We start from the raw sequence: 72,089 nt of genomic DNA on the forward strand, positions 1-72,089 counted from the left end.
TTTTTTCGATTTGCCTAAATATAAAATTTCTGTATTTTACATGAGAGAGCATATGGAGTTTGTGTATATACTCCAAAACAGAGTAGAATAGGGAATTTAATATTTTTTCTGACATTATATTCAGAGCAATTTTTTTTAACATTGGGGTGCCTAGGTAATATTTAGATTTTTTCAATTCACGTAAAATTAGAATTTCGGTATTTTACATGAGAGAGCATACTGAGTTGGTGTTTATACTCCAAAACAAAGTAGAATAAAGCCTTGTATATTTTTTATAACAGACTATATTCAGAGCCATATTCTTTTAACTTTAAGGCTCCTAGATAATATTTAGATTTTTTCGATACGGGTAAAATTAGAATTTCTGCATTTTACATGAGAGGGCATTCTGAGTTGGTGTATATACTACAAAACAGAGTAGAAAAGGGCATTGTATATTTTTTCTGGCAGATTATATTCAGAGCAATGTTGATTTCAACATTCGGTTGCCTAGATAATATTTCGATTATTTTTGATTCACGTGAAATTAGAATTTCAGTATTTTACATGAGAGAGCATACTGAGTTGATGTATATACTCCAAAAGAGAGTAGAATAAGGCATTGTATATTTTTTCTAACAAACTATATTCAGAGCCATTTTCTTTTAACTTTGAGGCGCCTAGATATTATTAAGATTTTTTTCGATACACGTAAATTTAGAATTTCGGTATTTTACATGAGAGAGCATATAGAGTTGTTGTATATCCTCCAAAAAAGAGTAGAAAAGGGCATTGTATATTGTTTCTGGCTGACTATATTTAGAGCAATTTTGCTTTTAACATTGGAATGCCTAGATACTATTTAGAGTTTTTTCAATTAAGGTAAAATTAGAATTTCGGTATTATACATGAGAGAGCATACTGTCTGGTCTATATACTTTAAAATAGAGTAGAATAAGGCATTGTATATTTTCTCTTACAGACTATATTCAGAGCCATTTTCTTTTTACTTTGAGGTGCCTAGATATTATATAGAATTTTTTACATTCACGTAAAATTTGAATTTCCGTATTTTACATTAGAGAGTATATTTAGTTGGTGTATATACTCCAAAACAGAGTAGAAAAAAGCATTGTATATTTTCTCTGACAGATTATGTTCAGAGAAATTTTGCTTTTAACATTGGGGTGCCTAGAAAATATTTAGATTGATTTCGATTCGCTTAAATATAGAATTACTGTATTTTACATGAGAGAGCATATGGAGTTGGTGTATATACTGGAAAACAGAGTAGAATAGGGCATTGTATATTTTTTCTGACAGATTATTCAGAGCAATATTTTTTTACATTGGGGTGCCTAGATAATATTTAGATTTTTTCGATTCAGGTAAAATTAGAATTTCTGTATTTTACATGAGAGAGTATACTGAGTTGGTGTATATACTCCAAAACAGAGTAGAATAAGGCATTGTATATTTTTTCTAACAGACTATATTCAGAGATGGTTTCTTTAACTTTGGGGTGCCTACATATTATTTATATTTTTTTCGATTCACGTAAAAATATAATTTCTGTATTTTATATGAGAGAGCATATTTAGTTGGTGTATCTACTGCAAAACAGAGTAGAAAAGCGCATTGTATATTTTTTTGACAGATGACATTCAGAGAAATTTTCTTTTAACTTAGGGGTGCCTAGATAATATTTAGATTTTTTTGATTTGCTTAAATATAGAATTTCTGTATTTTACATGAGAGAGCATATTGAGTTGGTGTATATACTCCAAAACAAAGTAGAATAGGTCATTGTATATTTTTTCTGACAGATTAAATTCAGAGCAATTTTGTTTTTAACATTGGGTTGTCTAGATAATATTTAGATTTTTTTCGATTCACGTAAATATGGAATTTCTGTATTTTACATGAGAGAGAATATGAAGTTGGTGTATATCCTCCAAAACAGAGTAGAAAAGGGCATTGTATATTTTTTCTGACAGATTATATTTAGCGCAGTTGTGCTTTTAACCTTGGAGTGCCTTGATAATATTTAGATTTTTTTGATTCACCTAAAATTAGAATTTCCGTATTTTACATGAGAGAGCATATTGAGTTGGCGTATATAATCCAGAACAGAGTAGAATAGGGCATTGTATATTTTTTCTGACAGATTATATGCAGAGCAATTTTGCTTTTAACATTGGGGTGCCTAGATAATATTGAGATTTTTTTCGATTCCCGTAAATTTAGAATTTTGGTAGTTTACATAAGAGAGCATTCTGTGTTGGTGTATATACTCCAAAACAGAGTAGAATAAGGCATTGTATACTTTTTTCAACAGACTATATTCAAAACCGTTTTCTTTTAACTTTGTGGCGCCTAGATATTATTTTGATTTTTTTCTATTCATGTAAAATTAGAATTTCTGTATTTTACATGAGAGAGCGTATTGAGTGGGTGTATATACTCCAAAACAGAGTAGAAAAGGGCATTGTATAATTTTTCTGACAGATTATAATCAGAGCAATTTTGGTTTTAACATTCGGTTCCTAGATAATATTTAGATTATTTTCGATTCACGTAAAATTAGAATTTCGGTATTTTGCGTGAGAGAGCATACTGAGTTAGTGTATATTCTCAGAAACAGAGTACAATAGGGCATTGTATATTTTTTCTGACAGATTATATTCAGAGCAATTTTGTTTTTAACCTTAGGATGCCTAGAAATTATTTAGATTTTTTCGATTTGGGTAAAAGTAGAATTTCTGTATTTTACCTGATAGATCATATTGAGATGGTGTATATACTAAAAAACAGAGTAGAAAAGGGCATTGTATATTTTTGGACAGAATATATTCAGAGCAATTTTGCTTTTTACATTGGAGTGCCTAGATAATATTTAGACTTTTTCCGAATCACTTAAATATAGAATTTTTGTATTTTACATGAGAGAGCAAACTCAGTTGGTGAATACACTCCAAAACAAAGTAGAATAGGGCATTGTATATTTTTTTCTGACAGATTATACTCAGCGAAATTTTGTTTTTGACATTGGGGTCCCTAGATAATATTCAGATTTTTTTCGATTCATTTAAAATTAGAATTTCGGTATTTTACATGCGAGAGCATACTGAGTTGGTGTATATACTCCTAAACAGAGTAGAATATGGCATTGTATATTTATTCTAACAGACTATATTCAGAGCCACTTACTTTTAACTTCGGAGCGCTTAGATATTACTTAGATTTTTATCGATTCGCGTAAAATTAGAATTTTGGTATTTTACATGAGAGAGCATATTGAGTTGGAGTATATACTACAAAACAGAGAAGAAAAAGGCATTGTATATTTTTTCTGACAGATTATATTCAGAGCAATTTTGTTTTTAACAATGGGGGCCTAGATAATATTTAGGTTTTCTAGATTTGGGTAATATTAGAATTTCTGTATTTTACAAGAGAGCATACTGAGTTGTTGTATATACTCCAAAACAGAATAGAATAAGGCATTGTATATTTTCTCTAACATACTATATTCAGAGCCATTTTCTTTTAATTTTGGGGCGCCTAGATATTATTTAGATTTTTTTCAATTTGCGTAAAATTAGACTTTCGGTATTTTACATTAGAGAGCATATTGAGTTGGTGTATATACTCCAAACCACAGTAGAAAAAGCCATTGTATATTTTTTCTGAAAGATTATATTCAGAGCAATTTTGCTTTTTACATTCGGATGCATAGATACAATTTAGATTTTTTTCGATTCATGTAAAATTAGAATTTCTTTATTTTACATGAGAGAGCATATTGAGTTGGTGTATATACTCCAAAACAGAGTAGAAAAGGGCATTGTATATTTTCTCTGAGAGATTATATTCAGAGCAATTTTGCTATTAACATTGGGGTGCCTAGATAATATTTAGATTTTATTCGATTCACGTAAATTAGAATTTCAGTATTTTACATGAGAGAGCATAATGAGTTGGTGTATATACTCCAAAACAGAGTAGAATAAGGCATTGTATATTTTCTCTAACAGACTCTATTCAGAGTCATTTTCTTTTAACTTGGGACGCCTAGATATTATTTAGATTTTTATCGATTCACGCAAAATTAGAATTTCGGTATGTTACATGAGAGAGCATATTGAGTGGGTGTATATACTCCAAAACAGAGTAGAAAAGAACATTGTAAAATTTTTCTGACAGATTATAATCAGAGAAATTTTGCTTTTAACATTCGAGTTTCTAGATAATATTTAGATTTTTTTCGATTCACGTAAAATTAGAATTTCGGTATTTTATATGAGAGAGCATACTGAGTTAGTGTATATACTCCAAAACAGAGTAGAATAGGGCATTGTATATTTTTTCTGACAGATTATTTTCAGAGGAATTTTGTTTTTAAATTTAGGGTGCCTAAAAATTATTTAGCTTTTTTCGATTTGGGTTAAACTAGAATTTCTGTATTTTACAGGGGAGAGCATATTGAGTTGGTGTATATACTACAAAACAGAGTAGAAAAGGCCATTGTATATTTTTTCGGACAGATTATATTCAGAGCAATTTTTCTTGTAACATCGGAGTGCCTAGATAATATTTAGATTTTTTTCGATTCGCTTAAATATAGAATTTTTGTATTTTACATGAGAGACCAAACTGAGTTGGTGAATATACTGCAAAACAAAGTAGAATAAAACATTGTATATTTTTTTCTGACAGATTATACTCAGAGCACTTTTGTTTTTAACATTGGGTTCCTAGATAATATTTAGATTTTTGTCGATTCATGTAAAATTAGAATTTCGGTATTTTATATGAGAGAGCATACTGAGTTGCTGTATATACTCCAAAACAGAGTAGAAGAAGGCATTGTATATTTTTTCTAACAGACTATATTCAGAGACATTTTCTTTTACCTTTGGGTGCCTAGATATTATTTAGATTTTCTTCGATTTGCATAAAATTTGAATTTCGGTATTTTACATGAGAGAGCATATTGAGTTGCTGTATATACTACAAAAAAAGTAGAATAGGGCATTGTATATTTTTTCTGACATAATATATTCAGAGCAATTTTGTTTTTAACATTGGGGTTAATAGATAATATTTAGATTATTTTCGATTAGTGTAAAATTAGAATTTCTGTATTTTACATGAGAGAGCATACTGAGTTAATATATATACTCCAAAACAGAGTAGAATAGGGCCTCGTATATATTATCTGACAGATTATATTCAGAGCAAATTTGCTATTAACATTCGGGTGCCTAGATACTATTTACATTTTTTTCGATTCACGTAAAATTAGAATTACTGTATTTTACATGAGAGAGCATACTGAGTTGGTGTATATACCCAAAACAAATTAGAAAAGGGCATTTTATATTTTTTCTGACAGATTATATTCAGAGCAATTTTGCTTTTAACATCCGGGTGCATAGATACTATTTACATTTTTTTCGATTAATGTAAATTTAGAATTTCGGAATTTTACATGAGAGAGCATACTGACTGGTGTATATACTCCAACACAGAGTAGAATAAAACATTGTATATTTTTTCTAACAGACTATATTCAGAGCCATTTTCTCTTAACTTCGTGGCGCCAAGATATTATTTAGATTTGTTTCGATTTTCGTAAAATTAGAATTTTGGTATTTTACATGAGAGACCATATTGAGTTGGTGTATATACTCCAAAACAGAGTAGAATAAAACATTGTATATTTTTTCTAAGAGACTGTTTTCAGAGCCATTTTCTTTTAACTTTGGGGCGCCTAAATATTATTTAGATTTGTTTCGATTTTCGTAAAATTAGAATTTCAGTATTTTACATGAGAGAGCATACTGAGTTGGTGTATATACTCCAAAACAGAGTAGAATAGGGCATTGTATATTTTTTCTGACAGATTATATTCAGAGCAATTTTGTTTTTAACATTGGGGTGCCTAGATAATATTTAGATTCTTTCAATTCAGGTAAAATTACAGTTTCTGTATTTTACATAAGAGAGCATACTGTGTTGGTGTATATACTACAAAACAGAGTAGAAAAAGCATTGTATATTTTTTATGACAGATTATATTCAGAGCAATTTTTCTTTTAACATTGGGGTGCCTAGACAATATTTAGATTTTTTTCGATTCATGTAAAATTAGAATTTCTGTATTTTACATGAGAGAGCATACTGAGTTGGTGTATGTACTTTAAAACAGAGCAGAATAAGGCATTGTATATTTTTTCTTACAGACTATATTCAGAGCCATTTTCTTTAAGTTTGGGGCGCCTAGATATTATTCAGATTTTTTTCGATTTGCGTATAATTAAAATTTCGTTATTTTAAATGAGAGAGCATATAGAGTTGGTGTATAGACTCCAAAGCAGAGTAGAAAAAAGCATTTTATATTCTTTTTGACAGACTATATTCAGAGCAATTTTTCTTTGAACTATCGGGCGCCTGGATATTATTTACATATTTTTGATTCTCGTAAAATTAATCTTTCTGTATTTTACATGAGAGAGCATATTGAGTTGCTGTATTTACTCCAAAACAGAATAGAAAAATGAATTGGATATTTTCTGTGACAGATTATATTCAGAGCCATTTTGCTTTGAACATTGAAGTGCCTAGATAATATTTAGATTTTTTTCGAATCACGTAAAATTAGAATTTCGGTATTTTACATGAGAGAGCATACTGAGTTGGTGTATACACTCCAAAACAAAGTCTAATAAGGCATTGTATATTTTTTATAACAGAATATATTCAGATCCAATTTCTTTTAACTATAGAGCGCCTAGATATTATTTAGATTTTTTTCAATTCGTGTAAAATTAGAATTTCGGTATTTTACATGAGAGAGCATATTGAGTTGGTGTATATACTCTAAAACAAAGTAGAATAAGGCATTGTATATTTTTTCTGACAGATTATATTCAGAGCAATTTTGCTTTAAACATTGGGTTCCATAGATAATATTTAGATTTTATCGATTCAGGTAAAATTAGAATTTCTGTATATTTCATGAGAGAGCATATTGAGTTTGTGTATTCACTACAAAACAGAGTAGAAAATAACATTGTATATTTGTTCGAACAGATTATATTCAGAGCAATTTTGCTTTTAACATTGGGGTGCCTAGATAATATATAGATTTTTTTCGATTCGCTTAAATATAAAATTTCTGTATTTTACATGAGAGAGAATATGGAGTTGGTGCAAATACTCCAAAACAGAGTAGAATAGGGTATTGTATATTTTTTATGACCGATTATATTCAGAGCAATATTGCTTTTAACATTGGGGTGCCTAGATAATATTTATATTTTTTTCAATTAGCTTAAATATACAATTTCTGTATTTTACATGAGAGAGCATATTGAGTTGCTGTATATATTTCCAAAACAAAGTAAAAAATGGCATTGTATATTTTTTCTGACAGATTATATTCAGAGCAATTTTTAGTTTAACATTGGGGTGCCTAGATAATATATAGATTTTTTTCGTTTTGCCTAAATATAGAACTTCTATATTTTACATAAGAGAGCATGTAGAGTTGGTGTATATACTCCAAAACAGAGTAGAATAGGGCATTGTATATTTTTCTGCCAGATTATATTAAGAGCAATTTTGTTTTTAACATTGGAGTGCCTAGATAGTATTTAGATTTTTTCAATTCGGGTAAAATTAGAATTTCGGTATTTTACATGAGAGAGCATACTGAGTTGGTGTATATACTTGAAAACAGAGTAGAATAAGACATTGTATATTTTTTATAACAAACTATATTCAGAGCCAATTTCTTTTAACTTTGGGGCACCTATATATTATTAAGATTTTTTTCGATTCGCGTAAAATTCGAATGTCGCTATTTTACATGAGAGAGCATATTGAGTTGGTGTATATACTACAAAACAGTGTAGAAAAGAACATTGTATATTTTTTCTGACAGATTATATTCAGAGAAATTTTGCTTTTAACATTGGGGTGAGTAGATAATCTTTAGATTTTTTTCGATTCGCGTAAAATTAGAATATATGTATTTTACATAAGAGAGTATATTGAGTTGGTGTATATAATCCAAAACAGAGTAGAAAAGGGCATTGTATATTTTTAATGACAGATTATATTCAGAGCAATTTTGCTTTTAACATTGGGGTGCCTAGATTATATTTCGTTTTTGTTTTTGATTCGCTTAAATATGCAATTTCTGTATTTTACATAAGATTGCATATGAAGTTGGTGTATATACTCCAAAACAGAGTAGAATACGGCATTGTATATTTTTTCAGACAGATTATATTCAGAGCAATTTTGCTTTTAAAATTGGGGTGCCTAGATAGTATTTAGATTATATTCGATTTGCTTAAATATATAATTTCTGTATTTTACATGAGAGAGCATAGGGAGTTGGTGTCTATACTCCGAAACGAAGGAGAATAGGGCATTGTATATTTTTTCTGACAGATTATATTCAGAGCAATTTTGTTTTTAACATTGGGGTGTCTAGATACTATTTAGATTTTTTCAATTCACGTAAAATTAGAATTTCGGTATTTTATATGAGAGAGCATACTGAGTTGCTGTATATACTTTAAAACAGAGAAGAATAGGGCATTGTATATTTTTTCTGAAAAACTATATTCAGAGCAATTTTTTTTTTAACATTGGGGTGCCTAGATTATATTTAGATTTTTTCGATTTGGGTAAAATTAGAATTTTTGTATTTTACATGACAGAGCACACTGAGCTGGTGTATATACTCCAAAACAGAGTAGAGTAAGACATTGTATAGTTTTTATAACAGACTATATTCAGCGCAATTTTATTTTAACTTTGGGGCGCCTAGATATTATTTACAATTTTTTCGATTCACGTAATATTGGAATTTCAGTATTTTACATGAGAGAGCATATTGAGTTGGTGTATATACTACAAAACAGAGTAGAAAAAGGCATTGTATATTTTTTCTTACAGATTAAATTCAGAGCAATTTTGCTTTTAACATTGGGGTGCCTAAATAATATTTAGATTTTTTTGATTCACGTAATATTAGAATTTCGGTATTTTACATGAGAGAGCATACTGAGTTCGTGTATATACTCCAAAACAGAGTAGAATAGGGAATTGTTTATTTTTTCTTACAGATTATATTCAGAGCAATTTTGCTTTTAACATTGGGGTGCCTAGATAATATTTAGATTTTTTCGATTTGGGTAAAATTATAATTTCTGTATTTTACATGAGAGAGCATACTGAGTTAGTGTATATACTCCAAAACAGAGTAGAATAAGGCATTCCATATTTTTTCTAACAGACTATATTCAGAGAAATTTTCTTTTAACTTTGGAACGCCTAGATATTATTTAGATTTGTTTTCGATTCGTGTAAAATTAGAATATCGATATTTTACATGAGAGAGCCTATTGAGTTGGTGTATATCCTCCAAAAAAAAGTAGAAAAGGGCATTGTATATTTTTTCTGACAAATTATATTCAGAACAATTTTGCTTTTAACATTGGGGTGCCTAGATAATATTTAGATTTTATTCGATTTGCTTAAATATAAAATTTCTGTATTTTACATGAGAGAGCATATTCAGTTGGTGTATATATTCCAAAACAGAGGAGAATAGGGCATTGTATATTTTTTCTGACAGAATATATTCAGAGCAGTTTTGTTTTTAACATTAAGGTGCCTAGATAATATTTAGATTTTTTTGATTCGGGTAAAATTAGAATTTCTGTATTTTACATGAGAGAGCATACTGATTTGGTGTATATACTCCAAAACAGAGTAGAATAAGGCATTGTATATTTTTTCTAACAGACTATATTTAGAGTCATTTTCCTTTAACGTTGACGCGCCTAGATATTATTTAGATTTTTTTCGATTCGTGTAAATTGAGAATTTCGGTATTTTACATAAGAGAGCATATTGAGTTGGTGTATATACTACAAAACAAAGTAGAAAAGGGTATTGTATATTTTTTCTGACAGATTATATTCAGAGCAATTTTGCTTTTAACGTTTGAGTGCCTAGATAATATTTCAATTTCTTTCGATTCACGTAAAATTAGAATTTCTGTATTTTACATGAGAGAGCATACTGAGTTGGTGTATATACTCCAAAACCGAGTAGAATAGGGCATTGTATATTTTTTCTGACAGATTATATTCGGAGAAATTTTCTTTTTATTATTGGTGTGCCTAGATAATATTTAGATTTTTTTCGATTCACTTAAATATAGAATTTCTGTATTTTACATGAGAGAGCATATGGAGTTGGTGTATACACTTTGAAACAGAGTAGAATAGGGCATTGTATCTTTTTTATTAACAGAATATATTCAGAGCAATTTTGTTTTTAATATTCGGGTGCCTAGATAATATTTAGATTTTTTCGATTCACTTAAAATTAGAATTTCGGTATTTTACATGAGAGAGCATACTGAGTTAGTGTATATAATCTAAAACAGTGTAGAATAGGGCATTGTATATTATTTCTGACAGATTATATTCAGAGCAGTTTTGTTTTTAACATTGGGGTGCCTAGATAATATTTAGATTTTTTTCGAGGAGCTTAAATATAGAATTTCTGTATTTAACATGAGAGAGCGTATGGAGTTGGTCTATATACTCCAAAACAGAGTAGAATAGGGCATTGTATATCTTTTCTGACAGATTATATTCAGAGCAATTTTGTTTTTAAGATTAGGGTGCCTAGATAATATTTAGATTGTTTCGATTTGTGTAAAATTAGAATTTCTGTATTTTACATGAGAGAGCATACTAAGTTGGTGTATATACTCCAAAACAAAGTAGAATAAGGCATTGTATTTTTTTTCTAACAGACTATATTCAGAGCCATTGTCTTTTAACTTTGTGGCACCTAGATATTATTTAGATTTTTTCGTTTCGGGTAAAATTAGAATATCGATATTTTACATGAGAGAGCCTATTGAGTTGGGGTATATACTCCAAAACAGAGTAGAAAACGGCAGTGTATATTTCTTCTGACAGATTATATTTAGAACAATTTTGCTTTTAACATTGCGGTGCCTAGATAATATTTAGATTTTTTCAATTCACTTAAAATTAGAATTTCGGTATTTTACATGAGAGAGCATATTGAGTTGGTGTATATACTCCAAAACAGAGTAGAAAAGGGCATTGTATATTTTTTCTGACAGAATATATTCAGAGAAATTTTGCTTTTAACATTGGGGTGCCAAGATAATATTTAGATTTCATTTGATTCTCTTAAATATAGAATTTTATTATTTTACATGAGAGAACATATGGAGTTTGTGTATATACTTTAAAACAGAGTAGAATAGGGCATTGTATATTTTTTCTGACAGATTATATTCAGAGCAATTTTTCTTTTAACATTGGGGTGCGTAGATAATATTTAGATTTTTTTCGATTCGCTTAAATATAGAATTTCTCTGTTTTATATGAGAGAGCATATGGAGTTGGTGTATATACTTTAAAAAAGAGTAGAATAGTGCATTGTATATTTTTTCTGACAGACCATATTCAGAGAAATTTTTTTTTAACATTGGAATGCCTAGATAATATTTAGATTTTTTTGATTCGGGTAAAATTAGAATTTCTGTATTTTACATGAGAGAGCATACTGATTTGGTGTATATACTCCAAAACAGAGTAGAATAAGGCATTGTATATTTTTTCTAACAGACTATATTCAGAGCCAATTTCTTTTAACTTTGGGGCTCCTAGATATTATTTAGATTTTTTTTTTTCCCGTATATTTAGAATATCTTTATTTTAAATGAGAGAGCATATTGACTTGGTGTATATACTCCAAAAAAGAGTAGAATAGGGCATTGTATATTTCATCTGACAGACTATATTCAGAGCAATTTTGCTTTTAACATTGGGGTGCCTAGATAATATTTAGATTTTATTTGATTCGCTTAAATATAGAATTTTATTGTTTTACATGAGAGAGCATATGGAGTTGGTGTATATACTTCGAAACCGAGTAGAATAGGGCATTGTATATCTTTTTTTCACAGAATATATTTAGAGCAATTTTGTTTTTAACATTGGGGTGCCTAGATAGTATTTAGATTTTTTCGTTTCACTTAAAATTAGAATTTCGGTATTTTAAATGAGAGAGCATACTGAGTTGGTGTATATACTCCAAAACAGAGTAGAATAGGGCATTGTATATATTTTCTGACAGATTATATTAAGAGAAATTTTGTTTTTAACATTGGGGTGCCTAGATAGTATTTAGATTTTTTTCGATTCGCTTAAATATAGAATTTCTGTATTTTACATGGAAGACCATATGAAGTTTTTGTATATACTCCAAAACAGAGTAGAATAAAGCATTGTATATTTTTTCAAACAGATTATATTCAGAGAAGTTTTTTTTGTCATTTGGGTGCCTAGATAATATTTATATTTTTTCCGATTTGCTTAAATATATAATTTTTGTATTTTACATGAGAGAGCATATGGAGTTGGGCTATATACTCCAAAACAGAGTAGAATAGAGCATTGTATATTTTTTATGACATTTTATATTCCGAGCAATTTTGTTTTTAACATTGGGGTGCCTAGATAATATTTAGATTTTTTCGATTCCTGTAAAATTAGAATTTTTGTATTTTACATAAGAGAGCATACTGAATTGTTGTATATACTCCCAAACAGAGTAGAATAAGGCATTGTATTTTTTTCAAACAGACTATATTCAGAGCCATTTTGTTTTAACCTTCTGGCGCCTATATATTATTTAGATTATTTTCGATTCGTGTAAAATAAGAATATCAATATTTTACATGAGAGAGCCTATTGAGTTGGTGTATATACTACAAAAGAGAGTAGAAAAGGGCATTGTATATTTTTTCTGACAGATATTCTTCAGAGCAATTTTGCTTTTAACATTGTGGTGCCTAGATAATACTTAGATTTTTTTCTATTTGCTTAAATATAGAATTTCTGTATTTTTTAAGAGAGAGCATATGGAGTTGGTGTATATACTCCAAAACAGAGTAGAATAGGGCATTGTATATTTTTTCTAACAGATTATATTCAGAGAAATTTTGTTTTTAACATTGGGGTGCCTGGGTAATATTTAGATTTTTTTGATTCGGTTAAAATTTGAATTTCTGCATTTTACATGAGAGAGCATACTGAGTTGGTGTATATACTCCAAAAAAGAGTAGAATAAGGCATTTTATTTTTTTTCAACAGACTATATTCAGAGCCATTTTCTTTTATCTTTGGGGTGTCTAGATATTATTTATATTTCTTTCGATTTGGGTAAAATTAGAATTTCGGTAGTTTACATGAGAGAGCATATAGAGTTGGTGTATATACTCCAAAACAGAGTAGCAAAGGGCATTGTATATTTTTTCTACCAGTTTATATTCAGAGCAATTTTGCTTTTAACATTCGGGTGCCTAGATAATATTTAGATTTTTTGGATTCGCTTAAATATACAATTTCTGTATTTTACATGAGAGAGCATATGGAGTTGGTGTATATACTCCGAAACAGAGTAGAATAGGGCATTGTATATTTTTTATGACACATTATATTCAGAGCAATTTTGTTTTTAACATTAAGGTGCCTAGATAATATTTAGATGTTTTCGTTTCGGGTAAAATTAGAATTTCTGTATGTTACATGAGAGAGCATACTGATTTGGTGTATAAACTCCAAAACAGAGTAGAATTAGGCATTGTATGTTTTTTCTAACAGACTATATTTAGAGTCATTTTCCTTTAACGTTGACGCGCCTAGATATTATTTAGATTTTTTTCGATTCGTGTAAATTTAGAATTTCGGTATTTTACATGAGAGAGCATATTGAGTTGCTTTATATACTCCAAAACAGAGTAGAATAGGGCATTGTATATTTTTTCTGACAGATTATATTCAGAGCAATTTTGCTTTTAACATTGGGTTTCCTAGATAATATTTAGATTTCATTTGATTCTCTTAAATATAGAATTTTATTATTTTACATGAGAGAACATATGGAGTTGGTGTATATACTTTAAAACAGAGTAGAATAGGGCATTGTATATTTTTTCTGACAGAATATATTCAGAGCAATTTTGTTTTTAACATTAGGGTGCCTAGATAATATTTAGATTTTTTCGATTCACTTAAAATTAGAATTTCGGTATTTTCCATGAGAGAGCATACTGATTTGGTGTATATAATCCAAAACAGAGTAGAATAGGGCGTTGTATATTATTTCTGACAGATTATATTCAGAGCAGTTTTGTTTTTAACATTGGGGTGCCTAGATAATATTTAGATTTTTTTCGATACGCTTAAATATAGAATTTTTGTATTTTAGATGAGAGAGCGTATGGAGTTGGTCTACATACTCCAAAACAGAGTAGAATAGGGCATTGTATATTTTTTCTGACAGATTATATTCAGAGCAATTTTGTTTTTAACATTGGGGTGCCTAGATAATATTTAGATTTTTTCGATTCCTGTAAAATTAGAATTTCTCTATTATTTTACATGAGAGAGCATACTGAGTTGGAGTATATACTCCATAACAAAGTAGAATAAGGCATTGTATATTTTTTCTAACAGACTATATTCAGAGCCATTTTCTTTTAACTTTGGGGCGCCTAGATATTATTTATATTTTTTTCAATTCATGTAAAATAAGAATATCGATATTTTACATGAGAGAGCATATTGAGTTGGTGTATATACTCCAAAACAGAGTAGAAATATGCATTGTATATTTTTTCTGACAGAAAATATTCAGAGCTATTTTGCTTTTAACATTGCGGTGCCTAGATAATATTTAGATTTATATCGATTCGCTTAAATATATAATTTCTGTATTTTACAAGAGAGAAAATATGTAGTTGTTACATATACTCTAAAACAGAGTGGAATATTGCATTGTATATCTACTCTGACAGATTATATTCAGAGCAATTTTGTTTTTAACATTGGGGTGCCTAGATAATATTTAGATATTTTCGATTCGGGTAAAATTAGAATTTCTGTATTTTACATGAGAGAGCATACTGAGTTGGTGTATATACTCCAAAACAGAGTAGAAAAGGGCATTGTATATTTTTTCTGACAGATTATATTCAGAGCAATTTTGCTTTCTACATTGGGGTGCATAGATAATATATAGATTTTTTTCGATTCGCTTAAATATAAAATTTCTGTATTTTACATGAGAGACAATATTGAGTTGGTGTATATACTCCAAAACAGAGTAGAATAGGGCATTGTATATTTTTTCTGACAGATTATATTCAGAGCAATTTTGATTTTAAGATTGGGGTGCCTAGAAGATATTTACATTTTTTTCGATTCACGTAAAATTAGAATTTCGGTGTTTTAGATGAGAGAGCATACTGAGTTGGTGTATATACTTCAAAACAGAGTAGAATAAGGCATTGTATATTTTTTCTAACAGACTATATTCAGAGCCATTTTCTTTTAACTTTGGGGCGCCTAGATATTATTTAGATTTTTTTGATTTGCGTAAAATTAGAATTTCAGTATTTTACTTGAGAGAGCATATTGAGTTGGTGTATGTACTCCAAAACAGAGTAGAATAGGGCATTTTATATTTTTTCTAACAGATTATATTCAGAGAAATTTTGCTTTTAATATTGGGGTGTCTAGATAATATTTAGATTTTTTTCAATTCACGTAAAATTAGAATTTCTGTATTTTAAATGAGAGAGCATACTGAGTTGGTGTATATACTCCAAAAAAAAGTAGAATAAGACATTGTATTTTTTTTTAACAGACTATATTCAGAGCCATTTTCTTTTAACTTTGGGGCTCCTAGATATTATTTAGATTATTTTCGACTCGCGTAAAATTAGAATTTCGGTATTTTACATGAGAGAGCAAATTGAGGTGGTGTATATACTCCAAAACAGAGTAGAAAAGGGCATTGTATGTTTTGTCTGACAGATTATAATCAGAGCAATTTTTCTTTTAACATTCGGGTGTCTAGATAATATTTAGATTTTTTTCGATTCGCTTAAATATAGAATTTCTCTGTTTTATATGAGAGAGCATATGGAGTTGGTGTATATACTTTAAAAAAGAGTAGAATAGTGCATTGTATATTTTTTCTGACAGACCATATTCAGAGAAATTTTTTTTTAACATTGGAATGCCTAGATAATATTTAGATTTTTTTGATTCGGGTAAAATTAGAATTTCTGTATTTTACATGAGAGAGCATACTGATTTGGTGTATATACTCCAAAACAGAGTAGAATAAGGCATTGTATATTTTTTCTAACAGACTATATTCAGAGCCAATTTCTTTTAACTTTGGGGCTCCTAGATATTATTTAGATTTTTTTTTTTCCCGTATATTTAGAATATCTTTATTTTAAATGAGAGAGCATATTGACTTGGTGTATATACTCCAAAAAAGAGTAGAATAGGGCATTGTATATTTCATCTGACAGACTATATTCAGAGCAATTTTGCTTTTAACATTGGGGTGCCTAGATAATATTTAGATTTTATTTGATTCGCTTAAATATAGAATTTTATTGTTTTACATGAGAGAGCATATGGAGTTGGTGTATATACTTCGAAACCGAGTAGAATAGGGCATTGTATATCTTTTTTTCACAGAATATATTTAGAGCAATTTTGTTTTTAACATTGGGGTGCCTAGATAGTATTTAGATTTTTTCGTTTCACTTAAAATTAGAATTTCGGTATTTTAAATGAGAGAGCATACTGAGTTGGTGTATATACTCCAAAACAGAGTAGAATAGGGCATTGTATATATTTTCTGACAGATTATATTAAGAGAAATTTTGTTTTTAACATTGGGGTGCCTAGATAGTATTTAGATTTTTTTCGATTCGCTTAAATATAGAATTTCTGTATTTTACATGGAAGACCATATGAAGTTTTTGTATATACTCCAAAACAGAGTAGAATAAAGCATTGTATATTTTTTCAAACAGATTATATTCAGAGAAGTTTTTTTTGTCATTTGGGTGCCTAGATAATATTTATATTTTTTCCGATTTGCTTAAATATATAATTTTTGTATTTTACATGAGAGAGCATATGGAGTTGGGCTATATACTCCAAAACAGAGTAGAATAGAGCATTGTATATTTTTTATGACATTTTATATTCCGAGCAATTTTGTTTTTAACATTGGGGTGCCTAGATAATATTTAGATTTTTTCGATTCCTGTAAAATTAGAATTTTTGTATTTTACATAAGAGAGCATACTGAATTGTTGTATATACTCCCAAACAGAGTAGAATAAGGCATTGTATTTTTTTCAAACAGACTATATTCAGAGCCATTTTGTTTTAACCTTCTGGCGCCTATATATTATTTAGATTATTTTCGATTCGTGTAAAATAAGAATATCAATATTTTACATGAGAGAGCCTATTGAGTTGGTGTATATACTACAAAAGAGAGTAGAAAAGGGCATTGTATATTTTTTCTGACAGATATTCTTCAGAGCAATTTTGCTTTTAACATTGTGGTGCCTAGATAATACTTAGATTTTTTTCTATTTGCTTAAATATAGAATTTCTGTATTTTTTAAGAGAGAGCATATGGAGTTGGTGTATATACTCCAAAACAGAGTAGAATAGGGCATTGTATATTTTTTCTAACAGATTATATTCAGAGAAATTTTGTTTTTAACATTGGGGTGCCTGGGTAATATTTAGATTTTTTTGATTCGGTTAAAATTTGAATTTCTGCATTTTACATGAGAGAGCATACTGAGTTGGTGTATATACTCCAAAAAAGAGTAGAATAAGGCATTTTATTTTTTTTCAACAGACTATATTCAGAGCCATTTTCTTTTATCTTTGGGGTGTCTAGATATTATTTATATTTCTTTCGATTTGGGTAAAATTAGAATTTCGGTAGTTTACATGAGAGAGCATATAGAGTTGGTGTATATACTCCAAAACAGAGTAGCAAAGGGCATTGTATATTTTTTCTACCAGTTTATATTCAGAGCAATTTTGCTTTTAACATTCGGGTGCCTAGATAATATTTAGATTTTTTGGATTCGCTTAAATATACAATTTCTGTATTTTACATGAGAGAGCATATGGAGTTGGTGTATATACTCCGAAACAGAGTAGAATAGGGCATTGTATATTTTTTATGACACATTATATTCAGAGCAATTTTGTTTTTAACATTAAGGTGCCTAGATAATATTTAGATGTTTTCGTTTCGGGTAAAATTAGAATTTCTGTATGTTACATGAGAGAGCATACTGATTTGGTGTATAAACTCCAAAACAGAGTAGAATTAGGCATTGTATGTTTTTTCTAACAGACTATATTTAGAGTCATTTTCCTTTAACGTTGACGCGCCTAGATATTATTTAGATTTTTTTCGATTCGTGTAAATTTAGAATTTCGGTATTTTACATGAGAGAGCATATTGAGTTGCTTTATATACTCCAAAACAGAGTAGAATAGGGCATTGTATATTTTTTCTGACAGATTATATTCAGAGCAATTTTGCTTTTAACATTGGGTTTCCTAGATAATATTTAGATTTCATTTGATTCTCTTAAATATAGAATTTTATTATTTTACATGAGAGAACATATGGAGTTGGTGTATATACTTTAAAACAGAGTAGAATAGGGCATTGTATATTTTTTCTGACAGAATATATTCAGAGCAATTTTGTTTTTAACATTAGGGTGCCTAGATAATATTTAGATTTTTTCGATTCACTTAAAATTAGAATTTCGGTATTTTCCATGAGAGAGCATACTGATTTGGTGTATATAATCCAAAACAGAGTAGAATAGGGCGTTGTATATTATTTCTGACAGATTATATTCAGAGCAGTTTTGTTTTTAACATTGGGGTGCCTAGATAATATTTAGATTTTTTTCGATACGCTTAAATATAGAATTTTTGTATTTTAGATGAGAGAGCGTATGGAGTTGGTCTACATACTCCAAAACAGAGTAGAATAGGGCATTGTATATTTTTTCTGACAGATTATATTCAGAGCAATTTTGTTTTTAACATTGGGGTGCCTAGATAATATTTAGATTTTTTCGATTCCTGTAAAATTAGAATTTCTCTATTATTTTACATGAGAGAGCATACTGAGTTGGAGTATATACTCCATAACAAAGTAGAATAAGGCATTGTATATTTTTTCTAACAGACTATATTCAGAGCCATTTTCTTTTAACTTTGGGGCGCCTAGATATTATTTATATTTTTTTCAATTCATGTAAAATAAGAATATCGATATTTTACATGAGAGAGCATATTGAGTTGGTGTATATACTCCAAAACAGAGTAGAAATATGCATTGTATATTTTTTCTGACAGAAAATATTCAGAGCTATTTTGCTTTTAACATTGCGGTGCCTAGATAATATTTAGATTTATATCGATTCGCTTAAATATATAATTTCTGTATTTTACAAGAGAGAAAATATGTAGTTGTTACATATACTCTAAAACAGAGTGGAATATTGCATTGTATATCTACTCTGACAGATTATATTCAGAGCAATTTTGTTTTTAACATTGGGGTGCCTAGATAATATTTAGATATTTTCGATTCGGGTAAAATTAGAATTTCTGTATTTTACATGAGAGAGCATACTGAGTTGGTGTATATACTCCAAAACAGAGTAGAAAAGGGCATTGTATATTTTTTCTGACAGATTATATTCAGAGCAATTTTGCTTTCTACATTGGGGTGCATAGATAATATATAGATTTTTTTCGATTCGCTTAAATATAAAATTTCTGTATTTTACATGAGAGACAATATTGAGTTGGTGTATATACTCCAAAACAGAGTAGAATAGGGCATTGTATATTTTTTCTGACAGATTATATTCAGAGCAATTTTGATTTTAAGATTGGGGTGCCTAGAAGATATTTACATTTTTTTCGATTCACGTAAAATTAGAATTTCGGTGTTTTAGATGAGAGAGCATACTGAGTTGGTGTATATACTTCAAAACAGAGTAGAATAAGGCATTGTATATTTTTTCTAACAGACTATATTCAGAGCCATTTTCTTTTAACTTTGGGGCGCCTAGATATTATTTAGATTTTTTTGATTTGCGTAAAATTAGAATTTCAGTATTTTACTTGAGAGAGCATATTGAGTTGGTGTATGTACTCCAAAACAGAGTAGAATAGGGCATTTTATATTTTTTCTAACAGATTATATTCAGAGAAATTTTGCTTTTAATATTGGGGTGTCTAGATAATATTTAGATTTTTTTCAATTCACGTAAAATTAGAATTTCTGTATTTTAAATGAGAGAGCATACTGAGTTGGTGTATATACTCCAAAAAAAAGTAGAATAAGACATTGTATTTTTTTTTAACAGACTATATTCAGAGCCATTTTCTTTTAACTTTGGGGCTCCTAGATATTATTTAGATTATTTTCGACTCGCGTAAAATTAGAATTTCGGTATTTTACATGAGAGAGCAAATTGAGGTGGTGTATATACTCCAAAACAGAGTAGAAAAGGGCATTGTATGTTTTGTCTGACAGATTATAATCAGAGCAATTTTTCTTTTAACATTCGGGTGTCTAGATAATATTTAGATTTTTTTCGATTCACGTAAATTTAAATTTCATTATTTTAGATGAGAGAGCATACTGAGTTGGTGTATATACTCCAAAACAGAGTAGAATAGGGCATTGTATATTTTCTCTGATAGTTTATATTGAGAGCAATTTTTTTTTTAACATTGGGGTGCCTATATAATATTTAAATTGTTTCAATTCAGGTAAAATTAGAATTTCTGTATTTTACATGAGAGAGCATACTGAGTTGGTTTATATACTACAAAACAAAGTAGAAAAGGTCATTGTATATTTTTTCTGACAGATTACATTCAGAGCAATTTTGCTTTTAATATTGGGGTGCCTAGATTATATTTATAATTTTTTCGATTCGCTTAAATATAGAATTTCTGTATTTTACATGAGAGAGCATATGCAGTTGGTGTATATATTCCAAAACAGAGTAGAATTGGGCATTGTATATTTTTTCTGACAGATCATACTTAAAGCAATTTTTTTTTTACATTGGGGTTCCTAGATAATATTTAGATTATTTCGATTCGGGTAAAATTAGAGTTTCGGTATTTTACATGAGAGAGCATAATGAGTTGGTGTATATACTTCAAAACAATAGAATAAGGCATTGTATATTTTTTCTAACAGACTATATTCAGAGCCATTTTCTTTTAACTTTGGGGTGCCTAGATTATATTTACTTGTTTTTCGATTCACGTAAAATTAGAATATCTCTATTTTACATGAGAGACCATATGTAGTTATAGTTGGTGTATATACTCCATAAAAGAGTAAAATAAGGCATTGTATATTTTTTCTAACAGACTATAATCAGAGACATTTTCTTTTAACTTTTGGGCGCCAAGATATTATTTAGATTTTTTTCGATTTGCATAAAATTTTAATTTCGGTATTTTATATGAAAGAGCATATTGAGTTGGTTTATATACTCCAAAACAGAGTATAAAAGGGCATCGTATATTTTTTCTAACATATTTTATTCAGAGGTATTTTGCTTTTTACATTGGGTTGCCTAGATAATATTTATATATTTTTCGATTCATGTAAATTTAGAATTTCGGTATTTTTCATGAGAGAGCATACTGAGTTCGTGTATTTAATTTAAAACAAAGAAGAATAGGGCATTGTATATTTCTTCTGACAGTTTATATTTAGAGCAATTTTGTTTTTAACATTGGGGTGCCTATAAAATACTTAGATTTTTTCGATTTAAGTAAAATTAGAATTTCTGTATTTTACATGAGAGAGCATACTGAGTTGGTTTATATACTACAAAACAGAATAGAAAAGGGCATTGTATATTTATTCTGAGAGACTACATTCACAGCAATTTTGCTTTTAATATTGTGCCTAGATTACATTTAGATTTTTATCAATTTGCTTAAATATAGAATTTCTGTATTTTACATGAGAGAGCATATGGAGTTGGTGTACATACTCCAAAACAGAGTAGAATAGGGCATTGTATATTTTTTCTGACAGATTATACTCAGAGCAATTTTTTTTTAACACTGGGGTGCCTAGATAATATTTAGATTTTTTTCGATTTGCTGAAATATAGAATTTCTATATTTTACATGAGAGAGCATATGGGGTTGGTGTATATACTCCACAAAAGAGTAGAATAGGGCATTGTATATTTTTTCTGCCAGATTATTTTAAGAGCAATTTTGTTTTTAAAATTGGAGTGCCTAGATAATATTTAGATATTTTCTATTCGGGTCAAATTAGAATATCGGTATTTTATATAAGAGAGCATACTGAGTTGGTGTATATACTCCAAAACACAGTAGAATAAGGCATTGTATATTTTTTCTAACAGACTATATTCAGAGCCATTTTCTTTTAACTTTGGGGCACCTAGATATTATTTAGATTTTTTTTCGATTCGTGTAAAATTAGAATATCGGTATTTTACATGAGAGAGCCTATTGAGTTGGTGTATATACTCCAAAACAGACTAGAAAACGTCATTGTATAGTTTTTCGGACAGATTATATTCAGAGCAATTTTGCTTTTAACATTGGGGTGCATAGATAATATTTAGATTATATTAGATTTGCTTAAATATAGAATTTCTGTATTTTACATGAGAGAGCAAAGGGAGTTGGTGTATATACTTTGAAACAGAGGAGATTAGGGAAATGTATATTTTTTCTGATAGATTATATTCAGAGCAATTTTGTTTTTAATATTGGGGTGTCTAGATAATATTTAGATTTTTTCGATTCACGTAAAATTAGAATTTCGGTATTTTATATGAGAGAGCATACTGAGTTGGTGTATATACTCCAAAACAGAGTAGAATAGGGCATTGGATATTTTTTCTGACAAATTATATTCAGAGCAATTTTTTTTTTAACATTGGGGTGTTTAGATTAGATTTTTTCGATTCAGGTAAAATTAGAATTTTTGTATTTTACATGACAGAGCACACTGAGTTGGTGTATATACTCCAAAACAAAGTAGAGTAAGACATTGTATATTTTTTCTAACAGACTATATTCAGCGCCATTATTTTTTAACTTTGGGGCGCCTAGATATTATTTAGATTTTTTTTGATTCACGTAATATTGGAATTTCAGTATTTTACATGAGAGAGCATATTGAGTTGGTGTATATACTACAAAACAGAGTAGAAAAGGGCATTGTATAGTTTTTCGTACAGACTACATTCAGAGCAATTTTGCTTTTAACATTGGCATGCCTAGATAATATTTAGACTTTTTTTCGATTCGCTTAAATGTAGAATTTCTGTATTTTACATGAGGCAGCATATTGAGTTAGTGTATATATTCCAAAACAGAGTGGAATAGGGCATTGGATATGTTTACTGACAGATTATATTCAGAGCAGTTTTGTTTTTAATATTCGGGTTCCTAGATAATATTTAGATTTTTTTCGATTCGCTTAAATATAGAATTTCGGTATTTTACGTGAGAGAGCATATTGAGTTGCTGTATATACTCCAAAAGAGAGTAGAAAAGAAGACTGTATATTTTTTATGACAGATTATATTCAGAGCAATTTTGATTTTAACATTGGGGTGCCTAGATAACGTTTAGATTTTTTTCGATTCGCTTAAATATAGAATTTCTCTATTTTACATGAGAGAGCATATGGAGTTGGTGTATATACTTTAAAACAAAGCAGAATAGGGAATTGTATATTTTCTCTAACAGACTATATTCAGAGCCATTTCCTTTTTACTTTGGGGCGCCTAGATATTATTTAGATTTTTTTCGATTCACGTAAAATTAGAATTTCGGTATTTTACATGAGAGAGCATATTGAATTGGTGTATATAATCCAAAATAGAGTAGAAAAAGGCATTGTGTATTTTTTATGACAGATTATATTCAGAGCAATTTTGCTTTTAACATTGGGGTGCCTAGATAATATTTAGATTTTAGTCGATTCACGTAAATTTAGAATTTCCGTATTTTACATGAGACAGTAGACTGAGTTGGTGTATATACTTTAAAACAGAGTGAAATAGGGCACTGCATATTTTTTCTAACAGATTATACTTCAGAGCAAATTTTTTTTAACATTGAGGTGCCTAGATAATATTTACATTTTTGTCGATTCACGTAAAATTAGAATTTTGGTATTTTACATGAGAGAGCATACTGAGTTGGTGTATATACTCCAAAACAAAGTAGAATAGGGCATTGTATATTTTTTCTGACAGACTATATTAAGAACAATTTTGTTTTTAACATTGGGTTGCCCAGATAATATTTAGATTTTTTCGATTCGGGTAAAATTAGAATTTCTGTATTTTTCATGAGAGAGCATACTGAGTTGGTGTATATGCTGCAAAACGGGGTAGAAGAGGGAATTGTATATTTTTTCTGACAGATTATATTCAGTGTAATCTTGCTTTTAACATTGGGGTGCCTAGATAATATTTAGATTTTTTTTGATTCACGTAAATTTATAATTTCAGTATTTTACATGAGAGAGCATACTGAGTTGGTGTATATACTCTAAAACAGAGTAGAATAGGTTATTGTATATTTTTTCTGACAGTGTATATTGAGACCAATTTTGTTTTTAACATTGGGGTGCTATATAATATTTAGATTTTTTCTATTCGGTTAAAATAAGAATTTCTCTATTTTACATGAGAGAGCATACTGAGTTGGTTTATATAATACAAAACAGAGTAGAAAAGGGCATTGTATATTTTTTCTGACAGATTACATTCAGAGCAATTTTGCTTTTAATATTGGGGTGCATAGATAATATTTAGACTTTTTTCGATTCGCTTAAATATAGAATTTCTGTATTTTACATGAGAGAGCATATGGAGTTGGTGTATATACTCCAAAACAGAGTAGAATAGGGTATTGTATATTTTTTCTGACAGATTATACTCAGAGCAATTTTGTTTTTAACACAGGGGTGCCTAGATAACATTTAGATTTTTTTCGATTCGCTTAAATATAGAATTTCTATATTTTACATGAGAGAGCATATGGAGTTGGTGTATATACTCCAAAACAGAGTAGAATACGGCATTGTATATTTTTTCTGACAGATTATACTCAGAGCAATTTTGTTTTTAACACTGGGGTGCCTAGATAATATTTAGATTTTTTCATTTCGGATAGAATTAGAATTTCTGTATTTTATATGAGAGAGCACATGGAGTTGGTGTATATCCTCCAAAAAAGAGTAGAATAGGGCCTTGTATATTTTTTCTGCCAGATTATATTCAGAGCAATTTTGTTCTTAACATTGGGCTGCCTAGAAAATATTTAAATTTTTTCGATTCGGGTAAATTTAGAATTTCGGTATTTTACATGAGAGAGTATACTGAGTTGGTGTATATACTTCAAAACAGAGTAGAATAAGGCATTGTATATTTTCTATAACAGACTATATTCAGAGCCATTTTCTTTTAACTTTGGGGCGCCTAGATATTAAGATTTTTTTCGATTCGCGTAAAATTAGCATTTCAGTATTTTACATGAGAGAGCATATTGATTTGGTGTATATACTTCAAAATAGTGTAGAAAAGAGCATTGTATATTTTTTCTGACAGATTATATTCAGAGCAATTTTGCTTTTAACGTTGGGGTGCCTAGATTATATTTAGATTTTTTGATTCGGGTAAAATTAGAATTTCTGTATTTTACATGAGAGAGCATTTTGAGTTGGTGTATATACTCCAAAACAGAGTAGAATAGGGCATTGTATATTTTTTCTGACAGATTATACTCAGAGCAATTATGCTATTAACATTGGGATGCCTAGATAATATTTAGATTATTATCGATTTACATAAAATTAGAATTTCTGTATTTTACATGAGAGAGCATATTGGTTTGGTGTATATACTCCAAAACAGAGTAGAAAAGGGCATTGTATATTTTTTTTGACCGATTATATTCAGCGCAATTTTGCTTTAACATTGGGGTGCCTAGATAATATTTATATTTTTTCGAATCGGTAAAATTAAAATTTCGGTATTTTACATTAGAGCATACTTAGTTGGTGTATATACTCCAAAACAAAGTAGAATAAGGCATTGTATATTTTATCTAACAGATTTTATTCAGAGCCATTTTCTTCTAACTTTGGAGCGCATAGATATTATTAAGATTACTTTCGATTCGTGTAAAATTAGAATTTTGGTATTTTACATCAGAGAGCATATTGAGTTGGTGTATATACTCCAAAAAAGAGTAGAAAAGGGCATTGTATCTTCTTTCTGACAGATTATATTCAGAGCAATATTGCTTTTATCATTGGGGTACCTAGATAATATAGAGATTTTGTTCGATTTGCTTAAATATAGAATTTCTTTATTTTACATGAGAAAGAATATGGAGTTGGTGTATATACTCCAAAGCAGAGTAGAATAGGGCATTGTATATTTTTTCTGTCAGATTATACTCAGAGAAATTCTGTTATTCACATTTTGGTGCCTAGATAATATTTAGATTTTTCTTCGATTCGCTTAAATATTGAATTTCTGTATTTCACATGAGAGACCATATGGAGTTGGTGTATATACTCCAAAACAGTGTAGAAAAAGGCATTGTATATTTCTTTCAACAAACTATATTCACAGCCATTTTGTTTTACCTTTGGGGTGCCTAGATATAATTTAGATATTTTTCAATTCGCGTAATATTAGAATTTCCATGTTTTACATGAGAGAGCATATTGAGTTGGTGTATATACTACAAAACAGTAGAAAAGGGCATTGTATATTTTTTCTGACAGGTTATATTCAGAGCAGTTTTTCTTTTAACATTGGGGAGCCTAGATAATATTTAGATTTTTTTCAATCCGCTTAAATATGAAATTTCTGTATTTTACATGAGAGAGGATATGGAGTTGGTGTATATACTCCAAAACAGAGTAGAATAGAACATTGTATATTTTTTCTGACAGATTATATCAGAGCCATTTTGTTTTTAACATTTTGGTGACTAGATAATATATAGATTTTTGGATTTGGCTAAAATTAGAATTTCGCTATTTTACATGAGAAAGCATATTTAGTTGGTGTATATACTCCAAAACTGAGTAGAATTAGGCATTGTATATTTTTTCTAACAGACTATATTCAGACCCATTTTCTTTTAACTTTGGGGCGCCTAGATATTATTTAGATTTTTTTCAATTCGGGTAACATTATAATTTCTGTATTTTAAAAAAGAGAGCATATTGAGTTGGTGTATATACTCCAAAAGAGAGTAGAAAAAGGCATTGTATATTTTTTCTGACAGATTATTTTAAGAGCAATTTTGCTTTTAACTTTGGGGTGGCTAGATAATATATAGATATTTTTTGATTCGCTTAAATATAGATTTTCTGTATTTTACATGAGAAAGAATATGGAGTTGGTGTATATAATACAAAAATGTAGAGTAGGGCATTGTAATTTTTTTCTGATAAATTATACTCAAAGAAATTTTGCTTTTAACGTTGGGATGCCTACATAATATTTAGATTTTTTTCGATTCGCTTAAATATAGAATTTCTGTATTTTACATGAGAGAGCATATGGTCTTTGTGTATATACTCAAAAACAGAGAAGAATAGGGCATTGTATATTTTTTCTGACACATTATATTCAGAGCAATTTTGTTTTTAACATTGGGGTGCCTAGATATTATTTAGAATTTTTCGATTCGGGTAAAATTAGAATTTCGTTATTTTACATAAGAGAGCATACTTAGTTGGTGTATATCTTCCAAAACATAATAGAAATTGGCATTGTGTATTATTTCTGACAGACTATATTCAGAGCAATTTTGCTTTTAACATTGGGGTGCCTAGATACTATTCAGATTATTTTTGATTCACGTAAAACTAGAATTTCGGTATTTTACATGAGAGAGCATATTGAGTTGGTGTATATACTCCAAAATAGAGTAGAAAAGGGCATTGTAAATTTTTTCTGACAGATTATATTTAGAGCAATTTTGCTTTTATCATTGGTGTTCCTAGATAATATTTAGATTTTTTATCCCAGCACTTTGGGAGGCCGAGGCGGGTGGATCATGAGGTCAAGAGATCGAGACCATCTTGGTCAACATGGTGAGACCCCGTCTCTACTAAAGATACAAAAAATTAGCTGGGCATGGTGGCGCGTGCCTGTAATCCCAGCTACTCAGGAGGCTGAGGCAGGAGAATTGCCTGAACCCAGGAGGCGGAGGTTGCGGTGAGCCGAGATCGGGCCATTGCACTCCAGCCTGGGTCACAAGAGCGAAACTCCGTCTCAAAAAAAAAAAAAAAAAAAAAATTTAGTTTTTTTCGATTCGCTTAAGTATAGAATTATTGTATTATACCTGAGAGAGAATATGGAGTTGGTGTATATACTTCAAAACAGCGTAGAATAGGGCATTGTATATTTGTTCTCACAGATTATATTCAGAGCAATTTTGTTTATAAAATTTGGGTGCCTAGATAATATTTAGATTTTTTCGATTCGGGTAAAATTAGAATTTCTGTATTTTACATGAGAGAGCATATTGAGTGGGTGTATATATTCCAAAACAGAGTAGAAAGGGGCATTGTATATTTTTTATGACCGATTATATTCAGAGCAATTTTGCTTTTAACATTGGGGTGTCTAGATAATATATAGATTTTTTCGATTTGCTTAAATATAGAATTTCTGTATTTTACATGAGAGAGAATATGGAGTTGGTGTATATACTCCAAAACAGAGTAGAATAGGGCATTGTTTATTTTTTCTGACAGATTATTTTCAGAGAAATTTTGTTTTTAACATTGAGGTGCCTAAATAATATTTAGATATTCTTTGATTTACGTAAAATTAGAATTTCGGTATATTTCATGAGAGAGCATACTGAGTTGGTGTATATACTCTAAAACAGAGTAGAATAAGGCATTTTATATTTTTTCTGACAGACTATATTTAGAACAATTTTGCTTTTAACATTGGGGTGTCTAGATATTATTTAGATTTTTTCGATTCACGTAAAATTAGAATTTCGGTAGTTTATATGAGAGAGCATACTGAGTTGGTGTATATGCTTCAAAACAGAGAAGAATAGAGCATTTATATTTTTTCTGACAAATGATATTCAGAGCAATTTTTTTTTTTAACATTGGGGTTCCTAGATTATATTTAGATTTTTCGATTCGGGTAAAATTAGAACTTCTGTATTTTACATGACAGATCAAACTGAGCTGGTGTATATACTCCAAAACAGAGTAGAGTAAGACATTGTATACTTTTCCTAACAGACTACATTCAGCGAAATTTTCTTTTAACTGTGGGGCGCCTAGGTATTATTTAGAAATTTTTCGATTCACGTAATATTGGAATTTCAGTATTTTACATGAGAGAGCATATTGAGTTGGTTTATATACTACAAAACAGAGTAGAAAAAGGCATTGTATATTTTTTCTTACAGATTATATTGAGAGCAATTTTGCTTTTAACATTGGGGTGCCTAAATAATATTTAGATATTTTCGATTCACGTAAAATTAGAATCTCGGTATTTTACATGAGAGAGCATACTGAGTTGGTGTATATACTCCAAAACAGAGTGGAATAGGGCATTGAATATTTATTCTGACAGATTATATTCAGAGCTGTTTTGTTTTTAACAATGGGGTGCATAGATAATATTTAGATTTTTTTTGATTCGCTTAAATATTGAATTTCTGTATTTTACATGAGAGAGCACATGGAGTTGGTGTATATAGTCCGAAACAGAGTAGAAAAGGGCATTGTATATTTTTTCTGACAGATTATATTTAGAGCAATTTTGCTTTTAACATTGGCGTGCCTAGATAATGTTGAGATTTTTGTTCGATTTGCTTAAATATAGTATTTCCGTATTTTACATGAGAGAGCATATTGAGTTGGTGTATATACTTTAAAACAGTGTAGAATAAGGCATTTTATATTTTTTCTAACAGACTATATTTAGAGTCATTTTCCTCTAACGTTGACGCACCTAGATATTATTTAGATTTTTTTCGATTCGTGTAAATTTAGAATTTCGGTATTTTACATGACAGAGCATATTGAGTTGCTGTTTATACTACTAAACAGAGTAGAATAGGGCATTGAATATTTCTTCTGACAGATTATATTTAGAGCAGTTTTGTTTTTAACATTGGGGTGCCTAGATAATATTTAGATTTTTTTCGATTCGCTTAAATATAGAATTGCTGTATTTTACACGAGAGAGGATATTGAGTTGGTGTATATACTCCAAAACAGAGTAGAATAGGGCATTGTATATTTTTTCTGACAGATTATATTCAGAGCAGTTTTGTTTTTAACATTAAGGTGCCTAGATAATATTTACATTTTTTCGATTCGGGTAAAATTAGAATTTCTGTATGTTACATGAGAGAGCATACTGATTTGGTGTATATACTCCAAAACAGAGTAGAATAAGGCATTTTATATTTTTTCTAACAGACTATATTTAGAGTCATTTTCCTTTAATGTTGACGCGCCTAGATATTATTTAGATTTTTTTCGATTCGTGTAAATTTAGAATTTCGGTATTTTACATGAGAGAGCATATTGAGTTGGTGTATATACTACAAAACAGAGTAGAAAAGGTTATTGTATATTTTTTCTGACAGATTATATTCAGAGCAATTTTCCTTTTAACGTTGGGGTGCCTAGATAATACTTAGATTTTTTTCGATTCGCTTAAACATAGAATTTCTGTATTTTACACGAGAGAGGATATTGAGTTGGTGTATATACTCCAAAACAGAGTAGAATAGGGCATTGTATATTTTTTCTGACAGATTATATTCAGAGCTGTTTTGTTTTTAACAATGGGGTGCATAGATAATATTTAGATTTTTTTGATTCGCTGAAATATTGAATTTCTGTATTTTACATAATAAAGCAGATGGAGTTGGTGTATATAGTCCAAAACAGAGTAGAAAAGGGCATTGTATATTTTTACTGACAGATTATATTCGGAGCAATTTTGCTTTTAACATTGGCGTGCCTAGATAATATTGAGATTTTTTTTCGATTCGCTTAAATATAGTATTTCCGAATTATACATGAGAGAGCATATTGAGTTGGTGTATATACTTTAAAACAGAGTAGAATAAGGCATTTAATATTTTTTTCTAACAGACTATATTCAGAGCCATTTTCTTTTAACTTTGGTGCGTCAAGATATTATTTAGATTTTTTTCGATTTGCGTAAAATTAGAATTTCGGTATTTTACATGAGAGAGCATACTGAGTTGGTGTATATACTCCCAAACAGAGTAGAAAGGGCATTGTGTATTTTTCCTGACAGATTATATTAAGAGCAATTTTGTTTTTAACATTGAGGTGCCTAGATAATATTGAGATTTTTTCGATTCGGGTAAATTTAGAATTTCTGTATTTTACATTAGAGAGCATACTGAGTTGCTGTATATATTCCCAAACAGAGTAGAATAAGGCATTGTATATTTTTTCTAACAGAGTATATTCAGCACCATATTCTTTTAACTTTAAGGCGGCTAGATATTATTTAGATTTTTTTCGATTCGCGTAATATTAGAATTTCAGTATTTCACATGAGAGAACATATTGAGTTGGTGTATATACTACAAAAGAAAGTAGAAAAGGGCATTGTATATTTTTCCTGACAGACTATATTCAGAGCAGTTTTGCTTTTAACATTGGGGTGCCTAGATAATATTTAGATGTTTTTCAATTCGCTTAAATATAGAATTTCTGTATTTTACATGAGAGAGCATATTCAGTTGGTGTATATACTCCAAAACAGAGTAGAATAGGGCATTGTATATTTTTTCTGACAGATTATATTCAGAGCAGTTATGTTTTTAACATTGGTGTGCATAGATAATATTTAGATTTTTTTCGATTCGCTTAAATATAGAATTTCTGTATTTTACAGGAGAGAGTATATGGTGTTGGTGTATATACTACAAAACAGAGTAGAATAGGGCATTGTATATTTCTTCTGACAGATTATATTCCGGCCAATTTTGTTTTTAACATTGGGGTGCCTAGATTATATTTATATTTTTCCCATTCGGTTAAAATTAGAATTTCTGTATTTCACATGAGAGAGCATACTGATTTGGTGTATATACTCCAAAAAAGAGTAGAATAAGGCATTTTATATTTTTTTCTAACAGACTATATTCGGAGCCATTTTCTTTTACCTTTGAAGCGTCTAGATATTATTTCGATTTCTTTCGATTTGCGTACAATTAGAATTTCTGTATTTTACATGAGAGAGCATATTGAGTTGGTGTATATACTCCAAAACAGAGTAGAAAAGGGCATTGTATATTTTTTATGACAGATTATATTCAGAGCAATTTTTCTTTTAACATTGGGGTGCCTAGATAATATTTAGATTTTTTTCGATTTGCTTAAATATACAATTTCTGTATTTTACAAAAGAGAGCATATGGAGTTGGTGTATATACTACGAAACAAAGTAGAATACGGCATTGTATATTTCTTCTGACAGATTATATTCAGAGCAATTTTGTTTTTAACATTGGGGTGTCTAGATAATATTTAGATTTTTTTGATTTACGTAAAATTTGAATTTCGGTATTTTACATGAGAGAGCACACTGAGTTGGTGTATATACTTCAAAACAGAGTAGAACAACGGATTGTATATTTTCTCTAACAGTCTATATTCAGAGTCATTTTTTTTAACTTTGAAACGCCTAGATATTATTTAGATTTTTTTCGATTCTGGTAATATTTGAATTTCGGTATTTTACATGAGAGAGAATATTGAGTTGGTGTATATACTAAAAAACAAAGTAGAAAACAGCATTGTATATTTTTTCTGACAGATTATATTCATAGCAATTTTGCTTTTAACATTGGGGTGCCTAGATAATATTTAGATTTTTTTCGATTCGCTTAAATATAGAATTTCTCTATTTTACATGAGAGAGCATATTGAGTTGGGGTATATACTTTAAAAAAGAGTAGAATAGGGCATTGTATATTTTTTCTGACAGACTATATTCAGAGAAATTTTGTTTTTAACATTGGGGTGCCTAGATAATATTTAGATTTTTTCTATTCGGGTAAAATTAAAATTTCTGTATTTTACATGATAGAGCATGCTGATTTCGTGTATATACTCCAAAACAGAGTACAATAAGGCATTGTATATTTTATCTAACAGACTATATTCAAAGCCAATTTCTTTTTACTTTGGGGTTCCTAGATATTATTTAGAATTTTTTTTCGTTTCTCGTAAATTTAGAATATCTTTATTTTACATGATAGAGCATATTGACTTGGTGTATATACTCCAAAAAAGAGTAGAATAGGGCATTGTATATTTTATCTGACAGACTATATTCACAGCAATTTTGCTTTTAACATTGGGGTGCCTAGATAATAATTAGATTTTATTTGATTCGCTTAAATTTAGAATTTTATTATTTTACATGAGAGAGCATATGGAGTTTGTGTATATACTTAGAAACAGAGTAGAATAGGGCATTGTATATTTTTTTTGACAGAATATATTCAGAGCAATTTTGTTTTTAAGATTGGGGTGCGTAGATATTATTTATATTTTTTCGATTCACTTAAAATTTGAATTTCGGTATTTTACATGAGAGAGCCTACTGAGTTGGTGTATATACTCCAAAACAGAGTAGAGTAAGACATTGTATATTTTTTCAAACAGATTATATTCAGACCAGTTTTTTTTTAACATTGGTGTGCCTAGATAATATTTATATTTTTTCCGATTCGCTTAAATATAAAATTTTTGTATTTTACATGAGAGATCATATGGAGTTGGTCTATATACTTTGAAACAGAGTAGAATAGAGCATTGTATATTTTTTCTGACAGATTATATTCAGAGCAATTTTGTTTTTAACATTGGCGTGCCTAGATAATATTCAGATTTTTTCGATTCATATAAAATTAGAATTTCTGTATTTTCCATGAGAGAGAATACTGAGTTGTTGTATATACTCCAAAACAGAGTAGAATAAGGCATTGTATATTTTATCAAACAGACTATATTCAGAGCTATTTTGTATTAACCTTTGGGCTCCTAGATATTATTTAGATTTTTTCGATTTGTGTAAAATAAGAATATCGATATTTTACATGAGAGAGCCTATTGAGTTGGTGTATATACTACGAAACAGAGTAGAAAAAAGCATTGTATATTTTTTCTGACAGATATTCTTCAGAGCAATTTTTATTTTAACATTGGGGTGCCTAGATAATACTTAGATTTTTTTCGATTCGCTTAAATATAGAATTTCTGTATTTTTCATGAGAGAGCATATGGAGTTGGTGTATATACTCCAAAACAAAGTAGAATAGGGCATTGTATATTTTTTCTGACAGATTATATTCAGAGCAATTTTTCTTTTAACATTGGGGTGCCCAGATAAAATTTAGATTTTTTTCGATTCGCGTAAATATAGAATTTCTGTATTTTACATGAGGGAGTATTTGAGTTGACGTATATACTTTGAAACAGAGTAGAATACGGCATTGTACATTTTTTCTGACAGATTATATTCAGAGCAATTTTGTTTTTAACATTGGGGTGTCTAGATAATATTTAGATTTTTTCGATTCACGTAAAATTAGAATTTTGGTATTTTACATAAGAGAGCATACTGAGTTGGTGTATATACTCCAAAGCAGAGTAAAATAGTGCATTCTATATTTTTTTTGACAGACAATATTCAGAGCTATTTTCTTTTAGCTTTGGGGCACCTAGATATTATTTAGATTTTTTTCGATTCTCGTAAAATTAGAATATCTGTATTTTACATAAGAGAGCATACTGAGTTGGTGTATATAATCCAAAACAGAGTAGAAAAGGACATTGTATATTTTTTCTGACAAATTATATTCAGAGCAATTTAGCTTTTAACATTGGGGTGCCTAGATTATATTTAGATTTTTTTTCGATTCGTTTAAATATACCATTTCTGTATTTTACATAAGATTGCATATGGAGTTGGTGTATATACTCCAAAACAGAGTAGAATACGACATTGTATATTTTTTCAGACAGATTATATTTAGAGCAATTTTTCTTTTAAAATTGGGGTGCCTAGATAATAATTAGATTATATTCGATTCGCTTAAATATAGAATTTCTCTATTTTACATAAGAGAGCATAGGGCGTTGGTGTCTATACTCCGAAATGAAGGAGAATAGGGCATTGTATATTTTTTCTGACAGATTATATTCAGAGCAATTTTGTTTTTAACATTGGGGTGTCTAGATACTATTTTGATTTTTTCGATTCATGTAAAATTAGAATTTCGGTATTTTATATGAGAGAGCATACTGAGTTGGTGTATGTACTTCAAAACAGAGAAGAATAGATTATTGTATATTCTTTCTGACAAATTATATTCAGAGCAATTTTTTTTTAACTTTGGGGTGACTAGATTATATTTAGATTTTTTCAATTCGGGTAAAATTAGAATTTATGCATTTTACATGACAGAGCACACTGAGCTGGAGCATATACTCCAAAACAGAGTAGAGTAAGACATTGTATACTTTTTATAACAGACTATATTCAGCGCAATTTTCTTTTAACTTTGGGGTGCCTAGATATTATTTAGAATTTTTTCGATTCGCGTAATATTGGAATTTCAGTATTTTACATGAGAGATCATATTGAGTTGGTGTATATACTACAAAACAGAGTAGAAAAAGGCATTGTATATTTTTTCTTACAGATTATATTGAGAGCAATTTTGCTTTTAACATTGGGGTGCCTAAATAATATTTAGATTTTTTCGATTCGGGTAAAATTAGAATTCTGTATTTTACATGACAGAGCACACTGAGTTGGTGTATATACTCCAAAACAGAGTTGAGTAAGACATTGTATATTTTTTCTAACAGACTATATTTAACGCCAGTTTCTTTTAACTTTGGGGTGCCTAGATATTATTTAGATTTTTTTTGATTCTCGTAATATTGGAATTTCAGTATTTTACATGAGAGAGCATATTGAGTGTGTGTATATACTACAAAACAGAGTAGAAAAGGGCATTGTATATTTTTTGTGACAGATTATATTCAGAGAAATTTTAATTTTAACATTGGGGTGCCTAGATAATATTTAGATTTATTTCGATTCGCTTAGATATAGAATTTCTCTATTTTACATGAGAGAGCATATGGAGTTGGTGTATACACTCCAAAACAAAGAAGAATACGGCATTGTATATTTTTTCTGACAGATTGTATTCAGAGCTATTTTGTTTTTAACATTGGGGTGCCTAGATTATATTTAGATTTTTTCGATTCGGGTAAAATTAGAATTTCTGTATTTTACATGAGAGAGCATACTGAGTTGTTGTATATTCTCCAAAACACAGTATAATAAGGCATTGTATATATTTTCTTACAGACTATATTCTGAGCCATTTTCTTTTAACTTTGGGGCGCCTAGATATTATTTAGATTTTTTTCGATTCGCGTAATAATGGAATTTCGGTATTTTACATGAGAGAGAATACTGAGTTGGTGTATATACTCCAAAACAGAGTAGAATAGGGCATTGAATATTTTTTCTCACAGATTATATTCTGAGCAATTTTGCTTTTCACATTGGAATGCCTAGAAAATATTTAGATTTTTTTCGATTCGCTTAAATATAGAATTTCTGTATTTTACATGAGAGAGCATATTGAGTTGGTGTATGTATTCCAAAACAGAGAAGAATAGGGCATTGTATATTTTTTCTGACAGATTATATTCAGAGCAGCTTTTTTTTTAACACTTGGGTGCCTAGATAATATTTAGATTGTTTTCGATTCACTTAAACATAGAATTTCTGTATTTTACATGAGAGAGGATATTGAGTTGGTGTATATACTCCAAAACAAATTAGAATAGGGCATTGTATATTTTTTCTGACAGATTATATTCAGAGCTGTTTTGTTTTTAATAATGGGGTCCATAGATAATATTTAGATTTTTTTCGATTCGCTTAAATATAGAATTTTTGTATTTTACATAATAAAGCAGATGGAGTTGGTGTATACAGTCCAAAACAGAGTAGAATAAGGCATTGTATATTTTTTCTAACAGACTACATTCAGAGCCATTTTCTCTTATCTTTGGAACGACTACATATTATGTACATTTTTTTCGATTCGCGTAATATTATAATTTCGATATTTTACATGAGAGAGCATATTGAGTTGGTGTATATACTGCAAAAAAAAGTAGAGAAGAAAATTCTATATTTTTTCTGACAGATTATATTTAGATCAACTTTGCTTTTAACATTGGGGTGCCGAGATAATATTTAGGTTTTTTTTGATTCACGTAAAATTGAATTTCGGTATTTTACATGAGAGAGCATACTGAGTTGGTGCATATACTCCAAAACAGAGTAGAATAGGGCATTGTATATTTTTTCTGACAGATTATATTCAGAGCAATTTTGCTTTTACCATTCGGGTGCCTAGATAATATTTACATATTTTCGGGTCGGGTAAAATTTTAATTTCTGTATTTGAAATGAGAGAGCGTACTGAGTTGGTGTATATACTCCAAAACCGAGTAGAATAGCACATTGTATATTTTATCTAACACAATATAATAAGAGCCATTTTCTTTTAACTTTGGGGCGCCTAGATATTATTTAAATTTTTCTCGATTCGCGTAAAATTTATATTTCTGTGTTTTACATGAGAGAGCATATTGAGTTGGTGTATATACCCCAAAGCACAGTACAATAGGGCATTGTATATTTTTTATGATAGATTATATTCAGAGCAATATTGTTTTTAGCATTGGGGTGCCTAGATAATATTTAGATTTTTTTCGATTCACGTAAATTTAGAATTTTTTTATTTTACATGAGAGAGCATACTGAGTTGGTGTATATACTCCAAAACAGAGTAGAATAGGGCATTATATATTTTTTCTCACAGATTATATTCAGAGCAATTTTGCTTTAAACATTCGGGTGACTAGATAATATTTAGATCTTTTCGATTCGAGTAAAATTATAATTTCTGTATTTTACATGAGAGAGCATAATGAGTTGGTGTATACACTCCAAAACAGAGTAGAATAGGGCATTGTATATTTTTTCTGACAGATTATATTCAGAAAAATTTTGTCTTTAACATTGGGGTGCCTAGATAATCTTTAGAATTTTTTCGATTCACGTAAAATTAGAATTTCGGTATTTTTCATGAGAGAGCATATGGAGTTGGTGTATATAGTACAAAATAAAGTAGAATAGGTCATTGTATATTTTTTCTAACAGATTATATTCAGATAAATTTTTCTTTTAACATTGGGGTGCCTAGATAATATTTAGATTTTTTCGGCTCGCGTAAATATAATATTTCTGTATTTTACATGAGAGAGCATATGGAGTTGGTGTACATACTCCAAAACAGAGTTGAATAAGGCATTGTATATTTTTTTTGACAGATTATATTCACAGACATTTTGTTTTAAACGTTGGGTTGCCTAAATAATATTTAGATTTTTTTCGATTCACGTAAAATTAGAATTTCGGTATTTTATATGAGATAGCATACTGAGTTTGTGTATATACTCCAAAACAGAGTAGAATAAGGCATTGTATATTTTTTCTAACACACTATACTTAGAGCCATTTTCTGTTAACTTTGGGCCGCCTAGATATTATTTAGATTTTTTTGATTCACGTAAAATTAGAATTTCTGTATTTTACATGAGAGAGCATATTGAGTTGGTGTATATACTCCATAACAGGGTAGAAAAGGGCATTGTATATTTTTTCTGACAGATTATATTCAGAGCAATTTTGCTTTTAAGATTGGGGTGCCTAGATAATATTTAGATTTTTTTCAATTCGCTTAAATATATAAATTCTATATTTTACATAAGAGAGCATATGGAGTTAGTGTATATACTCCAAAACAGAGTAAAATAGGGCATTGTATATTTTCTTCGAAAGATTATATTTAGAGGAATTACGTTTTTAACATTGGGGTGCCTAGATAATATTTAGATTTTTTTCGATTCACTTAAATATAGAATTTCTGTATTTTACATGAGAGAGCATACTGAGTTGGTGTATATACTTCAAAACAGAGTAGAATATTGCATTGTATATCTACTCTGACAGATTATATTCAGAGAAATCTTGTTTTTAACATTGGGGAGCCTAGATAATATTTAGATGTTTTCGATTCCGGTTAAATTAGAATTTCTATATTTTACATGAGAGAGCATACTGAGTTGGTGTATATACTCCAAAACAAAGTAGAAAAGGGCATTGTATATTTTTTCTGACAGATTATATTCAGAGGAATTTTGCTTTAAACATTGGGGTGCATAGATAATATATAGATTTTTCTCGATTCGCTTAAATATAGAATTTCTGTATTTTACATTAGAGAGAATATGGAGTTGGTGTATATACTCCAAAACAGAGTAGGATAGGGCATTGTATATTTTTTCTGACAGATTATATTCAGAGCAATTTTTCTTTTTACATTGGGGTGACTAGATAATATTTACATTATTTCGATTCACGTAAAATTAGAATTTCTGTGTTTTAGATGAGAGAGCATACTGAGTTGGTGTATATACTCCAAAACAGAGTAGAATAAGGCATTGTATATATTTTCTGACAGATTATATTCATAGCAATTTTTTTAACATTAGGGTGCCTAGATAATATTTAGATATTTTCAATTAGAGTGGAATTTGAATTTCTGTATTTTACATGAGAGAGCATTTTGAGTTGGTATATATACTAAAAAACAGAGTAGAAAAGGGTATTGTATATTTTTTCTGACAGATTATATTCAGAGCAATTTTGTTGTTAACATTGAGGTGCCTAGATAATATATAGATTTATTTGGTTTCGCTTAGATATAGAATTTCTGTATTTTACATGAGAGAGAATATGGAGTTGCTGTATATACTCCAAAACAAAGTAGAATACGGCATTTTATAATTTCTCTGACAGATTCTATTCAGAGCAATGTTGTTTCTAACACTGGGGTGCCTAGATAATATTTAGATTTTTTCGATTCGGGTAAAATTTGAATTTCTGTATTTTACATGAGAGAGCATTCTGTGTTTGTTTATATACTCCAAAACAAAGTAGAATAAAGCATTGTATATTTTCTCTAACAGAGTGTATTCAGAGCCATTTTTTTTTAACTTTGGGGAGCCAAGATATTATTTAGATTTTTTTCGATTCGCGTAAAATTAGTATTTCTGTATTTTACATGAGAGAGCATACTGAGTTGGTGTATATACTCCAAAACAGAGTAGAATAAGGCATTGTATATTTTTTCTGACAGTTTATATTGAGACCAATTTTGTTTTTAACATTGGGGTTCCTATATAATATTTAGATATTTTCGATTCGGGTAAAATTAGAATTTCTGTATTTTACATGAGAGAACATACTGAGTTAATTTATATACTACAAAAAAGAGTAGTAAAGGGCATTGCATATTTTTTCTGACAGATTATATTCAGAGCAATTTTGCTTTTAATATTGAGGTGCCTAGATAATATTTAGATTTTTTTCGATTCGCTTAAATATAGAATTTCTGTATTTTACATGAAAGCGCATATGGAGTTGGTGTATATACTAAAAAACAGAGTAGAATAGGGCATTGTATATTTTTTCTGACAGATTATACTCAGAGCAATTTTGTTTTTAACACTGGGGTGCCTAGATAATATTTAGATATTCGCTTAAATATAGAATTTCTATATTTTACATGAGAGAGCATATGGAGTTGGTGTATATACTCCAAAACAGAGTAGAATAGGGCATTGTATATTTTTTCTGCCAGATTATATTAAGAGCAATTTTGTTGTCAACATTGGGGTGCCTAGATAATATTTAGATTATGTAGATTCGGGTAAAATTAGAATTTTGGTATTTTACATGAGAGAGTATACTGAATTGGTGTATATACTTCAAAACAGAGTAGAATAAGGCATTGTATATTTTTTATAACAGACTATATTTAGAGCCATTTTCTTTTAACTTTGTGGCGCCTAGATATTATTAAGATTTTTTTCGATTCGTGTAAAATTAGCATTTCAGTATTTTACATGAGAGAGCATATTGAGTTGGTGTATATACTTCAAAACAGTGTAGAAAAGAGCATTCTATATTTTTTCTGACAGACTATATTCTGAGCAATTTTGCTTTTAACATTGGGGTGCCTAGATAATATTTAGATTTATTTCGATTCACGTAAACTTAGTGTTTCGGTATTTTACATGAGAGACCATACGTAGTTGGTATATATACTCCAAAACAGAGTAGAATAAGGCATTGTATATTTTTTCTAACAGACTATATTTAGAGCCATTTCCTTTTAACCTCTGGGCGCCTAGATATTATTTAGATTTTTTTTGGATTCGCATAAAATTTGAATTTCGGTATTTTACATGAGAGAGCATATAGAGTTGATGTATATACTCCAAAACAAAGTAGAATAGGGCATTGTATATATTTTCTGACAGATTATATTCAAAGAAATTTTGCTTTAACATTGCAGTGCCTAGATAATATTGAGATATTTTCGATTCAGGTAAAATTAGAATTTCTGTATTTTTCATGAGAGAGCATATTGAGTTGGTGTATTTACTACAAAACAAAGTAGAAAAGGGCATTGTATATTTTCTCGGAAAGATTATATTCAGAGCAATTTTTCTTTTAACATTGGGGTGCCTAGATAATGTTTAGATTTTCTTCAATTCGCTTAAATATAGAATTTCGCTATTTTACATGAGAGAGCATATTGAGTTGGTGTATATTTTCCAAAACAGAGTAGAATAGGGCATTGTATATTTTTTCTGACACATTATATTCAAAGCTATTTTGTTTTTATCATTGGGGCGCCTAGATAATATTTAGATTTTTTTCGATTCACGTAAAATTATAATTTTGGTATTTTACATGAGAGAGCATACTGAGTTGGTATATATACTCTAAAACAAAGTAGAATAGTGCATTGTATATTTTTTCTGAGAGATTATATTCAGAACAATTTTGTTTTTAACATTGGGGTGCCTAGATAATATTTAGATTTTTTCAACTCGGGTGGAATTAGAATTTCTCTATTTTACATGAGAGAGCATATTGAGTTGGTGTATATACTACAAAACAGAGTAGAAAAGGGCATTGTATATTTTATCTGACAGACTATAATCACAGCAATTTTGCTTTTAACATTCGGGTGCCTAAATAATATTTTGATTTTTTCGATTCGGGAAAATTAGAATTTCTGTATTTTATAAGAGAGAACATTCTGAGTTGGTGTATATACTCCAAAACAGAGTAGAATTAGTCATTGTATATTTTTGCTTACAGATTATATTCAGACCAATTTTGGTTTTATCATTGGGGTGCCTAGATAATATTTAGATTTTTTTCGATTCACATAAAATTAGAATTTATGTATTTTACATTAGAGAGCATACTGAGTTGGTGTACATACTCCAAAACAGAGTAGAATAGGGCATTGTATATTTTTTCTGACAGATTATATTCAGAGTAATTTTATTTTTAACATTGGGGTGCCTAGATAATATTTAGATTTTTTTGATTCGGGTAAAATTAGAATTTCTGTATTTTACATGAGAGAGCACACTTAGTTGGTGTATAATCTAGAAAACAAAGTAGAAAAAGGCATTGTATATTTTTTCTGACAGATTATATTTAGAGCAATTTTGCTTTTAACATTGGGGTGCCTAGATAATATTTAGATTTTCTTGATTCGGGTAAAATTAGAATTTCTGTATTTTACATGAGAGAGCATATTTTGTTTATTTATATACTACAAAACAGAGTAGTAAAGGGCATTGTATATTTGTTCTGACAGATTATATTCTGAGCAATTTTGCTTTTAACATTCGGGTGCCTAGATAATATTTAGATTTTTTTCGATTCACGAAAAATTAGAATTTCGGTATTTTACATTATAGAGCATATTGAGTTGGTGTATATACTCCAAAACAAAGTAGAATAAGGCATTGTATATTTTTTCCAACAGAGTATATTTACAGCCATTTTCTTTTAACGTTGGGTCGCCCAGATAGTATGTAGATATTGTTTAATTTGCGTAAAATTAGAATTTCTGTATTTTACATGAGAGTGCATATTGAGTTGGTGTATATACTTTAAAACAGAGTAGAATAGGTCATTATATATTTTTTCTAATAGACTATATTCAGATCCATTTTCTTTTAACTTTCGGGCGCCTAGATATTATTTAGATTTTTTTCGATTCGTGTAAAATTTGAATTTCGGTATTTTACATGAGAGAGCATATTTAGTTGGTGTATATACTCCAAAACAGAGTACAAAGGGGCATTGTATATTTTTTCTGACAGATGATAATCAGAGCAATTTTGCTTTAAACATTAGGGTGCCTAGATAATATTTAGATTTTTTTCGATTCAAATAAAATTAGAATTTCGGTATTTTATATGAGAGAGCATACTGAGTTGTTGTATATACTTTAAAACAGAGTACAATAAGTCATTGTATATATTTTCCAACAGACTATATTCATAGCCATTTTCTTTTAAATTTGGGGCGACTAGATATTGTTTGGTTTTTTTCGATTCGCGTAACATTAGAATTTCTGTATTTTACATGAGAGAGCATATTGAGTTGGTGTATATACTACAAAACAGAGTAGAGTAGAACATTGTATATTTTTTCTGACAGATTATATTCAGAGCAATTTTCCTTTTAACATTGGGGTTCCTAGATTATATTTAGATTATTTTTTGATTCGCTTAAATATAGAATTTCTGTATTTTACATGAGAGAGAATATGCAGTTGGGGTATATATTCCAAAACAAAGTAGAATAGGGCATAGTATATTTTTCCTGACAGATAATACTAAGAGTAATTTTGTTTTTAACATTCCGTTGCATAGATAATATTTAGATTTTTTTAGATTCGCGTAAAATTAGAATTTCTCTATTTTACATGAGAGAGCATATTGAGTTGGTGTATATACTGCAAAACAGAAAAGAATAGGGTATTGTATATTTTTTCTGACAGATAATATTCAGAACAATTTTGCTTTTAACATTGGGGTGCCTAGATAATATTTAGATTTTTTTTGATTCGCTTAAATATAGAATTTCTGTATTTAATATGGGAAAGCATATGGGGTTGGTGTATATACTCCAAAACAGAGTAGAATAAGGCATTGTGTATTTTTTCTGACAGACTATACTCAGAGAAATTTTGTGTTTAACGTTGGGGTGCCTAAATAATATTTAGATTTTTTTCAATTCGCTTAAATATAGAATTTCTGTATTTTACAAAACAGAGCATATGGAGTTTGTGTATATACTCCAAAAGAGAGTAGAATAGGGCATTGTATATTTTTTCTGACAGATTATATTCGGAGCAATTTTGCTTTTAACATTGGGGTGCCTAGATAATATTTAGATTGTTTCGATTTGTGTAAAATTAGAATTTCTGTATTTTACATGAGAGAGCATATGGAGTTGGTGTATATACTCCAAAACAGAGTAGAATGAGGCATTGTATATTTTTTCTGACAGATTATATTCGGAGCAATTTTGTTTTTAACATTGGGGTGCCTAGATAATATTTAGATTTTTTTCGATTCACGTACAATTAGAATTTCTGTATTTTACATGAAAGAGCATACTGAGTTGGTTTATATACTCCAAAACAAAGTAGAATAAGGCATTGTATGTATTTTCCAACAGACTATACTCACAGCCATTTTCTTTTAACTTTGGGGCACCTAGATATTATTTAGATTTTTTTCGATTCGTGTAAAATTAGAATTTCTGTATTTTACATGAGAGAGCATATGGAGTTTGTGTATATACACCAGAACAAAGGAGAATAGGTCATTGTATATTTTTTCTGACAGATTATATTCAGAGCAATTTTGTTTTTAACACTGGGGTGCCTAGATAATATTTAGATTTCTTTCGTTTCACGTAAAATTAGAATTTTGGTCATTTACATGAGATAGCATACTGAGTTGGTGTATATACTCCAAAAAAAAGTAGAATAAGGCATTGTATATTTTTTCCAACAGACTATATTCACAGCCATTTTCTTTTAACTTTGGGTCGCCTAGATATTATTTAGATTTTATTCGATTCACGTTAAATTAGAATTTCGGTATTATACATGAGAGAGCATATTAAGTTGGTGTATATTCTACAAAACAGTGTAGACAAAAGCATTGTATATTTTTTCGGACAGATTATATTTAGAGCAATTTTGCTTTTATGATTGGGGTGCCTGGATAATATTTAGATTTTTTTCGATTCGCTTACATATAGAATTTTTGTATTTTACAAGAGAGCATATGGAGTTGGTGTATATACTCCAAAACAGAGTAGAATAGGGCATTGTATATGTTTTCTGACAGATTATACTCAGAGCCATTTTGTTTTTAACATTGGGGTGCCTAGATTATATTTGGATCTTTTTCGGTGCACATAAAATTAGAATTTCGGTATTTTACATGAGAGAGCAAACTGAGTCGGTGTATATACTACAAAACAAAGAAGAAAAATGCATTGTATATTTTTTAGAACATACTATATTCTGAGCCGTTTTCTTTTAACTTTGGGGCACCTAGATATTATTTAGATTTTTATCAATACGCGTAAAATTAAAATTTCGGTATTTTACATGACAGAGCATATTGACTTGGTGTATATACTCCAAAACAGAGTAGAAAAGGGCATTGTATATTTTTTCTGCCAGATTATAATCAGAGCACTTTTGCTTGTAACATTAGGGTGCCTAGATAATATTTAGATTTTTTTCGATTCACGTAAAGTTAGAATTTCGGTATTTTACATGAGAGAGCATACTGAGTTTGTATACACTTTAAAACAGAGTATAATAAGTCATTGTATATTTTCTCCAACAGACTATATTCATAGCCATTTTCTTTTAACTTTGGGGCGCCTAGGTATTATTTGGTTTTTTTTCGATTCACGTAAAATTAGAATTTCGGTATTTTACATGAGAAAGCATATTGAGTTGGTGTATATACTACAAAACAGAGTAGAAAAGGGCATTGTATATTTTTTCCAACAGATTATATTCAGAGCAATTTTGCTTTTATCGTTGTGGTGCCTAGATAATATTTAGATTTTTCTTCGATTCGCTTAAATATAGAATTTTTGTATTTAACAAGAGAGCACATGGAGTTGGTGTATATACTCCAGAACAAAGTAGAATAGGACATTGTATATGTTTTCTGACAGATTATACTCAGAGCCATTTTGTTTTTAACATTGAAGTGTGTAGATAATATTTAGATTTTTTTCGATTCGCTTAAATATAGAATATCTGTATTTTACATGAGAGAGCATATTGAGTTGGTGTATATACTCCAAAAAAGAGTAGAATAGGTCATTGTATATTTTTTCTAACAGACTATATTCAGAGCAATTTTCTTTTAACTTTGGGGCGCCTATATATTATTTAGATTTTTTTGATTCACGTAAAAATAGAATTTCCGTATTTTACATGAGAGAGCATATGGAGTTGATCTATATCCTCCAAAACAGAGTAGAAAAGTGCATTGTATATTTCTTCTGACAGATTATATTCAGTGCAATTTTTCTTTTAACGTAGGGTGCCTAGATAATATTTAGATTTTTTCGATTTGGATAAATTTAGAATTTCTGTATTTTACATGAGATAGCATACTGAGTTAGTGTATATACTCCAAAACAATGTAGAAAAGAACCTTGTATATTTTGTCTGACAGATTATATTCAGAGCAATTGTGCTTTTAACATTGGGGTGCCTAGATAATATTTAGATTTTTTCGATTCGAGTAAAATTAGAATTTCGGTATTTTACCTGAGAGAGCATACTGAGTTGGTGTATATACTCCAAAACAGAGTAGAATAAGGCATGGTATATTTTTTCTAACGGACTATATTCAGAGCCATTTTCTTCAACTTTGGGGCGCCTAGATATAATTTAGATTTTTGTCGATTTGCGTAAAATTAGAATTTTGGTATTTTACATGAGAGAGCATATTGAGTTGGTGTATAAACTCCTAAACAGAGTAGAAAAGGGCATTGTGTATTGTATCTGACAGATTATATTCAGAGCCATTTTGCTTTTAACATTGGGGTGCCTAGATAATATTTAGATTTTTTTCGATTCACGTAAAATTAGAATTTTGGTATTTTACATGAGAGAGCATATAAAGTTGGTCGATATATTCTAAAACGAAGTAGAATAAGGCATTGCATATTTTGTCTCATAGATTATATTCAGAGCAATTTAGATTTTAACACTGGGGTGCCTAGATAACATTTAGATTATTTTGATTCGTGTAAAATAAGAAGTTCTGTATTTTACATGAGAGAGCATATTGAATTGGTGTATATGCTACAAAACAGAGTACAAATAGGCATTGTATATTTTTTCTGACAGATGATATTAAGAGCAATATTGCTTTTAACATTGGGGTGCCTAGATAATACTTATATTTATTTCGATTCGCTTAAATATAGAAATTCTGTATTTTACATGAGAGAGCATACTGAGTTGGTGTATATACTCCAAAACAGCATAGAATAAGGCATTGTATATTTTTTCTAACAGACTATATTCAGAGCCATTTTCTTTTATCTTCAGGGCACCTAGATTGTATTTAGATTTTTTTCGATTCACATAAAATTAAAATTTTGGTATTTTACATGAGAGAGCATATGGAGTTAATGTATATACTCCAAAACAAAGTAGAAAAGGGCATTGTATATTTTTTTGACGAATTATGTTCAGAGCAATTTTGCTTTTAACATTGGGGTGCCTATATAATATTTAGATTTTTTTCGATTCGCTTAAATTAAGAATTTCTTTATTTTACATGAGAGAGCATATTGAGTTTGTGTATATACTCAAAAACAGAGTAGAATAATGCATTGTATATTTTTTCCAACAGACTATATTCAGAGCAATTTTCTTTTAACTTTGGGGCGCCTTGATATTATTTAGATTTTTTTCGATTCACGTAAAATTAGAATTTCGGTATTTTACATGAGAGAGCATATGGAGTTAATGTATATACTCCAAAACAAAGTAGAAAAGGGCATTGTATATTTTTTCTGACAGATTATAATCAGAGTAATTTTGCTTTTAACATTCGGATGCCTAGATAATATTTAGATTTTTTCGATTCACGTCAAATTAGAATTTCGGTATTTTACATGAGAGAGCATACTGAGTTGTTGTATATACTCTAAAACAAAGTAGAATAAGGCATTGTATATTTTTTCAAACAGACTATATTCAGAGCCTTTTTCTTTTAACTTTGGGGTGCATAGATATTATTTAGATTTTTTTTGATTCGCTTAAAATTAGAATGTAGGTATTTTACATGAGAGAGCATATTGAGTTTGTTTATATACACCAAAACAGAGTAGAAAAAAGCACTGTATATTTTTTCTGACAGATTGTATTCAGAGCAATTTTGCTTTGAACATTGGGGTGCCTAGATAATATTTAGATGTTTTTCGATTTCCTTAAATATAGAATTTGTGTATTTTACATGAGAGAGCATATGGAGTTGGTGTATATATTCCAAAGCAAAGTAGAATAGGGCATTGTATATTTTTTTTGTGACAGATTATGTTGAGAGCAATTTTGTTTTTAACATTGGGGTGCCTAGATAATATTTAGATTTTTTTCGATTCGCTTAAATATAGAATTTCTGTATTTTATATGAGAGAGCATATGGAGTTGCTGTATATACTCAAAAACGGAGTAGAATAGGGCATTTTATATTTTTTCTGACAGATTATACTCAGAGAAATTTCGTTTTTAACATTGGGGTGCCTAGATAATATTTAGATTTTTTCAATTAAGGTAAAATTAGAATTTCTGTATTTTACATGAGAGAGTTTACTGAGTTGGTGTATATACTCCAATACAGAGTAGAATAAGGTATTGTATATTTTTTCTAACAGACTACATTTAGAGCCATTTTCTTTTAACTTTGGGGTGACTAGATATTATTTAAATTTTTTTTGATTCGCATAAAATTAGAATTTCGGTATTTTATATGAGAGAGCTTATTGAGTTGGTGTGTATATTCCAAAACAAGGTAGAAAAGGGCATTGTATATTTTTTCTGACAGATTATATTCAGAGCAGTTTTTCTTTAAACATTGGGGTGCTTAGATAATGTTTAGATTTTTTTTGATTCACGTAAAATTAGAATTTCGGTATTTTACATGAGAGAGCATACTGAGTTGGTGTATATACTACAAAACTGAGTAGAATAAGGCATTGTATATTTTTTTTTTAGCAGACTATATTCAGAGCCATTTTCATTTTACTTTGGGGCGCCAAGATATTTTTTAGGTTTTTTTCGATTCGCGTAAAATTAGAATTTCTGTATTTTACATGAGAGAGCATATTGAGTTGGTGTATATACTACAAAACAGAGTAGAAAAGGGCATTGTATATTTTTCTGACAGATTATATTTACAGCAATTTTGCTTTTAACATTGGGGTGCCTAGATAATATTTATATTTTTTTGATTCACTTAAATATAGAATTTTTGTATTTTACATTAGAGAGCATATGGAGTTGGTGTGTATACTTCAAAACAGAGTAGAATAGGGCATTGTATATTTTTTCTGACAGATTATTTTCAGAGCAATTTTGTTTTTAACATTGGGGTGCCTACATGAAATTTAGATTCTTTTCGAATCACGTAAATTTAGAATTTCGGTATTATACATGAGAGAGCATATGGGGTTGGTGTATATGCTCTAAAACAGAGTAGAATGGGGCATTTTATATTTTTTCTGACAGATTATATACAGAGCAATTTTTCTTTTAACATTGGGGTGCTTAGATAATATTAGATTTTTCTATTCGGGTAAAATAAGAATTTTGGTATTTTATATGAGAGAATATACTGAGTTGGTGTATATACTCCAAAACAGAGTAGAATAAGGCATTGTATATTATTTCTAACAGACTATATTCAGAGCCATTTTCTTTAAACTTTTAGGCGCCTAGATATTATTTAGATTTTTTTCGATTCACGTAAAATTAGAATTTCGATATTTTACATGAGAGAGCATGATGAGTTGGGATATATACTCCAAACAGAGTAGAAAATGGCATTGTATATTTTTTCTGACAGATTATATTCAGAGAAATTTTGCTTTTAACATTGGGGTGCCTAGATAATATTTAGATTTTCTTCGATTCGCTTAAATATATAATTTCTGTATTTTACATGAGAGAACATACTGAGTTGGTGTATATACTCCAAAACAGAGGAGAATAGGGCATTGTATACTTTTTCTGACAGTTTATATTCAGAGCAATTTTGTTTTTAACATTGGGGTGCCTAGATAATATTTAGATATTTTCGATTCGGGTCAAATTAGAATTTTGGTATTTTACATGAGAGAGCATACTGAGTTGGTGTATATACTCCAAAACAGAGTAGAATAATGCATTGTATATTTTTTATAACAGACTACATTCAGAGCCATTTTCTCTTAACTTTGGGGCACCTAGATATTATTAAGATTCTTTACCGATTCGCGTAATATTAGAATTTCGGTATTTTACGTGACAGAGCATATTGAGTTGGTGTATATACTCCAAAACAGAGTAGAAAAGGGCATTGTATATTTTTTTCTGAGAGATTATATTCAGAGAAATTCTGCTTTTAACATTGGGGTGCCTAGATTATATTTAGATTTCTTTCGATTCATGTAAAATTAGAATTTCGGAATTTTACATGAGAGAGCATACTGAGTTGCTTTATATACTCCAAAACAGAGTAGAATAGGGCATTGTATATTTTTTCTGACAGATTATATTCAGAGAAATTTTGCTTGTAGCACTGGGGTACCTAGATAATATTCAGATTTTTTCGATTTGGGTAAAATTAGAATTTCTGTGTTTTACATGTGAGAGCAAACTGAGTTGGTGTATATACTCCAATACAGAGCAGAAAACAGCATTGTATATTTTTTCTGACTGATTATATTAAGAGCAATTTTGCTTTTAACATTGGGGTGCCTAGATAATATTTATATATTTTTCGATTCACTTAAATATAGAATTTCTGTATTTTACATGAGAGAGCATATGGAGTTGGTTTATATACTCCAAAACCGAGTAGAATAGGGCATTGGATATTTTTTTCTGACAGATTATATTCAGAGCAATTTTTTTTTAACTTTGGAGGGCCTAGATATTATTTAAATTTTTTTTGATTTGTGTAAAATTAGAATTTCTGTATTATATATGAGAGAGCATATTGAGTTGGTGTATATACTCCAAAACAGAGTAGTATAAGGCATTGTATATTTTTTCTAAAAGAATATATTCAGAGCCATTTTCTTTTATCTTTGGGGCAACTAGATATTATTTAGATTTTTTTCGATTCGGGTCAAATTAGAATTTCAGTATTTATCATGAGAGAGCATACTGAGTTGGTGTATATACTCCAAAACACATTAGAATAGGTCATTTTATATTTTTTCTGACAGATTATATTTAGAGCAATTTTGCTTTTAACATTGGGGTGCCTAGATAATATTTAGATTTTTTCGATTCGGATCAAATTAGAAATTCTGTATTTTACATGAGAGACCATACTGAGTTGCTGTATATACTTTAAAAGAGTAGAATAAGGCATTGTATATTTTCTTTAACAGACTATATTAAGAGCCATTTTCTTTTATCTTTGGGGCACATAGATATTATTAAGATTATTTACTGATTCGCGTAGAATTAGAATTTTGATATTTTACATGAGAGAGCATATTGGGTTGGTATATATACTCCAAAAAAAAGTATAAAAGGGCATTGTATATTTTTTCTGACAGATTATATTAAGGGCAATTTTGCTTTTAACATTGGGGTGCCTAGATAATATTTAGATATTTTTCGATTCCCGTAAATTTAGAATGTCGGTTTTTTACATTAGAGAGCATACTGAGTTGGTGTATATACTCCAAAACAGAGTAGACTAAGGCATTGTATATTTTTTCTAACAGACTATATTCAGACCCATTTTCTTTTAACTTTAGGTTGCCTAGATATTTTTTAGATTTTTTTCGATTCGCTTAAATATAGAATTTCTGTATTTTACATGAGAGAGCATATTGAGTTGGTGTATATACTCCAAAAAAGAGTAGAATAGAAAATTTTATATTTTTTCTGACAGATTATATTCAGAGCAATTTTGTTTTTAACATTGGGGTGCCTTGATAATATTTAGATTTTTTCGAATTGGGTCAAATTAGAATTTCGGTATTTTACATGAGAGAGCATACTGAGTTCATGTAAATACTCCGAAACAGAAAATAATAAGGCATTGTATATGTTTTCTAACAGACTATATTCAGAGCTATTTTCTTTTATCTTAGCAGCGCCTAGATATTATTAAGATTTTTTACCGATTCGCGTAGAATTAGAATTTCGGTATTTTACATGAGAGAGCATATTGAGTTGGTGTATATACTCCAAAACAGAGTAGAAAAGGGCATTGTATATTTTTTCTGACAGATTATATTCAGAACAATTTTACTTTTAACATTGGGGTGCCTAGATAATATTTAGATTTTTTTCAATTCACGTAAAATTAGAATTTCAGTATTTTACATGAGAGAGCATATTGAGTTAGTTTATATACTTTAAAACAGAGTAGAATAGGGCATTGTATATTTTTTCTGACAGATTACATTCAGAGCAATTTTGCTTTTAACATTGGGGTGCCTTGATAATATTTAGATTTTTTCGATTCGGGTAAAATTAGAATTTCTGTATTTTACATGAGAGAGCATACTGAGTTGGTCTATATACTCCAAAACAGAGTAGAATAAGGCATTGTATATTTTTTCTAACGGACTATATTCAGAGCCATTTTTTTTTAACTTTGGGGCGCCTAGATATTATTTAGATTTTTTTCGATTCAAGTAAAATTTGAATTTCGGTATTTTACATGAGAGAGCATATTGAGTTGGTTTATATAGTGCAAAACAGAGTAGAAAATGTCGTTGTATATTTTTTCTAACAGACTATATTCAGAGCCAGTGTCTTTTAACTTTGGGGCGCCTAGATATTATTTAGATTTTTTTCGATTCACGTAAAATTAGAATTTTTGTATTTTACCTGAGAGAGCATATTTAGTTGGTGTATATACTACAAAACAGAGTAGAATAAGGCACTATATATATTTTCTGACATATTATATTCATAGCAATTTTTCTTTTAACATTGGGGTGCCTAGATAATATTTAGATTTTTTTCGATTCGCTTAAATATAGAATTTCTGTATTTTACATGAGAGTGCATATGAAGTTTGTCTGTATACTCCAAAACAAAGTAGAATAAGGCATTGTATATTTTTTCTGACACATTATATTTAGGGCAATTTTGTTTTTAACATTGGGGTGTCTATATAATATTTAGATTTTCTTCGATTCACGTAAATATAGAATTTCTGTATTTTACATGAAAGAGCATACTGTGTTGGTGTATATACTGCAAAACTGAGTAGAATAGGGCATTGTATATTATTTCTGACAGATTATATTCAGAGCAATTTTGTTTTTAACATTTGGGTGCCTAGATAATATTTAGATTTTTTTCGATTCACGTAAAATTACAGTTTTTTTATTTTACATGAGAGAGCATGCTGAGTTTGTGTATATACTCCAAAACAGAATAAAATAAGGCATTTAATATTTTTTCTAACAGACTATATTTAGACCCATTTTCTTTTAACTTTGGGGCGCCTAGATATTATTTAGATTTTTTTTGATTCGCGTAAAGTTAGAATTTCGGTATTTTACATGAGTGAGCATATTGAGTTGGTTTATATACTCCAAAACAGAGTAGAAAAGGGCATTGTATATTTTTTCTGAAAGATTATATTCAGAGTAATTTTTCTTTTAACATTCGGGTGCCTAGATAGTATTTAGAGTTTTTTCGATTCGCTTAAATATAGAATTTCTGTATTTTACATGAGAGAGCATATGGAGTTCGAGTATATACTCCAAAACAGAGTAGAATAGGGCATTGTATATTTTTTGTAACAGATTATATTCAGAGAAATTTTGTTTTTAATATTGGTGTGCCTATATAACATTTAGATTTTTTTCGATTCACGTAAAATTAGAATTTCGGTATTTTACATGACAGAGCATATGGAGTTGGAGTATATACTCCAAAAGAGAGTAGAATAAGGCATTGTATATTTTTTCTAACAGACTATATTCAGAGCCATTTTCTTTTATCTTTGAAGCGCCTAGGTATTATTTAGATTTATTTCTATTCACGTAAAATTTGAATTTTTGTATTTTACATGAGAGAGTATATTGAGTTGGTGTATATACTCCAAAACACAGTAGAAAAGTGCATTGTATATTTTTTCTTACAGATTATATTTAGAGAAATTTTGCGTTTAACATTGAGGTGCCTAGATAATATTCAGATTTTTTCGATTCGGGTAAATTTAGAATTTCTCTATTTTACATGAGAGAGCATACTGAGTTGGTGTATATACTACAAAACAGTAGAAAAGGGCATTGTATATTTTTTTCTGACAGATTATATTCAGAGAAATTTTGCTTTTAACATTTGGGTGCCTAGATAATATTTAGATTGTTTTCGATTCACGTAAATTTAGAATTTTTGTATTTTCCATTAGAGAGCCTACTGAGTTGGTGTTTATGCTCTAAAATAAACTAGAATAGGGCATTGTATATTTTTTCTGACAGATTATATTCAGAGCAATTTTGTTTTTAACATTGGTGTGCCTAGATAATATTTAGATTTTTTCAATTCGAATAAAATTAGAATTTCTGTATTTTACATGAGTGAGCATATTGAGTTGGTGTATATACTCCAAAACAGAGTAGAAAAGGGCATTGTATATTTTTTTAGACAGATTTTATTCAGAGAAATTTTACTTTTTACATTGGGTTGCCTAGAATGTATTTAGATTTTTTTTGATTTGCTTAAATATAGAATTTTTGTATTTAACATGAGAGAGCATATGGATTTGATGTATGTACTCCAAAACGGAGTAGAATAGGGCATTGTATATTTTTTCTGACAGATTATATTCAGAGCAATTTTGTTTTTAACATTGGGGTGCCTAGATAATATTTAGGTTTTCTTTCGATTCACGTAAAATTAGAATTTCAGTATTTTACATGAGAGAGCATACTGAGTTGGTGTATATACTCCAAAACAGAATAGAATTAGGCATTGTATATTTTTTCTAACAAACTATATTTAGAGCCATTTTATTTTAACTTTGGGCTCCTAGATATTATTTAGATTTTTTTCGATTCGCGTAAATTTAGAATTTTGGTCTTTAACATGAGAGCGCATATTGAGTTCGTGTATATACTCCAAAACAGAGTAGAAAAGGGCAGTGTTATTATTTTCTGACAGATTATATTGAGAGCAATTTTGGTTTTAACATTCGTCTGCCTAGATAATATTTAGATTTTTTTCGATTCACGTAAATTTAGAATTTCGGTATTTACATAAGAGAGCACATTGAGTTGGTGTATACACTCCAAAACAAAGTAGAATAAGGCATTGTATATTTTTTCTAACAGACTATATTCAGAGCCATTTTCTTTTAACTTTGGGGTGCCTAGATATTATTTAGATTTTTTTCTATTCACGTAAAATTTGAATTTCGGTATTTTACAGGAGAGAGTATATTGAGTTGGTGTATATACTCCAAAACACAGTAGAAGAGTGCATTGTATATTTTTTATTACAGATTATATTCTGAGACATTTTTCTTTTAACATTGGGGTGCCTAGATAATATTTAGATGTTTTTGATTCGGGTAAAATTAGAATTTCTCTATTTTACAAGAGAGAGCATACTGAGTTAGTGTATATAATACAAAACATAGTAGAAAAGGGCATTGTATGTTTTTTCTGACAGATTATATTCAGAGCAATTTTGCTTTTAACATTCGGGTGCCTAGATAATATTCAGATTTTATTCCATTCACGTAAAATTAGAATTTCGGTATTTTCCATGAGAGAGCATACTGAGTTATTGTATATGCTCCAAAACAAAGTAGAATAGGGCATTGTATATTTTTCTGACAGATTATATTTAGAGCAATTTTGTTTTTAACACTGGTGTGCCTAGATAATATTTAGATTTTTTTGATTCGAATAAAATTAGAATTTCTGTATTTTACATGAGAGAGCATATTGAGTTGGTGTATATACTCCAAAACAGAGTAGAAAAGGGCATTGTATATTTTCTCGGACAGATTATATTCAGAGCAATTTTACTTTTTATATTGAGGTGCCTAGATTGTATTTAGATTTTTTTTGATTCGCTTAAATATAGAATTTTTGTATTTAACATGAGAGAGCATATGGATTTGGTGTATGTACTCCAAAACGGAGTAGAATAGGGCATTGTATATTTTTTCTGACAGATTATATTCAGAGCAATTTTGTTTTTAACATTGGGGTGCCTAGATAATATTTCGGTTTTTTTTCAATTCACGTAAAATTAGAATTTCGGTATTTTACATGAGAGAGCATACTGAGTTGGTGTATATGCTCCAAAACAAAGTAGAATAGGGCATTGTATATTTTTTCTAACAGACTATATTTAGAGCCATTTTATTTTAACTTTGGGCTCCTAGATATTATTTAGATTTTCTTCGATTCACGTAAAATTTGAATTTTGGTCTTTTACATGAGAGCGCATATTGAGTCGGTGTATATACTCCAAAACAGAGTAGAAACGGGCATTGTTTTTTTTTTTTTTCTTAGAGATTATATTGAGAGCAATTTTTGTTTTAACATTCGTGTGCCTAGATAATATTTAGATTTTTTTCGATTCACGTAAAATTAGAATTTCGGTATTTACATAAGAGAGCACATTGAGTTGGTGTATATACTCCAAAACAAAGTAGAATAAGGCATTGTATATTTTTTCTTACAGACTATATTCAGAGCCATTTTCTTTTAACTTTGGGGTGCTTATACATTATTTAGATTTTTCTCGATTCGCATAAACTTTGAATTTCAGTATTTTACATGAGAGAGCATATTGAGTTGGTGTATATACTCCAAGAAAGAGTAGAAAGAGGGCATTGTATATTTTTTCTGGCAGATAATATTCAGAGCAATTTTGCTTTTAACATTGGGGTGCCTAGATAATATTTAGATTTTTTTCGATTCGCTTAAATATAGAATTTCTGTATTTTACATGAGAGATCTTATGGAGTTGTTGTATATACTCCAACACACAGTAGAATAGGGCATTGTATATTTTGTCTGACAGATTATATTCAGAGCAATTTTTTTTTTAACATTGGGGTGCCTAGATAATATTTAGATTATTTTCGATTGACGTAATATTTGAATTTTGGTATTTTACATGAGAGAGCATACTGCGTTTGTGTATATACTCCAAAACAGAGTAGAATAAGGAATTGTATATTTCTTATAACAGACTATTTTCAGAGCCATTTTCTTTTAATTTTGGGACGCTTAGGTATTATTTAGATTTTTTTCGATTCGCTTAAATATAGAATTTCTGTATTTTACATGAGAGAGCATATAGAGTTGGTGTATATACTCCAAAACAGAGTAGAATAGGGCATTTTATATATTTTCTGACAGATTATATCAGAGCAATTTTGTTTTTAACAATGAAGTGCCTAGATAATATTTAGATTTTTTCGATTCGGGTAAAATTATAATTTCTGTATTTTACCTGAGAGAGCATATTCAGTTGGTGTATATACTACAAAACAGAGTGGAAAAGGGCATTGTATATTTTTTCTGACAGATTATATTCAGAGCAATTTTGCTTTTAACATTGGGGTGCCTAGATAATATTTAGATTTTTTTCGATTTTCTTAAATATATAATTTCTGTATTTTACATGAGAGAGCATATGTAGTCTGGGTATACACCCCAAAGCACAGTAGAATCGGGCATTGTATATTTTTTCTGACAGATTATATTTAGAGCAATTTTGCTTGTAACATTGGGGTGCCTAGATAATATTTAGATTTTTTTCGATTCACGTAAAATTAGAATTTCTGTATTTTACATGACAGAGCATACTGAGTTGGTGTATATACTCCAAAACAGAGTAGAATAGGGCATTGTTTATTTTCTCTGACAAATTATATTCAGAGCAATTTTGTTTTTAACATTAAGGTGCCTACATAATATTTTCATTTTTTCGATTCGGGTAAAATTATAATTTCTGTATTTTACAGGAGAGAGCATATTGAGTTTGTGTATATACTAAAAACGGAGTAGAAAAGGGAATTGTATATTTTTTCTGACAGCTTATATTCAGAGCAATTTTGCTTTTAATATTGTGGTGCCTAGATAATATTTAGATTGTTTTCGATTCACTTAAATATTGAATTTCTGTATTTTACATGAGAGAGCATATAGAGTTGGTGTATATACTCCAAAACAGAGTAGAATAGGGCATTTTATATATTTTCTGACAGATTATATTCAGAGAAATTTTGTTTTTAACATTGGGGTGCCTACATAATATTTTGATATTTTCGATTTGGGTAACGTTAGAATTTCTGTATTTTACATGAGAGAGGATATTGGTGTATATACTAAAAACAGGGTAGAAAAGGGCATTGCATATTCTTTCTGACAGATTATATTCAGAGTAATTTTGTTTTTAACATTGGGGTGCCTACATAATATTTTCATTTTTTCAATTCGCTAAAATTAGAATTTCTGTATTTTACAGGAGAGAGCATATTGAGTTGGTGTATATACTAAAAACAGAGTAGAAAAGGGAATTGTATATTTTTTCTGACAGATTATATTCAGAGCAATTTTGCTTTTAACATTGTGGTGCCTAGATAATATTTAGATTGTTTTCGATTCGCTTAAATATGGAATTTCTGTATTTTACATGAGAGAGCATATAGAGTTGGTGTATATTCCCCAAAACAGAGTAGAATAGGGCATTTTATTTATTTTCTGACAGATTATATTCAGAGCAATTTTGTTTTTATCATTGGGGTGCCAACATAATATTTTGATTTTTTCGATTTGGGTAACATTAGAATTTCTGTATTTTACGTGAGAGAGCAGATTGAATTGGTGTATATACTAAAAACAGGGTAGAAAAGGGCATTGTATATTTTTTCTGACAGATTATACTCAGTGAAATTTTGCTTTTAACATTCGGGTGCTTAGATAATATTTAAATTCTTTTCGATTCTCTTAAATACAGAATTTCTGTATTTTACATGAGCGAGCATTCTGAGATGGTATATATACTCCAAAACAGAGTAGAATAGGGCATTGTATATTTTTTCTGACAGATTATATTTAGAGAAATTTTGCATTTAACATTGGGGTGTCTAGATAATATTTAGATATTTTTCAATTCGCTTAAATATGGAATTTCTATAGTTTACATGAGAGAGCATATGGAGTTGGTTTGTATGCTCCAAAACAGAGTAGATTAGTGTATTGTATATTTTTTCTGACAGATTCTATTCATAGCAATTTTGTTTTTAACATTGTGGTGCCAAGATATTATTTAGATTTTCTTCGATTCGCTTAAATGTAGAATTTCTGTATTTTACATGAGAGAGCATATGAAGTTGGTGTATATACTCCAAAACAGAGTAGAATAGGGCATTGTATATTTTTTCTGACAGATTATATTTAGAGCTCTTTTGTTCTTAACATTGGGGTGCCTAGATAATATTTAGATATTTTTCTATTCTCTTAAAAATATAATTTCTCTATTTTACATGAGAGTGCATATGGAGTTGGTGTATATAATCCAAAACAGAGTAGAATAGGGCATTGTATATTTTTTCTGACAGATTATATTCAGAGCAATTTTGTTTTTAACATTGGGGTGCCTAGACAATATTCATATTTTTTCAATTCGGGTGAAATTAGAATTTCGTTATTTTACATGAGAGAGCACACTGAGTTGTTGTATATACTCCAAAACAAAGTAGAATAAGGCATTGTATATTTTTTCTAACAGACTATATTCAGAGCTATTTTGTTTTAACTTTGAGGAGCCTAGATATTATTTATATTTTTTTCGATTCACATAAAATTACAATTTTGGTATTTTCCATGTGAGAGCATATTGAGTTGGTGTATGTACTCCTAAACAGAATAGAAAAGGGCATTGTACATTTTTTCTGACACATTATATTTAGAGAAATTTTGCTTTTAACATTGGGGTGCCTAGATAATATTTAGATTTTTTTCGATTCGCTTAAATATAGAGTTTCTGCATTTTACGTGAGAGAGCATATGGAGTTGGTGTATATACTCGAAAAGAGAGTAGAAAGGGCATTGTATATTTTTTCCGACAGATTATATTCAGAGCAATTTTTTTTTAACATTGCGGTGCCTAGATAATATTTAGATTTATTTTGATTCGGTTAAATATAGAATTTCTGTATTTTACATCAGAGAGCATATGGAGTCAGTGTATATACTCCAAATTAAAGTAGAATAGGGCATTGTATATTTTTTCTGACAGATTCTATTCATAGCAATTTTTTTATTAACATTGGGGTGCCTAGATAATATTTAGATTTTTTTCGATTCGCTTAAATATAGAATTTCTGTATTTTATATGAGAGAGCATATTGAGTTCGTGTATATACTCCAAAAGAGAGTAGAATAAGGCATTGTATATTTTTTCTGACAGATTATATTAAGAGCAATTTTGTTTTAAACATTGAGGTGCCTTGGTAATATTTAGATTTAAACTATTCCGGTAAAATTAGAATTTCTATATTTTACATGAGAGAGTACACAAAGTTGGTGTATATACTCCAAAACAGTGTAGAATAAAACATTGTATATATTTTCTAACAGACTATATTCAGAGCCATTTCCTTTTAACTTTGGTGTGCCTAGAAATTATTTAGATTTTTTTCGATTCACGTATAATTAGAATTTCCGTATTTTACATGAGATAGCATATTAAGTTGGTGTATATACTGCAAAACAGAGTAGAAAAGGGCATTGTATATTTTTTCTGACAGACTATATTAAGACCAATTTTGCTTTTAACATTGTGGTGCCAAGATAATATTTAGATTTTCTTCGATTTGCTTAAATATAGAATTACTGTATTTTACATAAGAGAGCATTTTGAGTTAGTGTATATACTACAAAACAAAGTAGAATAGGGCATTGTATATTTTTTCTGACAGATTATATTCAGAGAAATTTTGTTTTTAACATTGGGGTGCCTAGATAATATTTAGATTTTTTTCTTATCTCTTAAATATACAATGTCTGTATTTTACATGACAGAGCATATGGAGTTGGTGTATATAATCCAAAACAGAGTAGAATAGGGCATTGTATATTTTTTCTGACAGATTATATTCAGAGCAATTTTGTTTTTAACATTGGGGTGCCTAGATAATATTCATATTTTTTCGATTCGGGTAAAATTAGAATTTCGTTATTTTACATGACAGAGCACACTGAGTTGTATATACTCCAAAACAAAGTAGAATAAGGCATTGTATATTTCATCTAACAAACTATATTTAGAGCCATTTTGTTTTAACTTTGGGGCGCCTAGATATTATTTATATTTTTTTCAATTCACGTAAAATTACAATTTCGGTATTTTACATGTGAGAGTATATTGAGTTGGTGTATATACTCCTAAACAGAGTAGAAACGGGCATTGTACATTTTTTATGACAGATAATATTTAGAGCAATTTTGCTTTTAACATTGGGGTGCCTAGATAATATTTAGATTTTTTTCGATTCGCTTAAATATAGAGTTTCTCTATTTTACATGAGAGAGCATACTGAGTTGGTGTATATATTCCAAAACAAACTAGAATAAGACATTGTATATTTTTTCTAACAGAGTATATTCAGAGCCATTTTCTTTATCTTTGGGGTGCCTAGATATTATTTAGATTTTTTTCGATTCGCGGGAAATTATAATTTCTTTATTTTACATGAGAGAGCATACTGAGTTGGTATCTATACCCCAAAATAGAGTAATATAATTCATTGTATATTTTTTCTAACAGTCTATATTAAGGGCCATTTTCTATTAACTTTGTGGCGCCTAGATATTATTAAATTTTTTTCGATTCGTGAATAACCGGAATTTCCGTATTTTACATGAAAGAGCATATTGAGTTGGTGTATATACTCCAAAAAAGAGTAGAAAAAGGCATTGAATATTTTTTCTGACAGATTATATTCAGAGCAATTTTGTTTTTAACATAGGGGTGCCTAGATAATATTTAGATTTTTTTCGAGTCTCTTGAATATAGAATTTCTGTATTTTACATGAGAGAGCATATGGAGTTGGTGTATAGTCCAAAACAGAGAAGAATCGGGCATTGTATATTTTTTCTGACAGATTATATTCAGAGCAATTTTGTTTTTAACATTGGGGTGCCTAGATAATATTTAGATTTTTTTGATTCAGGTAAAATTAGAATTTCTGTATTTTACATGAGAGAGCATACTGAGTTGATTTATATACTCCAAAACTTAGTAGAATTCGGCATTCTGTATTTGTTCTAACAGAATATATTCAGAGCCATTTTCTTTTAACTTTGGGTCGCCTGGTTATTATTTAGATTATTTTCAATTCGTGTAAAAATTTGAATTTCAATATTTTACATGAAAGAGCATATAGAGTTGGTGTATATACTCCAAAACAGAGTAGTAAAAACATTGTATATTTTTTATGACAGATTATATTCAGAGCAATTTTGTTTTTAACATTGGGGTGCCTAGATAATATTTAGATTTTTTCGATTTGGGTAAAATTTTAATTTCTGTACTTTACATGAGAGAGCATAGTGAATTGGTGTATTTACTCCAAAACAGAGAAGAATAAGGCATTGTATATTTTGTCTAACAGACTATATTCAGAGCCAGTTTCTTTTAACTTTGGGGCGCCTAGATATTATTTAGATTTTTTTCGATTTGCGTAAAATTAGAATTTCGGTATTTTACATGAGAGAGCATACTGAGTTGGTGTATATACTCCAAAACAGAGTAGAATAGGGCATTGTATATTTTTTCTGAGAGGTTATATTCAGAGCAAATTTACTTTTAACCTTGGGGTGCCTAGATAATATTTAGATTTTTTTCGATTTGTTTAAATATAGAATTTCTCTATTTTACATGAGAGAGCATATGGAGTTGGTGTATATACTCCAAAACAGAGTAGAATAGGGAATTGTATATTTTTTCTGACAGATTATATTCAGAGCAATTTTGTTTTAAACATTGAGGAGCCTAGGTAATATTTAGATTTTAACTATTCCGGTAAAATTAGAATTTCTATATTTTACATGAGAGAGTACACGAAGTTGGTTTATATACTCCAAAACAGTGTAGAATTAAACATTGTATATTTTTTCTAAAAGACTATATTCAGAGCCATTTTCGTTGAACTTTGGGGTGCCTAGATATTATTTAGATTTTTTTCGATTCGCGTAAAATTGGAATTTCAGTATTTTACATAAGAGAGCATATGGAGTTGCTGTATATACTCCAAAACAGAGTAGAATAGGGCATTGTATATTTTTTCTGACAGATTATATTCAGAGCAATTTTGTTTTTAACATTGAAGTGCCTAGATAATATTTAGATTTTTTTCAATTTACGTAAAATTACAATTTTGGTATTTTACATGAGAGAGCATACTGAGTTGGTGTATATACTCCAAAACAGAGTAGAAAAGGGAATTGAATATATTTTCTGACAGATTATATTCAGAGCAATTTTGTTTGTAACACTGGGTTGCCTTCATTATATTTTGATTTTTTCGATTCGGGTAAAATTAGAATTTCTGTATTTTACATGAGAGAGCAGAATGAGTTGGTGTATATACTCCAAAACAAAGTAGAATAGGGCATTGTATATTTTTTCTGAAAGATTATATTCAGAGCAATTTTGTTTTTAACATTGACGTGCCTACATAATATTTAGATTATTTCGATTCGGATAAAATTAGAATTTCTGTATTTTACATATCAGAGCATATTGAGTTGGTGTATATACTACAAAACAGAGTAGAAAATGTCATTGGGTATTTTTTCTGACAGATTATATTCAGAGCAATTTTACTTTTAACATTGGGGTGCCTAGATAATATTTAGATATTTTTCTATTCGCTTAATTATAGAATTTCTGTATTTTAGATGAGAGAGCATGTGGAGTCGGTGTATCTACTGAAAAACAAAGTAGAATAGGGCATTTTATATTTTTTATAACAGACTATATTCAGAGCCATTTTCTTTTAACTTTGGGGCGCCTAGATATTATTTAGATTTTCTTTGTTTTGCCTAAAATTAGAATTTCGGTATTTTACATGAGAGAGCATATTGAGTTGGTGTATATACTTCAAAAAAAAGTAGAATAGGGCATTGTATATTTTCTCTGACAGATTATATTCAGAGCAATATTGTTTTTAACATTGGGGTGTCTAGATAATATTTAGATTTTTGCGATTCGGGTAGAATTAGAATTTCTATATTTTACATGATAGAGCATATGGAGTTGGTGTACATACTTTACAACAATGTAGAATAGGGCATTGTATGTTTTTTCTGACAGATGATATTCAGAGCAATTTTTCTTTTAACATTGGTGTGCCTAGATAATATTTAGATTTTTTTTGATTTACGTAAAATTAGAATTTCAGTATTTTCCATGAGAGAGCATACCGTGTTGTTGTATATACCCCAAAACAGAGAAGAATAAGGCATTCTATATTTTTTCTTACAGACTATATTTAGAACCATTTTCTTTTAACTTTGGGGTGCCGTGATATTATTTAGATTTTTTTCGATTCGCATAAAATTAGAATTTCGGTATTTTATAAGAGAGAGCATATTGAGTTGGTGTATATACTACAAAACGGAATGTAAAAGGGCATTGTATATTTTTTCTGACAGATTATATTAAGAGAAATTTTGCTTTTAACATTGAGGTGCCTAGATAATTTTTAGATTTTTTTCAATTCGCTTTAATATTGAATTTCTGTATTTTACATGAGAGAGCATATGGAGTTGGTGTATATACTCCAAAACAGAGTAGAATAGGGCATTGTATATTTTGCTGACAAATTATATTTAGTGCAAATTTTTTTTAACACTGGGGTGCCTAGATAATATTTAGATTATTTTTGATTGTGGTAAAATTAGAATTTCGGTATTATAAATGAGAGAGAATCCTGAGTTGGTTTATATACTCCAAAGCAGAGTAGAATAAGGCATTGTGTATTTTTTTAACAGATTATATTCAGAGCCATTTTCTTTTAACTTTGGGGCGCCTAGATATTATTTAGATTTTTTTTGATTCACCTAAATTATAATTTCCGTATTTTACATGAGAGAGAATGTTGAGTTGGTGTATATACTCCAGAACAGAGTAAAAAAGGGCATTGTATGTTTTCTCTGACAGACTATATTCAGAGCCAGTTTCTTTTAAATTTGGAACTCCTAGATATTATTTAGATTTCTTTTGATTTATGTAAAAGTAGAATTTCGGTTTTTTACAACAGAGAACATATTGAGTTGGTGTATATAATTTAAAACCGAGTAGAAAAGGGCATTGTATATTTTTTCTGAACAGATTATATTCAGAGCAAGTTTGCTTTTAACATTCGGGTGCCTAGATAATATTTAGATTTTTTTCGATTCACGTAAATTTAGAATTTCGGTATTTTACATGAGAGAGCACACTGAGTTGGCATATATACTCCAAAACAGGGTAGAATAAGGCATTGTATATTTTTTGTGACAGATTATATTCAGAGCCATTTTTCTTTTAACATTGGGGTGTCTAGATCATATTTAGATTTTTGTCGATTCTCTTAAATATAGAATTTCTGTGTTTTACAAGGAGAGAGCATATGGAGTTGGTGTATATACTACAAAACAGAGTAGAATAAAGCATTTTATATTTTTTCTGACAAATTATATTCAGAGAAATGTTGTTTTTAACATTGGTTTGCCTAGATAATATTTAGAATTTTTTGATTTGGGTAAAATTAGAATTTATGTATTTTACATGAGAGAGCATACTGAGTTGGTGTATATACTCCAAAACAGAGTAGAATAAGGCATTTTATATTTTTTATAACAGACTATATTCAGAGCAATTTTCTTTTAACTTTGGGGCACCTAGATATTATGTAGATTTTTTTAGATTTCCGTAAAATTAGAATTTCGGTATTTTACATGAGAGAGCATATTGAGTTGGTGTATATAATCCAAAACAGAGTAGAAAATGGAATTGTATATTTTTTTAGACAGACTATATTCAGAGCAATTTTTCTTTTAACATTGGGGTGCCTAGGTTATATTTAGATATTTTTCGATTCGCTATAATATAGAATTTCTGTATTTTACACGAGAGAGCATATGGAGTTGCTGTATATACTCCAAAACAAAGTAGAAAAGGGCATTGAATATTTTTTCTGACAGATTATATTCAGAGCAATTTTGTTTTTAACATTGGGTTGCCTAATTTATATGTAGATTTTTTTCGATTCGCTTCAATATAGAATTTCTGTATTTTATCTGAGAGAGCATATGGAGTTGGTGTCTATACTACAAAACAGAGTAGAATAGGGCATTGTATATTTTTTCTGACAGATTATATTCAGAGCAATTTTGTTTTTAACATTGGGGTGCCTAGATAATACTTAGATTTTGTCGATTTGTGTAAAATTAGAATTTTGGTATTTTAGATGAGAGAGCATACTGAGTTAATGTATATACTCCAAAGCAGAGTAGAATAAGGCTTTGTATATTTTTTCTAACAGACTATATTCAGAGCCATTGTCCATTAACTTTGTCGAGCCTAGATATTATTTAGATTTTTTTCGGTCGCGTAAAGTTAGAATATCAGTATTTTACATGAGAGAGCATACTGAGTTGGTGTATATACTAAAAAAAAGAGTAGAATAAGGCATTGTATATTTTTTCTAATAAACTATATTTCGAGCCACTTTCTTTTACCTTTGGGGCATCTAGATATTATTTAGGTTTTTTTCGATTCACGTAAAATTAGAATTTCTGCATTTTACTTGAGAGAGCCTATTGAGTTGGTGTATAATCCAAAACAGAGTAGAAAAGAGCATTGTATATTTCTTCTGACAGATTATTTTCAGAGCAATTCTGCTTTTAACATTGGTGCCTGGATAATATTTAGAATTTTTTCGATTCGCTTAAATATAGAATTTCTCTATTTTACATGACAGAGCATACTGAGTTGGTGTATATACTCCAAAACAGAGTAGAATAAGGCATTGTATATTATTTCTGACAGATTATATTCAGAGCAATTTTGTTTTTAACATTAGGGTGCCTAGATTATATGTAGATTTTTTTCGATTCGCTTAAATATAGAATTTCTGTATTTTACATCAGAGAGCATACGGAGTTGGTGTATACACTCCAAAACAGAGTAGAATAGGGCATCTTATATTTTTTCTGACAGATAATATTCAGAGCAATTTTGTTTTTAATATTGGTGTGCCTAGATTAAATTTAGATTTGGTCATTTAGGGTAAAATTAGAATTTCAGTATTTTACGTGAGAGAGCATACTGAGTTGGTGTATATACTCCAAAACAGAGTAGAATAAGGCATTGCATATTTTCTCTAACAGAGTACATTCAGAGCCAATTTCTTTAAACTTTAAGGCGTCTAGATATTATTTAGATTTTTTTCGATTCGCGTAAAATTAGAATTTCAGTTTTTTACGTGAGAGAGCATATGGAGTTGGTGTATATACTCCAAAAAAGAGTAGAATAAGGCATTGTATATTTTCTCTAAAAGACTATATTCAGAGCCAGTTTTTTTTTAATTTGGGGCTCCTAGATATTATTTAGATTTCTTTTGATTCGGGTAAAAGTAGAATTTCGGTTTTTTACAAGAGAGAGCATATTGAGTTGGTGTATATAATCCAAAACAGAGTAGAAAAGGGCATTGTATATTTTTTCTGAACAGATTACATTCAGAGCAATTTTGCTTTTAACATTCGGGTGCCTAGATAATATTTAGATTTTTTTCGATTCACGTAAATTTAGAATTTCGGTATTTTACATGAGAGAGCACACTGAGTTGACGTATATACTCTAAAACAGGGTAGAATAAGGCATTGTATATTTTTTCTGACAGATTATATTTAGACCAATTTTTCTTTTAACATTTGGGTGCCTAGATAATATTTAGGTTTTTGTCGGTTCCCTTAAATATAGAATTTCTGTATTTTACATGATAGAGCATATGGAGTTGGTGTATATACTTCAAAACAGAGTAGAATAGGGCATTGTATATTTATTCTGACAGATTATATACAGAGCAATTTTGCTTTTAACATTCGGGTGCCTAGATAGTATTTAGATTTTTTTCGATTTACGTAAATTTAGAATTTCGGTATTTTACATGAGAGAGCACACTGAGTTGGCATATATACTCCAAAACAGGGTAGAATAAGGCATTGTATTTTTTGTCTAACAGACTATATTCTGAGCCATTTTCTTTTAACTTTGGGGTGACTAGATATTATTTATATTTTCTTCAATTCGCGTAAAATTATAATTTCGGTATTTTACATGAGAGAGCATACTGAGTTGGTGTATATACTCCAAAACAGAGTAGAATAAGGCATTGTATATTTTTTATGACAGATTATATTCAGAGCAATTTTGCTTTTAACATTGGGGTGCCTAGATTATCTTTAGATATATTTCAATTCGCTTAAATATAGAATTTCTGTATTTTATATGAGAGAGAATATGGAGTTGGTGTATATACTCCAAAACAGAGTAGAAAAGGGCATTGAATATTTTTTCTGACAGATTATATCTATAGCAATTTTGTTTTAACATTGGGGTGGCTATATTATATTTAGATTTTTACGATTCAAGTAAAATTAGAATTTCTGTGTTTTACATGAGAGAGCATACTGAGTTGGTGTATATACTACAAAACAGTGTAGAATAAGGAATTGTATATTTTTTCTAACAGACTATATTCAGAGCCATTTTTTTTTAACTTTGGGGTGCCTAGATAATATTTAGATTTTTTTCGATTGACGTAAAATTAGAATTTCGGTATTTCACATGAGAGAGCATATTGAGTTGGTGTATATACTCCAAAACAGAGTAGAAAAGGGCATTGTATATTTTTTCTGACAGTTTATATTCAGAGCAGTTTTGCTTTTACCATTCGGTTGCCTAAACAATATTTAGATTTTTTTCGATTCACGTTAGAATTTCGGTATTTTACATGAGAGAGCATACTGATTTGGTGTATATACTCCAAAACAGAGTAGAATAAGGCATTGTATATTTTTTCAGACAGATTATATTCAGAGCAATTTTGTTTTTAATGTTGGGGTGCCTAGATAAGATTTAGATTTTGTCGCTTCTGGTAAAATTATAATTTCGGTATTTTACATGAGAGAGCATACTGTGTTGGTGTATATACTCCAAAACAGAGTACAATGAGGCATTGTATATTTTCTCTAACAGAATACATTCAGAGCCAGTTTATTTTAACTTTGGGGCGCCTGGATATTATTTAGATTCTTTTCGATTCGCGTAAAATTAGAATTTCAGTTTTTTACGTGAGAGAGCATATGGAGTTAGTTCATATACTCCAAAACAGAGTAGAATAAGCATTGTATATTTTCTTTAACAGACTATATTCAGAGCCAGTTTCTTTTAACTTTGGGGCGCCTAGATATTATTTAGATTTCTTTTGATTTGGGTAAAAGAATTTCGGTTTTTTACAAGAGAGAGCATATTGAGTTGGTGTATATAATCCAAAACAGAGTAGAAAAGAGCATTGTATATTTTTTCTGAACAGATTATATTAAGAGCAATTTTGCTTTTAACATTCCGGTGCCTAGATAATATTTAGATTTTTTTCGATTCACGTAAATTTAGAATTTCGGTGTTTTACGTGACAGAGCAAACTGAGTTGGTGTATATACTTCAAAACAGATTAGATTAAGGCATTGTATCTTTTGTCTGACAGAATATATTCAGAGCAATTTTGATTTTAACATTGGGCTGCCTAGATTATATTTAGATATATTTCGATTCGCTTAAATACAGAATTTCTGTATTTTACATGAGAGAGAATATGGGGTTGGTGTATATACTCCAAAACAGAGTAGAAATGGGCATTGAATATTTTTTCTGACAGGTTATATTCAGAGCAATTTTGTTTTTAACATCGGGGTGCCTAGATATTATTTAAATATTTTCGATTCGGATAAAATTAGAATTTCTGTATTTTACAGGAGAGAGCATACTGAGTTGGTGTATATACTCCAAAACAGAGTAGAATAAGGCATTGTATATTTTTTCTAACAGACTATATTCAGAGCCATTTTCTTTTAACTTGGGGTGCCTAGATTATATTTAGATTTTTCTCATTTCGCTTAAATATAGAATTTCTGTATTTTACATGAGAGAGCATACTGAGTTGGTGTATATACTTTAAAACAGAGTATAATAAGGCTTTGTATATTTATTCTGACAGATTATATTCAGAGCAATTTTGCTTTTAACATTGGGGGCCTAGATTATCTTTAGATATTTTTTGATTCGCTTAAATATAGAATTTCTGTGTTTTACATGAGAGAGAATATTGAGTTGGTGTATATACTCCAAAACTGAGTAGAAAAGGGAATTCAATATATTTTCTGACAGATTATATTCAGAGCAATTTTGTTTTAAACATTGGGGTGCCTAGATTATATTTAGATTTTTTTGATTCAGGTAAAATTAGAATTTCTGTATTTTCATGATAGAGCATACTGAGTTGGTGTATATACTCCAAAACAGAGTAGAATAAGGAATTGTATATTGTTTCTGACAGTTTATATTCAGAGCAATTTTGCTTTTACCACTCAGGTGCCTAAATAATATTTAGGTATTTATCAATTCACGTAAAATTAGAATTTCGGTATTTTACATGAGATAGCATACTGAGTTGGTGTATATACTCCAAAGAAGAGTAGAATAAGGTATTGTATATTTTTTCTAACAGAATATATTCAGAGCCATTTTCTTTTAACTTTGGGGCGCCTGGATATTATTTAGATATTTTCGATTCGTGTAAAATTAGAATTTTGGTATTTTACATGATAGAGCATATGGAGTTGGTCTATATACTCCAAAACAGAGTAGAATAGGGCATTGTATATTTTTTCTGACAGATTATATTCAGAGCAATTTTGTTTTTACATTGGGGTGCCTAGATAATATTTAGATTTTGTCGATATTGGTAAAATTAGAATTTTGGTATGTTACATGAGAGAGCATACTGAGTTGGTGTATATACTTCGATACAGAGTAGAATAAGGCATTGTATATTTTTTCTGAGAGATAATATTCAGAGCAATTCTGCTTTTAACATTGGGGAGCCTAGATAATATTTAGATTTTGTCGATACGGGTAAAATTAGAATTTTGGTGTTTTACATGAGAGAGCATACTGGGTTGGTGTATATACTCCAAAGCGAAGTAGAATAAGGCATTGTATATTTTTCCTAACAGACTATATTCAGAGCCATTTTCCTTTAGCTTTGGGGCACCTAGATATTATTTAGATTTATTTCGATTCACTTAAAATCAGAATTTCTGCATTTTACATAAGAGAGCCTATTGAGTTGGTGTATATACTTCAAAACAGAGGAGAATAAGGCATTGTATATTTTTTCTGATAGATTATATTCAGAGAAATTTTGTTTTTAATATTGGGGTGCCTAGATAATATTTAGATTTTTTTCGATTCGCTTCAATATAGAATTTCTGTATTTTACATGAGAGAGCATATGGAGTTGGTGTATATACTTCAAAACAGAGTAGAATAGGGCATTGTATATTTTTTCTGAGAGATTATATTCAGAGCAATTTTGTTTTTAACATTAGGGTGCCTAG

The sequence above is a fragment of the Callithrix jacchus genome, chromosome 10 (assembly GCF_049354715.1).
Source record: "Callithrix jacchus isolate 240 chromosome 10, calJac240_pri, whole genome shotgun sequence".
Classification (NCBI taxonomy): domain Eukaryota; kingdom Metazoa; phylum Chordata; class Mammalia; order Primates; family Cebidae; genus Callithrix; species Callithrix jacchus.